General features: G+C 41.6%; 2 long non-coding RNA genes across 2 annotated transcripts; one reads left to right on the top strand and one right to left on the bottom strand.

The window, feature by feature from the left end:
• Window positions 1-7,856: 7,856 nt before the first annotated feature.
• LOC113624819 (uncharacterized) lies at window positions 7,857-48,248 on the top strand. The gene is made up of 8 exons (XR_003434465.1): window positions 7,857-8,043; window positions 14,852-15,031; window positions 23,982-24,240; window positions 34,933-35,015; window positions 35,361-35,514; window positions 39,642-39,743; window positions 44,269-44,501; window positions 46,620-48,248. It is a non-coding gene; the product is annotated as an uncharacterized LOC113624819 (long non-coding RNA).
• On the bottom strand, window positions 38,120-43,512 carry LOC113624817 (uncharacterized). Its single transcript, XR_003434464.1, has 3 exons — window positions 43,274-43,512; window positions 39,680-39,871; window positions 38,120-38,572 (listed from the first exon to the last, which is right to left on the bottom strand). It is a non-coding gene; the product is annotated as an uncharacterized LOC113624817 (long non-coding RNA).
• Window positions 48,249-64,484: the final 16,236 nt, after the last annotated feature.

Below are 64,484 nucleotides of genomic sequence, written 5' to 3'. Positions count from 1 at the left end.
CACACACACACACACACACACACACACACACACACACACACACACACCACTCCTCCTAAGCATTTGTGGGTACAGAAGATTTTCCCCAATCAGGGTAAGCTGGAGGGGAGAGATGGAAAGGAGTTGTAACCACATACTTGTAAAGAACTTCAAATTCAACGTTACACATCCCAGCACTTTAAAGGTCCCCCAACCACCATCCCACCAGGGACCTGTCTCCACCAGTCTTCCTTACGCATTCACGTGGTCACCAGCCTCACACTTTCTCACGGGCACGCCTCTCCCTGCTCCTCTCTGAAATAAAGGAACAATTGTTCTCTTGAACTCACTCAGAACAGTTTAGCTTTGTCCTCTGTCACCTGGGTTCTTGCCAACACCCATGCCCCTGGGTTATTGCCTCCAACTCAAATACAATTCATTCCCCAAGAATTCTGGGGCCAGCTTCTAAGGCACTAAAATTCTCACCTCTGCTGTGCTTGAGTGGGGCCAGCTTCCCAGGCCTGCAGCCAGTGCAGATACACAGAAATCCATACTTAGAAGGGCCATACTTGGGGCTGAATGCTATTCAGCCTCTATCTTGAAATTCTTAATAATTTTTTATTTAATTTTGTGTTTTATAAGTGAAGGCCAATGGTTCTTCACTTCAATGAGGTTTGGAGCCTAAGTTCATGCATGGTCCCCCCCTCCAGCCACCTTCCTGCCTTCTCAGGATAGGTCCTCATCTGCCTGCTCACTGAACCCTGGTACCCAGGCCCGCCTGGCCTCCTCCTTCCCACCACTGCCCCGTGACCTTACTCCTGGGGTGTACAGGAGGCATGCACTTACACTGAGTAACTAATTGAAGGTACAAAACTTGGCACATAAAAGATGTTCTGTAAAAGTTCTTGTTTTAAGTTTCCAGGTCAAAGCCTCTTCTGGTCTGCAGGCCCATGTGTGGACCTCTCCAGGCTTCTTGGCCTTCAATTCTCCCACTTCCAAAGGGCTCCTCCATTTGTTCCTGGACCTGATAATGTGGTCCTTCCTCCTAATAATATCCAAGTACCGTTGTCTTCTATCAGTTGAGTGTCACTTAGTCCAGAGGCGCTCACTTGAGTCAGAGATGTCTATTATTTTCCATTATTCTCCTATTAAGGTATTCTAGACAGAGCTCCATCTTCTTCCTCATAATCCAGCTCTTCCTTTTGTCATTTGGCCCTAGGCCTTCATTCCTGACAGCCTCTGAGGTGTATCTATAAGGTTTTTCAACTGTGACTCCAGGGGTGGAGCTTGCCAGACTATTCTTCATGCCCTGCACCTCTCCTGCCTTCTTCTCCCCCATCCATAAAGCTGCAGCCATGTCCCTCCCCTCCCATCCTCAGTTCAGCCCTTCTTTCTAGGAGTTGGGCCCACAGTTAGTGGTCTGCGCTAATGAGGGACCCTCCACTTCACCCCCCTTGTACAAGATCCTGGTTTGTTTGACCCCTGAGCCCATGTTCTTGGAAGCATTTCCTCATACCCTATCTCCCACCCCGGTAAGGCTATCCTGGCAGACAATCTTCCATTGGTCCAGAGTCATCTAGGTCAGGGGTCCCCAACCCCCGGGCGCGTCCGCAGCCTGTTAGGAACTGGGCCTCACAGCAGGAGGTGAGTTGGTGGGTGCGCTAGTGAGGGAAGCTTCATCTGCCACTCCCCATTGCTCCCCATCGCTTGCATTACTGCCTGAATCATCCTCCCCGCACCCCCGTCTGTGGAGAAATTGTCTTCCACAAAACCAGTCCCTGGTGCCAAAAAGGTTGGGGACTGCTGGTCTAGGTCACCTGAACTTTCCTGGATGGCTTTGGGTGAGGAGAGTGACATCTCTGCACCGTTTTCCCTCTACCCCATCTACCTCTTTTTCTCAAATTGTCAGGAGACCAAAGCCTAAGAATTTGCTCAGGGGCGACAGAGAAGCGGTCTTGACCTTCCTCCCACAGGCTTTCCTCACAGCACTGAGTGAGGTGCTTTTGAATCAGATGGGGCAAGTGACATGGAGCCAAGTTAATGACTAGACAATACCCTTGACTCTCAGGAATCCCAATTCTCCAGTTGTTTTATAAGTGCTAATAGTTTTCTCTGTTGAGTTTGTCATCTTTTCCAATACAGGGGAAGACTGTATCTATAATACCTTTCCCACAGGTGCCTAGAACAGGGTGGATTATCAGACATGGACAGCCGACATATAGGTCTGTGTATGGCCATCATCACCCATCCTTTTCTTCTGGTAACTACAGTGGTGAGGTCTTTTAATTGTGCCCATCTTCCATTTCTTGTGATTCATGGGGGCTGCCTGCCTGGCTGCTGGTCTAGGCATGTGGCCTAAGCCAGACTAATCAAATAACCCATCCCCCTGGCCATGGTAATTTGCCAAGTGAGAGGGGCATGTGATCCACACAGACCAATCAGGGGCCTTCCCTGGGATTTTATATATGGGCTCCAGGAGAGAGCTCTTTTCTTCTGCTGGAGTTTCCAACTAGAGTGATGCAAGTCCAGAGATTACATAATTTGGGAGCAGACCTCTCTCCTTTTCTTCCCTTTTGTCACTGGAATGTATGAATACATTAAGGTAAGCAGAGTTTGGAGATGGGAGGAAGAAAAGTTGGCAAAAAGGATTAGAGAGAAATGGAGAGAGAACAGTGGAAGAAAGAGGGAGGCCCTCCAAAGTCCAGCACATGCTGTAACCAGTTCCTGCTACCTCCTCTAATCAAGCCTCAGCTACTCTGTCTCTGCCTCTCTTTGTCCCTTTATCTCCAGGCTTTGACACCAAATTCTCCCAGTGAAACAATCTGGCTAGTCATCCTTGACCTTGCTGGGCCTGAGACCACCTCATAGGTTGATGCTTAGAGTATGGATGTCTGTCCATAGGCGAGGTGACCAATACCCCTATGAAAGGGAGATGGGAGTCACAAGGTGCCACAGAGGCAGCTTAGAGGAAGGAACTCCCAGAAGGTAGAGGTACAGCACACCTTCTGGAACTGTGTCTATCCAGTGCCACCAGCCATCCCCAAACTGGATTCTTTAGTATTGAATATGTATTGATTAATGGATGGAAAATACTGAGTTGATTGCCAGTAACTAACTCATACAGAGTTCCTCCAAATTAAAGGGAGCTAGATGTGAGAGGCAAAAAGCAATTTCCTCAAAAAATTCAATTTGTTTTGTTCTCTGTGTCTGATTTCCTTTGGGTTGGCTCTGATTTCCGTATGACCTCCAAGACCCCCAGACTCAGCTCACATCTGGAGCCGTGTCTCCAGCCCAGGCCCAGGCCCTGCCAAGCATGGAGAGGCTGGCTCCGCAGTGAGGTCTCCCTGGGACACATTAACCACTGCCGGGGTGTGAAGGGTGATCAGCGGTTAGATTAATTCCTCATAAAATGTCACTTAGGCCAGAGCAGCTAAATACGTGGTCTTAAGAACTATACAGAGCTTCTCTTTTGGCTCCAACAAAGAAGAGAAAGGCAGGGCTACAGAGGTATAATTGTGCAGGGACCTGCAAGGCTGCTGCTGGGCTGACTGCCAAGTTACTTGAGGGCAACACCATTGCAATGAGAGGGTTGAGGTTTTCCTGTCCCCCACTTGTCCTTCCCTCCACTCACTAACCCTGCAGTTTCCTTCAGCTGAAGTGGATATCAGTGGAAATCGAGAGGTTCCCTCCCACCTTTTCTGGGGACAAAACCCAGCCTCCAATCTCTGTAGACTTTAGTGAAAGACGCCAGAGTGTAGACGCCATGTGGAGTGTAGACAAAGGTGGAATGTGGTGGAAATGCTTTGTCAGAGGTACTGCAATGATAACACAGGTTTTTATTTCATCACTGAAAGAAGCATGATATTCACTGCTCTCCCTTAGATGGCCTCTGCTCTATCTTTGCTGGTTTTCTCAATATTCTTTAAACGCAGCTTACATGTCCCCGTGAACCTTTGCACTGGCTGTTTCCTCTGCCTAGAATACTTTTCCCTTAGATAACTGCATGGCTTGCTTGCTCCCTCACTTCCTTTGGGTCTTTACGCAAATGTCACCTTCTCCGTGAGACTCTCCCTGGTCACTGTATCTGAAGTTTCAGCCACTCCAAACTGTTGCTATTCTCTTTCCCTGTTTCATTTTTTTCCTCCTTATCCCTGATTATTATTTACACTTGATATACTTTACTATTTAACTTGTTTATCTGTTTCCCTTACAGAATATAAGCTTTGCAAGGTCAGGGATTTTTTCTATTTCATTCATTGCTGTATCCCCACGAATCATGCCCCTCTTGTAAGATCCTGGCTGTACAGTGCCTGGCACACAGTAGGTGCTCAAAACATATTTGTTGAATTAGTTCAGCCATTGGAATGAGCCCATATTTGGAATCAGACCTGGGTTTGGATGTGTGTTCAGCTGGTTAGAAACATTACTTCTCTCTGAGTCTCAATTTCCTTATCTGTAACTTAGGTATAATACCTATTATATCTAGGGTTCCTGGGAAGGGTCATGAGATAATGCATGTAAGGGACTGAGCACAGTGTCTGGCTTGGAGTAGGAAGAACATAACTAGCAGTTATCTTGCTATTGTAAGAACATAAGTGTTTGTTACTACCCAGAAGCTTGAGAACAGGTCAACAGAAACAGAAAGAAAAATGAAAACCTTCAAATCTGCCTGGATTGGGGATAAGGGGCAAAACAAACCTCGTGTGCAAAGACACATGGGTATGTAAGGCTGTGTGTGTGCATGTGTGTTTGTGTGTATGCACGCACACGCATGCATCCCATTCATATAAAAGTTGGGGCTCATGGATTTTAATCCCCATCACAGTTATTCAAAGCTCTATCTTCGGACTTCTGTATGCGCACAAGTATTGTAAACACCACACGCATACACACAGATGCCCAAGCATACTCGGTCATGCACAGGTGATCCCTCAACCTCCCCCCCACCCCCAAGGGAGAGGCTCTGTAACAGGGCAGCTACTTTACTGTTCGTGGCTTGGAGGACTTGAGAGAGAAATTGCACCATTACAGCCGTGACTGCAACCAAGTTCCTTCCTAGATGCTGTCCCCAGCCCAAGCATGACTCTCTGTCCCACCTCCCTGACCCTCTTGACAACATCATACTGAGCCTTCTGAGTCTTCTTGAAGGGACTCACTCCTTCAAGACACAGAACCCCTCTATTGGTCTGACTGCAAAGGGGAGCGAGGGCCCTGCGTGAACATATGCCTGTCTCAGCCTCAGGCATCATGGAGAGAAGACACATATTGAGCAGGACAGTCATCTTGGAGCCGGAGTTTAAAAGATGAAGACTTTCTGAAGGACCTCCCTACCACGGCAAGGCACCCCGAGGTCCAGACCAGGGGGCGACTTCTGGGGCAAGGCAGCACCTGATGAGAACGGCTGATGTGGTCGTACACGCCCCAGCCTCTCCACCCCACCCCATCCTGACCCCCCTGCCACAGTGAAAATAGAATCCTGGGAAGAGCACTGGCTTCAGAATCAGGTAGTTTGGGGACTGGAATCTTAGCTCCAAAACTTGACAGCTAGGGAACTTCAGCAAATTCCTTAGCCTTTCTGAACCACAGTTTCATCATCTGTCAAATTATCCAGACAATAACTCCCTTGTAGAATTGTTGGGAGGATTTAAGTCATGTGTTGCTGCTCAGGTTGTGCACTACACAAGTCCAGGGGGCCACCATAAGGCCACAAAGTCAGCCACATCCCTTGGATTGTGCAGGTAGGAAATACTGTGTTAGGAGCCTCTGACACAAAGCCTGGCACCTAGTAAGTGCTGAATCATGGTGGCCAAAAAGTCAGGCTTATTAATCATACTTTCAATTCACAAAGGGAAAACCACCTAGCCTTCAGCAGGCATAATAGTTTCAGAGTAGAAAGTTGTAGCCATGGTAATATATGAGGCAACTTCAGAGGTGACAGGGATATGATGTCCTCAGGGAATGTATTTTCATTGTTTTTTAGAGCCCAGAGCTCCAGAAGTTGGTCATGCTTACTGGACATTTTCTTGTGAGTAATCAGAAAGCTTGTAGTGCTCGGACGTATGTGCTCTTGAAGCCATTTTGTCTTAATGAGGTGAGGTTTGATTTAAGTGGAGAGTAATTGTCTTTCCCTATTAAAATAATGTTTTTTCCTTAAATGAAAACATAATGCACAGGAGGAGTCCCAGTGAGATAGCCAGGTCTTACCAAATCTGCCTATAGTGAAGTCCAGCAGCCGGCAAGTCACACTGACAAGCAGAGAACTTCTAATCAGCAGTTCCGAGCCTCTGTCCTAGATGTCCATCAGATATTAAGGGACAGATTTCTGGAAGACAGAGACTAAAACAACAATCGAAAAGAAAAGAAAAGAAAGGAAGGGAGGAAGACAGGGGTGGTGGAGGGGAGAGAGAGGACGGGAGGAAGGAAGGTCGGAAGGAAGGAAAGAAAGAAGGGAAGAAAATGGAAGAAAGGGAAGGAGGAAGGAAGGAAAATTAACTCAATTAATTCAAAGCTAGAGGCAAAATAACACTTCCCCCAAACTTGTAATTAGTAGCCATAATGAGAAGATTTTACAACTATAAAACAAGGACAAAGGCTCATAAAAAGAGAAGACGAACAAGAAAAAAACACCTGGAAATTAAAAATGTGAGAGCAGAAATTAAAATGCACTTGATAAATGAGGTGATACAGTCGAGGACATACCCTAGAAATTCAAACACAAGAACAGAGTTGGAAAATGAAAGAGAATGATATGGTCTGTCTGATGGTCCAAGTCCAAATAATCAAGAGAGAAAATGGAGGGGAGGAACAAGCAATAGAACATTTCCTAGGACTGAAATAAGTAAGCTTCCAGATTGAAGAGGTCTTCAAAGAACCTAGCATAAAGGAGGAATTCTCACATCAAAGCCTGGCAATCCAAAATTTCGTATCACCAGAAATAAAGAAGATCGCAAAAGCTGTTAAGGAGAAATAGAGATCAGAATGGCATTCAACTAGAAGACTACAAAACAGTGCTTTCAAACTTCAGAAGGAAAATGATTGCCAATTTGAATTCTGTAACCCGCCAAATTATCAATCAGGAATGAGTATAGAATAGACACATTTTCAGAAATGCAGGGTCTTAAAGATTTTACCTCTTATGTACCTTCTGAAAGAAGTTACTGAAAGATGTGCTCCATCAAAATGAGGGAGTAAACTGAGGAAGACGAGTGGAATCAGCAAGTCATCCATTGCAGCGTAAGACAGTGGAGAAAGGGAATTTTCAGGAGGATGGAAGAGAGAAGACCAGGAAACAGCTGAAGAGGAAAACCAATTCAGAACAGAGTAGGAGAAGGGCGGTGTCCAGGCAGAGGGACTCTCAGAGTAAAAAATGAAAGTAGTAGATTATCCGACATGGTTGACTGTGCGAAGAGACATTCCATAGTTGTACAGAGGTTTCACCAGAAATTTGAAGAACACCAAACAGTTTTTAAAAGCAGTTAAGTACAGTAAAAATAAAACATCATACAATAACCTCCTATAAGAATTATTAAAATTTTTTCTCCATAATATCTCTTCACATATTATAGCACTTTTCAGATAAGAATTTTCTACCTTTCATTTTATTTTTGCTTTTGAGACAACAAAATCTTACCCAGAAGCACACTAAATATATATGCCATAAGAAGTGATAGTTTGACAGTATAATTTTAGGCAGTGACACACTTGCCAATTGATTCAACAGTTTCCAGTCAGAGACTAGGGTATTGGACCAATGTGAGATACTTACTATGTTTGAATGAGCCTCAAATGCTTTGTTATGCAAGGACTGCCAAACAAGAAGGACCTTCTACAACACTTCAGTCTATTAAGGGTGCATGCTCTTTCCTTGTGTTTCCAAGCACTCTCATCTTTAGCTTTCATTTAGTCCTAGGAGCATCTTTACCGGTACTCCAACTTCAAGCGCAGCTTGAGTGAAAGATATTCATGAGCCCAAAAAGTTTGGTGAAGAAAATGGTACAGCAAGAACATACCTTCCAGAGAATGACTCTTGCCCGTCATGCGCTTAAGTCTATTCTTCTTCCTTTGGTGAGTAAAATAAGCCTTCATTACATCACATTGTATATGCATAATGTGTATACAATATATATATACACACACACACAAACTGTATTTACTGTCAAGTTATCGTGTATTATTTATTTAAACTTGTTTTTATTGTTCAATTGATTTATTTTTCTACCTGTGAAAAATGTTTGGGCACCTGGGGTTGCATTGGGATGCATCAATATTTTCCCCATTAAAATTAATGGCATTTTTTTTTCATTCATTTAACAGCTTTTCACTTATTTGTAGGGTTTTCAGGATCAAGTTAAAAATCTGTAAAAAGAATGGGTATTTAGGAAATGAAATGTAAATACACTACTTGGCTCAGCAGTGAACAATATTTACATGGTCCCAATCGTGAAAACAACAAATATGAATTTAGTAAAAGTGATGATTTAAGCCAAACGGGTGAGAGTGCTATATCAGAGCTGAATCTTCGTCTTTCTTATTAGGAAGTCAACATATGATATATAAATCTGGAAAGTCAAAAATAGCAATACTAACAAGTGATTTAGAAAAACAGAAGTGCTAGAAGCAGCATCTAAAAGGGTTAAAAGTGGTTGCCTCTGGAAATGAGGACTTGGGGAAGCTTTATCATAAGCTTCAAAGGACTGCTTGACTTTTTAAAGTAGGCAATAACTTTGATAAAAATTTAAATTATGTTTAATAAATATATAATAAATATTGGAAAAAGCTCAGAAAATACAAATATGGAAAGAGAATAAAATAAAAGCCATTCGTAACATATAAACCCAGAAAAGCCTGTCAAGAGACACTAGTTTTGAGGTTTGAATCTCTCTACATACATATAGGCACATTTTTTAAAAGTGTGAGATTGTGTCGTTAATATTGTTTTGCAACGTGCATTTTCGCACACAGTCACTGTAGGGAATTTTTCCATATCAATATTCATCTACTACATCATTTTAATGGCTGCATATTTCCCATCATATGGATATACTATAATTTATTTAATTCAACTCAACGTTAACCACTAATTATTCAACCAGCCTAATTCTTCCAGCAAAGACATGCAACTTTAACTTATTTTGGAAAGATAGCAAAAAGGAATTTTCTCTACTCTGTGTTCGATTGTTGTCTTCAATAATTTCTATTTTGCTTTACTAGCAAAGTAGTTAGAGATTTCACTTGCTCTGAGATTTCCCCTTGACTATCCACACTGTTTCTTTTGGAAATTCTCTCCCATTGAAATTGTAAATGGAGTGCACATGTGGTACACGGCTGCTCTTGCCTGTCTGTGTCCTTTTTTTGTCTTTAGATAACAGCACCTCAGTTTTCCTTGGTAGAATCCCTTCTCCTTCCTCCCACAACGCTCAGCCCACGTGGTTTGGGTGAAACTGACCCACCTTCATATCTGGAAGGTGAGTTCAGCCTAGTTCTTCTTTCTAGCCTCAGTGAATGGTTCAGGGGTGGACATGTGCACAGAACTGATTCAAGGAGAGTCAACTCCAGACTTTCATTGGAACCTTTAGGAAGGAGGAACTCTCTTTCTTCTCACTGGGATTGCTGAGCTGAGAAAAGGGCAAATCTGGAGTGGCTGGAGGCCATTGGCCATTACAAAGGGAGAGCCTGCCTCGGGATAAAGCCAAAGAGCAAGAAATATGAACCAAGAGATGCAGAAAGTCAGATTCCTGCCGACACGTTTTGTGCACCTGGATCCAGCACTGCCTGGTGTCCTTAGCCATAGTTGTATGAATTAACACATTTCCCCTTTTCCCTTAATCTTTTGAGTTGGGGTTCTGTCATCTGGGGTTCATACATCTATGTGTATAACATAGACTCAAAGTCAAATAATTTAAACAGAACAGAAAACCATAAGGTGAAAATTAAAAATTTTCCTCCTTACCCCCTCAGTTCTCAGTTTAGACTCCCCAGAGGCTGTCACTCCTTACAGTTTCTTTCACATGCTTCCAAAATGTGTCTGTCCATTTACAAATATACCAATTTTTGAAGATATACAAACAGGATTATACTATGCTGTCCTGCAATTTGTGTTTTCTACTTTGCCATGAGGTGAATGACACCTTCCCTCATCACATCCTGACATCTAGTTCATTTATCCTAAGACCTGCAAAGGATTCTATTATAGGGACAGCTCATATTCCAACCAGTCCTGTACTGATGGCCAATTAGGTTCACTTGATTTTTCACCATTAAAAAGAAGCTGTGCTGAGCATTCTTCTCATATAGTTATACGTGGCAAATGTGCTTCTGGTCCCTCGTTACCCAGACTCCTTCCAGGGGCTACATTTAGTGGGGTGTGTGTAAGTAGTTGCTAGCTGCACAGTGTAAGAATAGCTTCCAGAAATACTCCAGCTACCCACAGTGCCAACTCACAGGGGTCAAGATACAAAGGTACAGGCCATAGATCATTATTCAGTAAAAACATGTGTGAGGATAACAGGACAGAATTATGTAGGGAGTGGAAGGGAAATGGTCTGAAATGCACAGAGCCAGAAGCTAGTTTGTAGAAAATTCTTCCAGTCATCAGAGGTATGAAAGTGGTTTTGTTTCTCACCAAAATCTGTTAGAAACATACTTGATAATGCAGCATATATAGACTCCTATAAATGTACCATGTTTTTTTTTCTTTTTTGATGAGAATCATAGAGAATAGAATATATTAAAACTGCTGTCTTTGTAGGGCCCAAATGTGTACAAGTACTGCAAACAGTGAGTATGTCTGTGGGAAGCAGCATGTTTTATGCATCAAAGCTATCAATAACAATAAAAAAAACAAGTTTCAATTTACCATGCTATAGGAACAAGTGAATTATCTTCTTATTCTCTTTATTAAAAAAATTTCAAAATTGTCATCATATGAATAAGGAGTGATCAAAGAAAATGTAGCTAAAAATAAAAGGTAGGAAAGAAAGCATAGTAAGAGTGCATCATACTCAAATTAATAAAAATATGATGTTACTTTTCTGAATTTTGTGATGCTTTTGTTATTTGTCACCTTTTTAGAATGCATAATTTTTGTAAGTTTTTTCTCATTGTACATAAATATTCATTTTTGTGCCTGACTTGTAATTGTATGAGCTTCAGACTCTACAAAACTTGGATTCATCCCTGCATAGTGTCTGAACATATAGTGTCTGGAGTTAGACTGTTCAGCTTCAAATCTCAGGTGAGCCATTGTTGCAGACTGAATGTTTGTGTCCTCCAAAATTCATATGATGAAACCTAATCTCCAGTATGATAGAATTTGGAGATGAGGCCTACGAGAGGTGACTAGGTTATAAGGGTGGAGCCTTCCTGAATGAGGTTAGTGCCCTAACAGACCACTCTGTTGCCCCTTCCACCATCTGAGGACACAGCCAGAAGGTAGCCATCTATGAATCAGAGAGAGAGAGCTCTCATCAGAACTCAACCACGCTGGCACCTTGATATTAGGCTTCAGACTCCAGAACTGTGAGAAATAAATTTCTGTTGTTAATAAGCTATCCAGTCTATGGTATTCTGTTACAGCAGCTCAAGATCAAGACTAAGATGGCCATCTGCCAGTTCTGTGACCCAGGGAAGTTTACTCCACTTCTCTGTGCCTCAGTTTCCTACCTAAAAAAAATGGGGTTAATAACCTCAGAGGGTTGTTGTGAGGATTAAATGAATTAATACCTATATAGAACCTAGAACCTGGCAATCAGTAATAGTCAATAACAACTATGGTTATTTCTTATGCACTTGTGCAGATATCTCAGCAGGATAGGTTCCTAGAAGTGTAAGTGCAATTATATTAATTTTAATAAAGAATGTGCCAGGGCTTCCCTGGTGGCGCAGTGGTTGAGAGTCCGCCTGCCGATGCAGGGGACACGGGTTCGTGCCCCGGTCCGGGAGGATCCCACATGCCACAGAGCGGCTGGGCCCGTGAGCCATGGCCGCTGAGCCTGCGCGTCCGGAGCCTGTGCTCCTCAACGGGAGAGGCCACAACAGTGAGAGGCCGTGTACAGCAAAAAAAAAAAAAAAAAAAAAAAAAAAAAAGAATGTGCCAAACCGCATCCCAAAAGCAATGCCAGCTTACCCTCCCATTATGTACATAGTGACATACATCAGAGCTGTGGAGTCAGGAAGCCCTTCCCAGATGAACTTATGGCTGTGGTCCTTACCACGTTCCACACTAGTCCAGTTCCCTGAACCCTGTCCAAGCCAAGTTGGTCAGTGGCTGCTGGGAATGGTAGGCCCTGCTCCTAATTAACCCATCCTGCAAAGCCTATGAGTAGCTGCCATTTACCAAGCACCTTCCCTTCATTGAGCTCAGCAGCCCTGTAGGTTAGGCAGGGTGAAGCCGAGGTTATTCTTTTATGAAAGATAAAATTGTGGCTCAGAGAGGTAAGGGACCCATGTGAAGTCACCCCAGCAGGTAAGAACCAGGGAGAGGAACAAGAATCCAGGTCTTCTAAAAACCTAATGCTTTTCCTATTATACCTTGTTGCTTCTCAAATATCTTTCCATTAATGAAACATACTCTTTATAAAGAAATATATTCATAGTGAAATATGAAGCTTTCTCCAAGTTAGTTGTGAAGAGCAAGCATTATGACTATATCATGTACTAAGAGTGTGCTTCTAAGAAAAATAAATTTAATTGCAGCCTCATGATTCAAATCAAATCCACCTTGCTTTAAATCTTCAATTATGGTAAAATATAGCTGTAGAGAATGTGCTTTCCATCCTAAGCACCTTCTGTACTTCTACCTTTAAAAACCTACCTCCCCCATCCCCCAGTCTTGTTATCTTCTCTTCGACTTGCCAAACAAATCTTCTCCAAAAAACAGAACTGATTAAATGCCTAAGGGAAGGAAGTGAAGAACTCAAAATTAGTAGAGTCTGTTCCCACATGTTCAGGCTAATTTAACTTTTCTCACATGACAAATTAGAAAGGAAAAGAAAAATTTGCCTAGAAGGACAATTAAGAATAAACTAGAGGTGTCCTCTGTCCCAAATTAGAACAGGATTCCATAATTTTGTTTTACAGGCATGACATGCAGGAGGAACTAATGGGTGGATGCTTTTGTTCTCCGGTGTCACCCAGCAAGTGGGAGCTTCAGCACAAAGTGAGGATTAGCCCATGATGAAATGTGCCTCAGGCCTTCTCTTCAGCAAGCTGGGCTAACTACCATGTCACATACTGTCTAGCTTGTGGAAAATGTGAAAATGCCCAGGGCCCATGAAAGTTCGGTCAAGTCTATCGATAGATGATAGATAGGTAGATAGATAGATAGATAGATAGGTAGATAGATAGATAGATAGATAGATAGATAGATGGTAGATATAGATAGATAGATAGATAGATAGATAGGTGATAGATGAGTCAATGAAACAATGAGAGGCTCCTCACCAGAGGGATTTATCTGAATACGCAACACGATGGCTCCCAGGCCATCTTCTAGCTCACCAACCCTAGTAATTTCTAGTGACTATCTCCTTCCTCAAAGCTCTAAGAATACTCAAAAGACCTGCTCTGCAAGTACAATTATGGGGGTAGATTTTTAATGTGCAGGACTTGGTACACAGTAGCCACTTATTACTCCAGCTGCCACAGGAAGTTTCTTTCTCTCCTTGGCAAAGCAAAGATGCCTACACATAGAGATTCCCAGCTGCTGACAGCCTTAAATTATCCAGAGATTTGCCTTTCAGAATGAGCTTTACAAGAGCTCAAAGGTCAATTAACCCTAAATAAGAACTGGCAAGCTCCCTACCCACTTCCTGGTGAACCAGAAGAAGAGAGAAGATATACAATAGGGTCTGAAGTTTTGAGCATCTTGTTGAAACATCAACTATATATATTTTTTAAATAATAGGTAATAGAAATTGACTCTGGCTAATTTAATTAAAATGAAATGCTAGCATTTATTGAAAGGACTTATGATAGCCTAGAGAATCCCAGGAAAAGCTAAACATAAGAACTTCTTCAGGAGTAGAAACCCCAGTAGCTCTGGGAATCTGGAGAGCAGGAATCCCGTAGCTCTGGGAAATGGGCAGTACATCAAAGAACTGTCTTGGAGAAAGGGCTTTTCAAATTATTTTCCCATCAGGCTCCTTACCTGTTGGGTGAGAACATTCGATTAGTTCAACCTTGACCACGGGGACAGAGGACACAGGGGAAGCCTGTCTGTATACAGTGTCACAGGAGTTATTCCCCAAAGGCCAGCTGCTATTATTTTTTAAAGGCCAAAGAGATGTGGGCAAACAAAAGCAACAGGAATTCATTATGCTTAGTTTCTGTCTGTAACCCAAAGAAAAATGTATGCCAAACCTTCCAAATGTTTCAGGCCCAACACATGAAACGCCCAGTGTTCTATTTCCAGGAACTACAGATCATACACAGGAACAAACTTTCCCCATCCCTAGGTCATATATCAAGGACAAGATCTACACCTTTGAAGGGGATAAAGGGTTTGGTTTACAGACAAGTGAACAGCCAAGTGCTGTGTAGTAAGAGCCATGAGAGGGAAGTGCAGGGTAACACAGCAGGGGTGCCTGGCCTGGCCTGGACTCGGGGAGGGGCAAGGAGGAGTCAAGAGTGGGTGAGAGGTTGGCAGTCTATAAAGAATGGGATGTCTGAGGGCAGGAAAAGGAGCATGTGTTACCGTGGAGGGGTGCTGAAAGTGGTTCTATTTGTCTGAACTACTGGTCCCAGTACTTCACTCTCTGCTGGCTCAACCTTGCCCTGGGTAGGATGAAGAGTACTTCTTTCTGTGTTGACTTTGACTTGGCCATGAAATTGGTAGATGTGTCAGAGTGCCAATCATTTTTTTTTTTTTTCACAGTGCTAATCTTAAGAGGCATCTTAAGAGCCTAGGTCTTAGGCATTGGGTGTTCCACTCACCTGCATGAGTTTCTGCCACTGCCATAAGAAGAACATGCCCCAACTGCTCTGCTGGTCCAAGGAGGATGAAAAAACACATGCAGCATGGCCTTCAGGCCAATCCACAGAACTGCATCTAAAGGTAGAGCCACTCAGCCAAGCCCAGTCTAGATCACGCACCCCAGCTGCCACAGCCGGAAGCAGAATTACTCCAGCTGACCTTCAGATCCACGAGAATAAATGATGGAGGGAGGGTTCGAGCCACTGAATGTGGGGATGGTTTACTATGCAGCATTACTGCGACAAGGGCTGAGGGATATAGGAGTGACAGTAAAAAAAAAAAAGCCTGAGAAGGGACTGGAGAGGTAAGCAGAGGCCTAATCGTCAAGGACTCTCTAAGCCTATTAATTTGAACTTTTATCTTAAGGGCAACGGAGTCCACTGAAATGTGTTAAGTAGGGAAGTTACACAGTCAGGTTTCCCTTTTAAAAAGCTCACTCTGAGGGTCTGTAAGGCAGACAGGGTTGGAGGGGGCACCAGGAGAGATTTCCTAAAGTTCTCAAACTAACAGTTTTCCAAAGTGTACAATTTTACGCATTTTTCTTCCAGTATATGGCTTTCCTATTGACTTTTTAAATGGTATCTTTAATGGTTAATTTTTATAAGATCCAACTTATTAAATTTTCTTTTATGGCTACTGCTTTCTGTGTCTTTTCTAAGAAATCTTTGCCTTTCTCAAATTAGGGATGATATTCTATTTTTTTTCCTAGAAGCTATATAGTTTTAGCTTTTAAATTTAGGTCTATGATCTGCAGTGAACTAATTTTGGGCTATGTTGTAAGGTAGTATCAGGATTCATTTTTTCCCCATATAAATACCCAGTTATTTTGGCACCTTAAAAATGAAGATTTTTTTCTTTCCCCATTGAATTGCCTTAGCTTGGATATGAAAACTTCATTGGCCATATATGTTTCGATCTCTTTCTCTATTCCCTATCTGTTCCACTGATCTATTTTTCTATTCTTACACCATGTTGTATTTTTTTTTAATATTTATTTATTTATTTATTTGGCTACACTGGGTGTTAGTTGCAGCATGTGGGATCTTCATTGCGGCATGCGGGATATTTTGTTGTGGCGCGCAGGCTCTTTGTTGCGGTGCATGGGCTTCTCTGGTTACAGTGCGTGAGCTCCAGAGAGTGCCGGCTCAGTAGTCGCGGTGCATGGTCTTAGTTGCCCTGCAGCATGTGGGATCTTAGATGCCCAACCAGAGATCGAATCCGTGTCCCCTGAATTGTAAGGCAAATTCTTAACCACTGGACGACCAGGGAAGTTCCACACCACATTGTCTTGATTACTGTAGCTTTATAAAAGATTTGAAATCAGGTGATATGTCATTCAACTATGTACTTTTTCAAGATTATTTGACTATTCTAGGAGCTTTGCATTTCCACGTAAATTTTAGAATCAGCTTGTCAATTTATACTCTCCCCGCCAAAAGGACTACTGGGATGGTTATTGTGATATTTCCATAGATTAACTGACATCTTAACAATGTTGAATCTTCCCATTCTTGAACATGAAATATCTATTTATTCAGATCTTCAATATTTCTCAACAGGATTTTGTAGCTTTCTACATAGAGGTTTTAAATATCTGTCATTGTCTTTGTCCCTAAGTATTTCAATTTTTTGATGCTAAGGTAAGTGATATTGAGTTTTTCATTTTATTTTCCAATGGTTTGTTGTTCTTTTACATGAATGCAATTGATTTTTGTATATTGGCCTAGTATCTTGCAATCTTTCTAATGTTACATAGCTGAGATAAACTCTACTTGGTAATAATGTATTACATCCTTTTAAAATATTACATTAATTTAGTTAAGAAATTTTGCATATAGGCACAGGAGGGATATCGGTCTGTAACTCCTTCCTTGCAATGTCCTTAACCCTAACCCTTTCTGGAGTTATGCAGGACTCATAAAATGAGTTAAAAAGTGTTCCCTCCTCCTAAATGAGGTCATGTGGACCTGGAGTTTCCTGTGGCAAAGGCTTTTAATTACAAATTTAATTTCTTTAGCAGAGAGTTATTCATATCCTGTATTTTTTATTTTGTGATTTTTATGTGCCTTTTAAAGAATTTGTCAATTAAAAATTTTCTAATTTATTGACATGAGGTTATTAGATAGTCTTTTATCTGTCTTTTAATGACTATAGAGTCTACGGTGGTGTCTTACATTTCCTTCCTGATATTGGTAATTTGTGTTTTCTTTTTTTCTTGATTAGTCTAGCTAGAGGTCTATTTTATTACTCTTTCCAAAGAAAACTTTTGGCTTTGTTGATTTTCTCTATTGTTTGTCTACTTTTTAGTTCACTGATTATTATTACTGAAAACTATTATTCACTACTTTTTATTATACTCTTTATCATTTCTTTTTATTTATAATAGGTATAATTTATTCTTCCTAGTTGCTTAAGATGGAGGCTTAGGTAATTGATTTAGGCCTTCTTCTTTCCTCATATAAGCATTTAAGACCATAAATTTTACTGTAAATACTTCTTTAGCTAAATCTCACAAATTTGGATATGTTGTGGTTTTATCAGCAGGTCAAAATATTTTCTTTTCTTGTGATATCTTCTTTGATTCATGGATTATTTAGATGTGTATGGCTTAATTTTAAAATATTTAAATTGGCCAGAGATCTTTTTGTTCTTGATTTTTATTTTAATTCTCTTATTGTCAAAGTATACCCTCTTTATGATTGTAATCCTTTGAAATGTATTAAGATGTGTTTCATGGCCCAGCTTATGGTCTATTTTGGTGAATGTTCCAAGTACATTTGAAAATAATACATATTCTGCAACTGTTGATTAGTATTTGATAAAATGCCAGTTATGTTTATATTGTTGATAGTCCTCTATATCTTTTCTGATGTTTTATATGTTTATGTTATATGTTTATGTTATATGTTTATATAACATACAACAATTCTTAAGAGAGGAGGGTAAACTTCTTCAACTCTTATTGTGGATTTGTCTATTTCTCCATTCAGTTCTATCAGTTTTGCACTCATGCATTTCGAAGCTTTGTTATTGGGTATATATACATTCAGGAATTGTACGTCTTCTTAATGAATTGACTTTCTTGTCATTATGTAATGTCCTGCTTTATACCTTACAATTGTTCTTGACTTTGTCTGATAATATGGCCACTCCTGCGTTTTCACAATTAATCATTACATGGTTGTCTTTTTCTATTCTTTTCCTTTTAGCTTGTACACGTCTTCATATTTACAGTGTGTCTCTCATAAACATTGTATAATTGGGTCTCATTAAAATCCCATCTGGCAGTATTGTTCATTTTATTAGACTGTTTAGTCTATTTAGATATAAAGTAATCAGTGATTTAGCTGGGTCTAATTCTACCATCTTGCTATTTATTTTCTCTTTGCCCTATTCATGCTCTTTTTCTTATTTCCCTCTTTTCCTTCCTTTTTTTGGATCTATTAAATGTGTTCTAGTATTCCATTCTATCTTCTCTATTGGCTTTTTAGCTATGCTTCTTTGTTTTAATTTTTAGCAGTTGCTCCAGGGATTAAAATAAACATATCAGTCTACCTGTGATAATGAATTAACTTTATACCACTTCACATATAATGTAGCGACCTCACACAGTATACTTTTATTTGTTGCTAATACACCCTGCTTCTAAATAGGTTATATACCTCACAGTACTTTGCTAATGTTTTTGGTTTAAGCAGTCAAATGTCTTTTTAACAAATTTCTAAAATGAGAAGAATGTCTTTTATATTTTTACCCAACAAATTTTCTATTTCTTGTTCTCTTCTTCATATAGATCTGATAACTTATGGAATCATTTTCTTTTCGCCTGGAGAACTTACTTTAATATTTCTTAGGGTACATGTATGCTAGTAAATAATCCAACTTTTGCTTATCTGAAAATGTCTTTATTTACTTTTTTTTTTAAGGCTGTTTTTGCCAGATACAGAATTCTAGGTTGACTGGGAACTTTTTGTTTTCATTTATTTAGAACTTCAACGATGTTGCCCCATATCTTCTGGCTGGTTTTATGTCTGATGAGAAATCAGCAGTATTTCTTATCATCGTTCCTTTGTATGGAACCTTTTTTCCTCTGGCTGCTTTTAAAATGTTCTTTATATTTGGCTTTCAGCCATTTGTTTATGAAATGACTAGGTGTGGTTTCCTTTGTGCTTATCTTGAGTAAGTTCCATTGAGGTTTTTTTTATTTGAATGTTGAAATTTTGTCACCTAATTTGGGGAAATATTGCTCATTATTTCTTCCATTTTTTTTTCCTTGCCTCATTTTTTCCTTTCTTCTTCTATGAAGACTCCACTTACACTCATATTATACTACTTGATATTTTTCCACAGATCACCAAGTCTTTGTTCATTTTGTAAGATCCTTTTATTTTCTCTGTTTCAGTTTAGATAGTATTTGTTGATCTGTTTTCAAGTTCACTAATCTTTTCTTCTGCATTGTCCATTCTAATGAAGTTTTTCATTTCATAAATTATGTTTTTCAGTTCTATAGTTTCCACTTGTTTCTTTTTAAAGTCTCTCTTTCTCAATTGAGATTTCTATATTGAGATGTCCATCTTTTCCTTTAAATTCTTGAACTTATTTGTAATGGCTGTTTTATAATCATTGGCTGCTACTGACTACATCTGTGTCATCTCTGGGGCTGTTCCTATTGACTTTATTCTCCTGGTTATGGGTCACACTTTTTTAAAAAATTTATTTATTTATTCATATAGTTTTGACTGTGTTGAGTCTTCATTGCTGCGCTCGGGCTTTCTCTAGTTGCAACAAGCAGGGGCTACTCTTCGCTGCGGTGCATGGGCTTCTCATTGCAGTGGCTTCTCTTGCACAGGCTCTAGGCATGCGGGCTTCAGTACTTGTGGCTCTCAGGCTCTAGAGTACAGGCTCAGGAGTTGTGGAGCACAGGCTTAGCTGCTCCGCAGCCTGTGGGATCTTCCCAGACCAGGGCTTGAACCTGTGTCCCCTGCACTGGCAGGTGAATTCTTAACCACTGTGCCACCAGGGAAGTTCCGGGTCACATTGTCTTGCTACTTTGCATGTCCAGTAATTTTTCTGAATGCTGGACATTATGAATGCTACAATGTTGAGTTTGCTTTATGCTGTTTTCTTTTAAAGAATGTTGAGTATTGAGTGTTGAGTATTGCTTTGGCAAGCATTTAATTCAACTTTGATCCTGTTGAGGCTTGTTTTTTGGCTTTGTTAAGGTGGGTCAAGAATAGTCCACATGCTAGGTCTGGAGTAGTCCTATTCCTTGGATCGGACGTTCTGGGGTCTCAGCTAAATGCCCAGAGTGTTCAGTAACATATCTACACTGAGACTGGCCAGAAGCCCAATGTCCCCCATCACTGTGTAACCTCAAGAATTTCCATCAGTTCATTGTCTCTCCGTAGCCATTCTCTGCCCAACCATGCAGGGTCTTGCCTTGCACATGTACAGCTTTGTATTTGGCCAAAGCCTAAAGGGCGCATGAATGCAGATTTCTGGGGCAACTTATCTGTTCAGTTCTTTCTTCTTTAATACCCTATCCCATCCATTCCAGTCACCGCAGCAGCCTGAACCCTGTTGTCACCACCCAGTGAGACCACTGCTGTCTTTTAATATCTACTTTCTCATGCCGCCATTTGGAGCATGTCCCATGGCAGAAAGCTAGACTGAACGTGGGACTCACTTCATGGGTTTCCTTTGCTTAAGGTTTACTGGCTGTGTTTTTTGGAAATCTTTACAAACACTGAGTAATGCTCTTGGCACATATTAGGTGCTTAGTAAGATGGTTTTTAAGGAGGAGGGTGTGATTATTTTGGCTCACCTAAGTCCTACTTCTGGAAATACGCACAAGGCTTATCAAGTGTTCTATCCAGAGACTCAATCTCTATCTCCTCCTCCCACTCCCAGTTCCCCCTCAGGGTAATCAACTTTCTCTTCAGAAGCTGGCAGGCAGTTTTTTGCACATTTGGGTTACTCAGTTTGAGAGGTTTGAGCATTTGGAGAATGATTAGAATTACATTCATCCACAGTTAAGAGGCACACTGTTCTCTGGGGGATTTGATACGCTTTTTCCAAATTAGCTAAATGCTCTCTGGAAGAATTATTGGTGGGAAGGGGAGGCTGTGAATAACCTAGCATAAGTCATCATTCGGAATGTAGCCTTGAAGCCTCCCATGTAGCTTCTCACGTTACCAAGAAAAGAGCTTCTGAGGTTGTTCAAAGAGGGATGCTGAAGAGAGGAAGAAGGCAACTCCAGTGGGACCTCCTGGGAGGGGAAGACCGGCTGGAGGAGGCGCTTGGGCAAAAGAAATCCCCAACAAATGCCTCCTGGCTCTTTTTATTCACCACAAACACCCAACTCCACCTCATCTTCCTGGGGCCCATTTTCTGGACCCCAGGCCATTTTCTTTTGTTTCCATCTTGACTGGGAAGATCAGGTCTCCAGAGAGAGGATTATTTCAAGACTGCTTTGGCGATTACATTTGGATTTTTCACATTTCACCATTCTCTATCATTCTGCACACCCCACCCTCACCCCATATACACACTACATAATCAATGCCATCCTCCTTTCTGCAAAAGATGCATCATTTGGCTTTGTGGCTTAATGACCCCATTCTTGCCTTCGAGACAATGAATGGACAATTTGAGTTTGGAATTCCTATAGTTTGACCAATGGAACTAACCCTCTAAGATTTCCTGTTCACCAACAACACCACTCTCCCCAGGCCTGCATTTTAGTTCAAAAGCACAAGACAAACAAGGGATTGAAATGACTAAATGTGTGAGAGTTTTAATTTTCCTCTGGGGGAAAAAAAACAAGTTATGATTTTCCTCCAAGCAAACAACCTATTTTCCATATGTTTCCAAGAAAAAACTGCTTTTCAGTTATTCTGCACGTTCCATGGATGATTCCAGTGGGGAGAGCCTAGGAGATCCAACCTCAGCACGTTTTCTCTTGTTGCAGGGAAAATATGTTTTCCAACTCATAGTCTCTGTGTTCTAGTAATTGGGCTTGGGGTGCCCACTTCAATTCCACTTCTGAAAGGGAGCCAGAGAATGAGGAGGAGCAGGGTTTGGTTTCCACAAGCTGTGAGGGCCACTGGGTAGGGGCGCAGTGAGGCCTGGCCTCATGGGCCTGAGGAGGCTGCTGTTCCATACCCCTGTCCCTGGCCCCAGGGTAGATGAGGGGGTATTGTGCCTTCTGCAGAAAGATGGTCTAGAATAACTTCTACAGTGGAACCTCTGGAGTCTGGCTCCTGAGACATCTGTAGCCCCCACTCTCAAAGCATGGAGCAAGGATCTAGGGTGGCCCTTCTAATCCTTGCTAGACTATTAAAAACACCTGACCTTGTCGTTCTCCTATTTCAGTACCTTCAATAGTTCCCCCATTGCTTTTAGGATAAAGTCCATACTCCCCAGATTTTCTCGCAAGGGAAGTTCTCAATAACCTGGTCCTACTGTATTTTTACGTCATCTCTCATTACTCCCTCTGCAATCCTCTCTCTACTCCACTCCCCAGGCCCTGCCGCTTTCTCCTCTCCAGCACTCAGAAGTGTTTGCAGTCCCTTGAATGAACTGGACTTTCTTTCCGCTTGGGATGTTGTTCCTGAGGATGGGAACAATTCACACATGCTCCACCTTGAGGACTCCCGGTCATACTTCAAATCTCAGTGTAGGATTGCTTCCTCCAGGGAGCCTTTCTTCCAGACTGGAGTGGGTGTCCCTGCTACTTGCTGCCATAGTGCACTGTGCTTACCACATCCCAGCTGTTCATTGACAAGTACTCCTGAGCATGTCTATGTAGCAGCCACTGAGCTAGGCTCTGGGGATACAGTGGAAAGAAAACAGTAATAAACAAGTAAAAGAAGCAAATAAGTGGGGAAATACCATTTGTACTAAGTACTGGGAAAGAAGAGGATATAGAAATGGAAAATAAGGAGTGAGGTAAAGATTACCTATACTATTTTATGCTAACTTCCTCTTTACCTCTCTGCCTTTTCATTAGACAGCAGTTCCTCTAAAGTGGAGGTTTATATTAATCACCTCTTTATTTCTACTGCACAGCACAGGACATGGCATATAGAAGGCACTCGATAAGAGTTTGGGGTTTGAATCATAGCCATTTTCTGCACCATTTCTAGGCTTATTTTCAACTCTGCTGAAAAGTGGAAATGTCAAATCTTTTTCCAGGAGGGGTAAACTGGGTAATTAAAGGGACAAAGAACAAAGACACTGGCTCATTTGGGAATCAACCTCCAAATCTGCCATGCACCTATCATTATTCATAGAATAGGAGAATGTTTTAATATATGTCCTTGGAGAGAGTGGCCAAGATGGTGGAGTAGAACGACCCTGAGCTTACTGCCTCTCACGAGGACAACAAATTCACAACTATCTACAGAGCAACCATTGATGAAAAAGACTAAAATACGTCCTCAAATTCTTTGACAACACTCCCTCAAAAGATGTAGCCGAATTCTTCTCCCCTTGAAAGTGTGCTGGTCTTGGTGACTGACTTTTTGTTTTTAATTTATTTATTTATTTATTTTTGGCTGCACTGGGTCTTCGTTGCTGCACACGGGCTTTCTCTAGTTGTGGTGAGTGGGGGCTACTCTTCATTGAGTTGCGTTGGGCCTCTCACTGTCGTGGCCTCTCTTGTTGCAGAGCACGGGCTCTAGGCACATGGGCTTCAGTAGTTGCGGCACGCAGGCTCAGTAGTTGCGGCTCATGGGCTCTAGAGCGCAGGTTCAGTAGTTGTGGTGCACGGGCTTAGTTGCTCTGCAGCATGTGAGATCTTCCCGGACCAGGGCTCGAACCTGTGTCCCCTACATTGGCAGGTGGGTTCTTAACCACTGCACCACCAGGGAAGCCCTCAGTTGGCTTTAAAATGGAAGATTATTCTGGATTAGCTGGGTGGGCCCAATGTAATCACATGATCCCTTCAAAGTAGAAGAGGAAGGCAGAAGGGAAAGTCAGAGATATTCAAAAAGCAAAAGTGATTTAACATGCTGTTTTTCACTTGAAGATGGAGGGGCTATGTAAGAATGAATATGAGTGGCAGCTGACAGCCAGCCAACAACAAAGACCTCAGTCCTACAACCTCAAAGACTGGATTCTGCCGACACCTTGAATGAATTTGAAAGTAGAATCTTCCCCAGAGCCTTCAGATAAGAGCCCTGATGGCTGATTTCAACTTTGAAATCATCTTGATTTCAACTTTGGAGTATACTGAACAGAACCCAGAAGTGCCCGCCTGGATTCTTCACCTACGGAAATGTGACAGAGTAAGTAGTATTGTTTTAAGCTGCTGAGTGTTTATTACACACCACTAGAAAACTAGCAATATCTAAGTGCTTTTATTTTTTTAATGTTTTAGTCTGGATTTTTTGTTTTATTTTGGTTTTTGATAGTCTAAGGCTTGAATTCATTGATAGATGGTTTCACACATCCAAGCTCCCTGCCTCTCTTTGAAGACCCTGTCACATTCCACGTCTTGCAGGAAGCTTTCCCCAATGGAGTCATCTTTCATCAGCAGCAGTAATGATCTTTTCCTCAAAAATTCTGATTTTGTTGGTATTTGCACTAATGTGTAAATGGACCAAATACTTCAATTAAAATTTAAGTGAAAGTTAAGGATGGGGTAGAGGTGATAAAGGATTGAATGTATGTATGTATTGGCAGCCAAACAGAGAGATAAGTTCATTAATTCATTCATTCAAGAAATGATTGAGCACCTATTATGTTCCAGGTAGTCTTCTAGGAGTTAAAGGTATACTGGTGAATAAGACAAGGTCCCTCTCTGATGAACTCTACATTCTAGCAAAAGGAGGCAGACAATACATAAGTCAACAACTAACAAAGAAAATATTTCAGACAGTAATAAGTCCTATGGGGAGAAAACCTCCAGTAATATGTGGCTTCCAAAGGAAGCCACATTAGAGAGGGTAGCTGCTGAGGACCTCTCTAAGAATGTATTGTTGAGCTGAGACCTGAATGATGAGAAGTCTGGAATGCATCCAAACAGGGAAACAGCAATTGCAAAAGCCCTGAGGTTGTAAGGAGCCTGACATGTTGACTGAACAGGGGAGAAACGCACAGTTTGACAAAGATGCAGTGAGCAAGGGGAATGCATAGCTGAGGTCAGACGGGTAGACAGAGGCCAGATCAGCCAGAGCCTTGTGGACCACCGTTAGGAGTTGGGGGTTGATTATCTACACTGGGCAGCCACTGGATGTGGAATATTATTGCAACTGCTTTTAGACCAGTCTCCCTGTGTCAGTCCCTTCCTTCCCAGTCCCTCCTCTATTTTGCTACACCTGAGTGACCCTGGCCATATCACTCTTTAAAAACTACCAGTGAATCCCACAGCCCACAGGGTGAAGTCCAGACTGGACTGGGCAGACCCTCATGATAAGTCCCCATCTTCACTCCCAGGCTTGTCTCTGGGCCACCCTCATCTCAACCCCATTGTCAGACCACATTAAACTATGCTGCTTCCTCTGAATACCCTCTCCTTGCCTCTCCTCCATGTATCAACATCAAGGAAAAATACTTCCTTGCAGGAAGTTTACCCTAGGGACTATGAATAAAGGTAAGAGTTGATCTAGGGGAAGCAACAAGTACAGTGAATCACCCAGGGACCAGCAACAGCAGGGAGCTGTTACCTGGAAAGGTCTAAAGAAGCAGGAGGAAGGAGTCATACCAGCAGAGCCTGGTGGGAGTAGGAGCTTGGAACAGGAGCTGGTGGGTTGGGGGCGGGGGGGGCCAATGTGTAGCTGCTGTCAAAATCATAGTAGGCTTGGAGGGAGCAAATAAGTATTCCAACTGCTCTAACCTTTCACTCACCTGCAGAGCCTCTCATTGGCTACGAAACAGAAAGCCAGAGGGCAAGCCTGCTTGGCGATGTAGTCATAGAGGTCAGCTCATGGGTCACAGATAAAAAACAGAATGAGCCAGATGGGAGAGGGCAAAGTCAGTACCCAGACTCGCTGTTCTTACTACATGCAATGTCTTCCTCCTGCCTTTTTGCCTAGAAAACCAGTAGTTTATCTTCAAAACTATATTCCAAAACCTACCTGAGTGGAAGGAAATATATGGAGTTAAAGTATTCTACTAAAGTCCTTGCATTGTCCAGGAAGTAGCAAAAGCATTAATTTGTATTAAACTGTTTTAAGTCAAGAATGTATGGCATAATTTCTAGGGAAACCACTTAAAAAAGATAAAAGAATGTAATATCTAAAAAGATAATAGAGGGTGGAAATGAAATGATTGAACAGGCTTGAGTAATTGGAAAGAAGTGGAACAAAGAGGAGAAAATTATAAGATGTAGATTTAAACCAAATATATAATTTTTTCAGTATTTGCACTAATGTGTAAATGGACCAAATACTTCAATTAAAATTTAAAGATTGTTAGACTGAATTTTAAAAACTCAACTATGTGAAACACACCTTAAATATAAGGACACAGGAATGTTAACTGTAAAAAGATGGAACAAAATATAGCATACAACATTAAGAAAAACAAAGATAGTGTAGCTGTACATAACAAAGTAAATATTACAAAAGAAATGATATTAGATGATGATAAAAGAGTCAATACACCAGGATTGATTTAACTCTGTTTAGCATAACACTGCTAAATTTTTATGCATGTAATATATAGCCTCAAAGTATATGAAACAAGTTAACAGAACTGAAAGGAGAAATAGGTAAGTCTATTTCTCAGTAGATGATAACGTAGACAAAAAATCAATAAATAGAACAACACAATTAATAATCTTAACCTACACTGAACACCGTAGTCAACAACTGCAGCATATAAATTTTATTCAAGTGAACATGGAATATTTACCAAAATTAACAGTATACATGACCAAAGTAAATCCCTATGAATTTAAACGAATTTAAATCACACAAAGCATGTTCTTGGCCTACAATGCAATTGAATGAGAAATAACAAAAAGATAACTACACAATTGGGAAAAAATTATGGAAAGCCTAAATGAATGGAGGGATATACCATCTTCATGGATTGGAAAGCACAATATTGTAAAGATGACAGTGCTCCCAAATTGATCTATAAATTCAGTGCAAGCCAAAGCAAAACCCCTGCTGTTTTGTGTGAGAGTATGTGTGTTTGGTGGGTATTGACAAGTTGATTTTAAAGTATATGGGAATGCAAAGTGCTAAGCATAGCCAAAACAATATTGAGGAAGAACAGACCTATAGGACTAACAGTATCAGGTATCAAGACCTATAATGTTACATAGAGTGTAGAATTATTGTAAAAAATATACAAATAGACAAAAACAATAGAATTTAGAGTCCAGAAATTGATACACATGTATATGGTCACTTAATTTATGATAAACTAGAAAAACATATTTGTTTAAAATAAATTGTTCTAAAGCAATTAGAAATCTTTCAGGAAGAAAAAAATAAATCTTGATCCTTACTTTACATTACACATAAGAAACAATTCTAGATGATTGCAATCTAAACTGAAACATAAAACAAAAATTTCTACAAGTAGGAGAACCTCTTTGTGCCTTGGAGTAGTTAATATTTCTTTAGAAGGACATAAAAAGTGCTAAACATTAAGGATAATGGGCTATGTTAAAATGAAGAACTTTTATTTTTCTGAAAACATGATTGAAAGAGTGCCAAGGAAGTCCACAGAGTGGGATAAGTTATGTATAATACATAATTCAAAAAGAGGACTTGTATTCAGAAGATATAAAGAACCCCTACAAATCAACAAGAAAGTAAACAAACATACAAGTCAATCAGTCAATGGAAAAATAGCAAAGACTTAAATAGACACTTCACAAAAGAGATTAGCCAAATGGACAATAAACCTATGAAAAAGTGCTCAAGTTTATTAGACATCAGAGAAATGCTAACCAAAACTCCAGTGTGTATCACATCTACCAAAATGAGTAAAACCAAAAAGCTAGATGATACTAAGCATTGGCTAGGATATGGAGCAACTATACTCCTGTATATTGCTTACAGGACTGCAAACTGAAGGTATCTATGAAAGTTGAACATACGCAACCCTGTAACTCAGCAAATTTTACTGCTAAGATATCCAACAGAAATGCATTCATATGCTCCTCAAAAGACGTGAAGAAGGTACTGTCATACTAGCCCACATGCAGTGTCATACTGGAAACCACTCGAATGCCTGTCAATGTCAACACTGTAAATAAATGTTGTATATTCACATAATGGAATACTAAGCAGCAATGACAACAAACAAATGATAATCACGTTCAATAACATGAATAAATCTCACAAACAGAATGTTGAGCCAGAGACAGAGAAAAGTACATAGTACATCATTCTATTTATATAAAGTGTATAAAACAGACTTTATTGTGTTCAAAGTTAGATGGTGGTTACCATAATGAGTGGATAGTGGTTGGAAGTGGGCATGACAGAGCTTCTGAGGTGCTGGTTACCAAGGACGTTCAATTTGCAAAAATACACCAAGTTGTACACTCATGATTTGTATACTTTTCTCTATGTATGTTATATTGTAATAAAAGGGTACCAAAACTCAATTCCTGGTGGATTGATAAATATGACTACTTTAACAACTTCTTGGATAATGTAATCCCACTGAAGGGGGAGAAGAAGAAAAGAACTAACTTAAGTTACTTTGGAAAACAGGATGATGATTATATTCTGTAAAGCTAAAGATAAAAAGAACTGTGTAGAAATACCGTACTCTAGTGTTCCTCGTAAAGGGTATGGGTTAGGAATTCTGAAACTAATTTATGCGTGTATGACATTTGAACAAATAAGTAAATACATTGTAGGTCATGACAGCTGGGTTTTTCACTATCAGAGAAAGAAGATAAAAATTAGAGAAATGGGAAGAGTCAAATGAGCCCTGTGGTGTTGGATAGAATCTATAGTATCAGCATGAATTCATGGCTTTTAATATACACACACACATATACACAGATATGTGTGTGTGTGATGTATACCTACCTACATATACTTCTTATTCCCTTCTGTTGAAAGGGCCTAGAAGCAATGACACCCCAGTAGCAATGAGCACACCTAGTGCCAAGATCTTGGTTCTAAATACCAACCTATAATTCAAGGAACCAGGGATCCTTGGAAAAATGATTGAGTCTAGGGTTTGGACAGGGAAAGTACAAGATGAGCATGGAGCATCATATGGAACCAGAAAGGAAGGAACTGCAAAGGGAAAAAAAAAAAAAGGTGGGTGACGTTGAGAAGGCACAAGAGCCAGGACTTCCCTGGTGGCTCAATGATTAAGAATCTGCCTGCCAATGCAGGCAACACGGGTTCAATCCCTGGTCCAGGAAGATCCCACATGCCGCAGAGCAACTAAGCCTGTGTGCCACAACTACTGAGCCTGTGCTCTAGAACCCGTAAGCCACAACTAATGAGCCCACGTGCCACAACTACTGAAGCCCAAGCACATAGAGCTTGTGCTCTGCAACAAGAGAAGCCACTGCAGTGAGAAGCCTGCGCACTGCAGTGAAGAGTAGCCCCCGCTCGCGGCAACTAGAGAAAGCCTGCGCATAGCAACACAACGCAGACAAAAATTAATTAATTAAAAAAAAAAGAAAAGGTACAAATGCACAAAATCTGGGGCAATTTGAGGAATAAAATAAATATGAAAAAAAGGAATATAACCCAAAGAATAAAATAAGTACCTATGACTCCATATTAATACAATTGAATAAATAAACGGGAGCAAAAGGACAGCCCTTCCCCACAGCAGAACTTCCAGTTTATAAATTTGGAAGGAATTATAGAAGTAGAAAATTACTACCAGGCAAACAACATAGTAATAATTATTACAGGCAAGAATCATCAAGGGATGCTAAAATTAGTGGGTGAAAGTCTAATGAGAAACAGGGTGTTTGCATAGTCTCAAAGTGTCTCCCCAGGGGATACTTATTATTGACAAAGGGAAAAACAGTAACTTTACTTTGGAGAATCCTGGCACACACCACCTTAATCAATTGATCAAAGTCAACCTGGACGTAATAAGATATATTACTCTATGTGCCTTCTGATCTGATGCACTGAGAAGCACAACATCACATCCATGGTATCCTTGCCCACCCCCGCCCCCCGCCCAATACATAATCTCAACTAATGCAAAAAATTGACAATCTCAAGTGCTGCCAAGGATGTGGAGAAACCAGAATTCTCATGTATCGCTGGTGGTGATGCAGACTGGCACAGCCACTTTGAAAACCTGTTTGGCAATTACTTATTCATACCGTTAAACATACTCTTACCATATGACCCAGTAGTTCCATGCCTAGTATTCATCTGAGAGAAATTAAAGCTTGTGCTCACACAAAGACTTAGACACAAGTTTTTATGGTGGCTTTATGAGTAATAGCTAGAACTGGAAACAACTCAAATGTCCACCAACTGGTGAATAGATAAACAAATTGTGGTACATCCACACAATGGAATACTACTCAGCAATGAAAAGGAGCAAATTACTGATATACCAACATGAATGTATCTCAGATACATTATGCTAAGTGAAGAAAGGCCGACTCAAAAGGCTCCATGTTGTATGATGCTATTTATATGGCATTCTGAAAAAACAAAACTACAGGGATTAAAAACAAATAGGTAGTTGTCAGGGGTTGGGACTGGGGAGAATAAGCTGACTACAAAGGCACATGAGGGAATTTTAGGGGGTTGATGACACTGTTTTATATGTTGATCGTGGTAGTGGTTTCATGACTGTAAATATTTATCAAAATTCAAAACTGAATGCTAAATAGGGTGGCAAAAAAAAACAATAAACCAAAACTTCTTAAAGATATGTTTATAGTTACTAATGCTTAAAATAGTGTTGATAATCATAAGAAAACATCAGACAAACCCAATTGGGGGACATTCTACAAAATTACTCTTCAAAAGTGTCAAGGTGATAAAAGACAAAGAAAGACTGAGGAATTGCCACAGCTTGGAAGAGACCAAGGAGACATGTCAATTTAAGGCAATGTGGGAATCCTGGATTGGATCCTGAACTGTAAAAAGGATAGTAGTGGACCATTAGCAAAATGAGATTAAGGTCTCTGGATTAGTTAATAGTATTGTGACAATATTAATTTTCTGGCTTCAGTAATTGCACTATCATTATGTAATGTGGAATATGTTACTCTTAGGGAAAGCTGGATGAGGGGTACACAGGAACTCTATTATTTTTGCAAGTCCAAAGTTTTTGTAAGTTTAACATTATTTCAAATTAAAAAGTTTAAAACCATTCATAATTTCTATTTATCAAAAGATTCCATGAGACTGTAAAAAGGCAATCTACAGAATGGGAGAATGTATTTACAATATACATATCCAACAAAGAATTCATTTCTATAATAAAGAAGTCTTACAAATTAATAACAAATATATATATATATATCACATTAGAAAAAGGACAAAAATTGTGCAAGTTTACTTCATAGAAGAGAATATCTGACTTGGCCAATAAAGATAAAAGTTGTGTAATTTCATTAGTCATCATGAATATGCAAAATAAAACCACAATGAGATGCCGCGACACACTTAATAGAATTGCTATAATTAAAAGGCCAATAATTCCAAGTGCAGGCAAGGATTTGAATTAATACTGGATTTTCACATCCCTTTGATGGGAGTGTAAATTGGGACAGTCCACCAAAGGTAAAGATATTTGTGCTTTGTCCCCCAGCAATTCTGCCCCTCAGTATACAGAACTAAAACTATATGTGTATATATTCATCCAAAGACATCCACAAAAATGTGATAACAGTACTATTTGTAATAGCTCCAAAGAGATGCAAACCAAATGTCCATCAACATAAATTGCATCGTATTCACACAATGGAATAGTATGTAGCAGTAAAAATGGAGAAATCACCACTATACATGATAACATAATTGAATCATACAAACATAATATTGAGCAAAAAGAGGGAAAATTCCTCTGTGATGACAGACATCAGCACAGTTGTTACCTTTGGAGAGAGGCAGGCAGTGATAGAGTGGGGAGGTGATGACTGGGTGGGCCTGAGGGGACAATGGTTACGTCTGTGTGTTCACTTCATGAAAATACATTGAGCCGTACCCTTATCTGCGTATGTTACACTTACAAAATATTTAATTCTTAAAACCTTTTGGAAAGAAAATAATAAAGGAAAAATAGTAATGTTTTCATGAAACTATTTAAAAGTCCCTTTGTTTTGAAGAAAACACAATTGTTCTGGGTAAAGCACTTCTCTGTACGGGTGAAGAAAACACCTAGGATAGACCTTTTAGATGTAGGTGTGACGTAAAATCTGAGACTTCTCTATGCTGAAACAGTCTCAGCAACGTAAACAAAGGCCAAAAGCAAGCAGACAGAAAATTAGAGAAGAAACTAACCATACAAATCTGGAGAACCAAAAACAAACAAAAAAATTAGTTTCTAAGAAATTAGAGAAGTGAAAATACATGTTTTATATGCTAATCAAACCACCCTGCCATGGTGATTTTGGGAATCAGCCTTCTCAGAGTGAAAGCCATGGGTTACCACGCGGGGCAAGGATAAAGAAAGCAAAAGGTACATTGCATAATGAAAGGGCATCAGAATGAAAAGAAAATAATTTCCTGGGACATGAAATGCAATCAAGTCAAGACCCATATTTTATCTCTGCTGGAGGCAGTCTTATTTGTTAGTAAAGTGCTGGGATAATCAACCATTGTTCTCCCTGCCAAGACCGTCAAAACAAATACAAGCTTCTTAGCTCAGTGCTAAAAAGGTCTGAGCCTTCAGAGAACAGCTGGGCAGAAAGCAATCTTGTTCAATTTCAGCACATTTTCCCCTAGTATTAGGCTGTCCGAATGCAACCCACATCAAAGCATCCCAGACATCCGCTGCAGGGATAGACCTGTCATGTGAACATGGCCTATCAAACTCCAGCAAGCAGAATGCACAGTGAAACCACTTTAAACTTGTCCAACTCCACATCTACAGGAGCAAAGACTTTGAAGCATAAAAAAGCTACTCTAAACAAATAATTTCTTTGAGTTGCTTTTTATAAATATAAAAAAATAATGGTCTGCCTGCAAAATGCTGTGTCTTGGTAAGGCTCTGGGAGTGTTAGAAATGATTCGTGATCTCTTGGCTATCTATTTCAATATTGCCTAAGGGACACCTTCTTCTAAGCATTTTCGGAATTATTCTCCAGCTATTGTCAGCTTTTATTAAAGTATGTCTTATTTGTGGCTTTGTGATTTCTATTAATTACGAAGTGCGTCAATTAGGATGTTTGGGATTGCAAGTAACAAAAAATTAAAAATCACTGATTTAAACAATACTTCTTTTATCAAGTAACAACAATCTAGGGTGTAATGTACAACATGGTGACTACAGTTAATAATAGTGAACTGCATATTTGACAGTCAGTAAGAGAGTAGATCTTAAAAGCGCTCATAAAAAGCAAACAATTTTAAACTATGTATGGTGACAGATTTTAACTACACTCACTGTGATGTCATTTTACAATATAAACAAACAACAAATCATTACTTTGCACACCTGAAACTAATATAATGTTATATGTTAATTATACTTCCATTTTTAAAATAAATAAATAAAATAAAACAGAATGCCAGAGGTAAAACAGTCCCAGGTGGGTTAACTCATTTGCTCAAATGGTTCATCAAAGGCCCAAGTTCTTTCCATATTTCTGCTCTCTTGTCTTCATGCTAGGTCCCCTTATGGTCATAAGATGGCTGCCACAGTTCCAGGCCTCACATCCAGACACTAAAGTGTTAGATGGATAGGAAGTGTTCCTGTGAGTTTCTTTTTATCAGTGAGAAAAATATCTTTGCAGAAGGCCTCTCAGAAGATTCATCATCATGTTTTATTGGTCACAATTGTGTCATATGCCCATGTCTAAGCCAAAAGGGATCACAGTGCAACCATTAGACTAATTTACTTCTAAACACAGGGATAGGGAAAGCTTTCTATGACTGATATGAGGGAGGAATGGACACCCAAATATATGTGGGATCCTGCCAGTTAAGCAGAAAGGGGAACAGGCTGTTAGGTGGGCAACCATCTGTGTCTGCAACAATTGGGATGCAGAGCAAAATATGTTTAAGTTGAATTTCTGGCTTAATTGTGGTATGTGCAGAATACCTTTTAGATTGTGACCTTGGTTATTGAAAATTATTCTGAAACATTAATCCCCTTTTTTCTCTACTATGTAAAGTGGAATGACATCTTTGGTGCCTCTACACGGTGACACTCCTCTTCTCCTACCCTTTGAGACCTCCTTCTTTATCCCCATCCTCAGGAGGGCAGGAGTAAACCTCAGCCTCCATGTCTGTACAATGGGCTGTTGCCTCCTTGGCCATAGATGATTGGAGCTGAAGTGTATACAGTGGACACCAGCTGGACCAATCAGCTTCTCTTCCCTGGGAATCTGGAATGGGGGCACCATCTGATTGCATCAGTTTCTTCAAATGGTTGGGTCTGTAACACAAAATTTCCAGAATTGTCGGGCAGCTGTCTGTGTGTCATTCGGGATGTGAAAAGCTGATGTTTGGGACGGTAAAAATGAAATAGATATACAGAGAGACATAGACACACATTTTGGCTCTGTAAGTCCCCTTGAAATCCACCCCCCCCCCCCCCCCACCCAAATCCAGATCCAAGCTAGCTTGAAGTAGCTTACGTTCCTTGCAGCCGAAGAGTCCTAACCCATACATGAGAGCACAGCGTCCCTTTTCCGGGGTGACTGAGGATTCTGTGGCCTTTTAGGGTCATCCTTAAGGACTTCCAGTTCTCATTAGTCAGAGCTCTGTGTGCAGAAAACAGAAGAAAATGAGTCATACCTGTCATAAGTTCACCCCAGAAGTTGCTACCAAAGTTTCCTTCGTTTGAAGTCCATCCTAACTATTGGTTCAGTTTCTAAAGCTTTAATTCTTTTCCCTAAGGAAGTATTCAAACAAAACACTTCGCAGGAAGGACGACAGTCAAGTGCGAGTGGTGCCTGCAGTGCTGTGGGCCGGAGAGGCAGGTAATGGGACTCACACATACTGAGCTCCAGCAGTCTGCTCTCCACGCATTGTTTACTCCATCCTCACCACATACTCTGCCGCAATCACTGTAAAACCATTCTACAAATGAGGAAACAGAGGTTCAGAGAAGCTGATTGATTATGCTAAGGGGAGGAAGATTTTAAACCCTGATGTGAGGAGAACCACAGCTAATGATGTTTTCACTATTTCATGCTGTCATACAGGAGGAAAAAAAAATGTGCCTTGATTGGATGTCCCATTAGGTAGATTCTGATTAATGGACTTTTGACTCTGGTTATTATGAGTATTTACCATCCTAATATCAAATCATTTGTATATTCCAGGAAAGAGACACAGGGAGGATGACCGCCTAGCACCAGGTCTATTAAGATATTTCTGCATTTTTCTAAATTAATCATTCCCACATCTGGGAGAAACAGAGGACAAGAATTTTTAGCACCTTATTTATAAAGGCGGAAAACCCAAAAGCCAGAGAAGGTAAGTGACAGATGCAGGAGCCTTACCTGGCCCTAGAAACACTTTGTAACCATGTGGTTCTATCACAGTAGGTGTACATTCTTAAGCTGTTGATTTTTCTTGACTAATTAAAGCTGATTGGAGTTTTAGAGCTGGGCTTTGTTTTTGTTTTCCCCTATCTTTCACATACTGGAACTCACAGGCTGTCTTGCTGCTGCCAATTAGCAATAATGTTGGAGAAGAGTTAGTCCCCGCTGTTCCCAGCTTGTATGGGAAGCTGTCAGAATGAGATTAGGGAGAATCAGGCAAAACTGTACATTTCAGTGTGGCTTGTTCCTAGCAAGACAATCATGCAGATGTTTAGATCAAACTTTCCAGACTCAAAATTGTCACAGACACGTAAAGCTGCCCATCTGGAATATGCTGCAAATCGGAACCAAATATTTATCCTCTCCTGCTGCTGTTCTGTAGGCCAGTTAACTTTTCTCAACCTAGTGACTGTTTTCTTAGTTTTATTTAGATTTAAAAAACAAAGCAGCTGACTTGGTTTTCTTCATTATGGAGAAATGTCACATGCTTATTTTGATGCATTCCGACATTACAGACATAAAAGGTAGAAAGGGAAGATTTGGATTGGAGTTTGTAACACTGTCAGTAGCTTTTCCTGTAAATCTTGCCAATGTCAAGAACATCTTGGGGAATGTAAACCACAGGAAAACTCCAATGAGTCAAAATGTCCAGGGGATGGGAGATTCCAGGTTATCCCGGAGTTACCCAGAAAATCCTTTTCCCATCAAGCTTGATGTTGAAATCTTACTGAAAGGTGTGAGTTGCGTTTCCTGCTCTAAGAAGCACAGCTCACTGTGAATGTGATTTAATGCTTCTCTGATAGTGGAGGGTCAGCCTGGACCTCAGGCTAAACATTCTGGACCCCAATTCCCATTGTCCAGAAAACAAAACAGGAGATTGGGTAGAATTTGTACTTGACCCCAGGCCATGTTTTTGAAGTTCCTTGAATAAGCTTCTTCCATGTATTTTGCTCCTTTTTCCTTGTAGAAGAAGAAAAACAAAAGTCTGCAAAACTGGGGGCTTTGCCTATACAAATTCCAGTAAAATCAAGATTTTACCGGATTTAAATATTTTCGTGTAGTCCTAATGGAAGATGCACTGAGGCCTCAGCCGTCAGGAGGTGGGAGCCATCCTTCCCTTGGCCTCAGGCCCTGCACAGGTGGAACTGGAGGAGAAGCGAGTCCCTCCCTTAGCCCTTCCCCCACTGTCAACCCCCCACCCCCAACAGAGAACAGAACGTAGGGGCTCTGTATTTGGTCGTTTCTTCCCAGATCATCTGTCACTATCTAGACCAGGGTTTCTCAACGTTGGCACTACTGACATCTCGGGCCATACAGTGCTTTGCTGTCTTGTGCACTGTAGGATGTTTAGCAGCATTTCTGGCCTCTACCCACTAGATGCCAATAGCATTCTCCCGACCGCACTCCCCCCAGTTGTGACAACCAAACATGCCTTCAAACATTGCCAAATGTTCCCCAAGGGGCAAAATGCTCCCCACTTGAGAGCTACCAGTGTAGACAGAGGCACGATTATTCTTTTTTTCCCCCCTCTTGTCAAGATTATGAGTTTTCTTGACCTTGGCAAGTAATTTCATAACATATTTCCTGTGCTATTTTATGGAAGAATGCAAATAATTCTCTGATGAAAGTAATATTTTGCTTTGAATTGTGTGAGGCAGGTCTCATTAAAACAACTGCAGGTTGGCGTTGTTTTTAGAAGGCAGTAGATTTGTTTTCTGAATCAGTTCTGATTTTGAGTTTTAAATACTGAATTTTCATACTTTCCTAAATTTCCTTTGAGGTCACTGTCATCACGGACATGAAGTCAGTGTCTTAGCCACAGTCTCTCGTGTGGTACTGTCATCCTCAATTTCATATTTGCATCCATCACAGAAATATTTTTACTACTGTTGCTGCTTCCTAATGCTTAAGAGATTTTCCACCCACTGTTTTTTTTTTTTTAAATCCCTTATTCCGTCTCTCCAGTGGATTGAGTTACATTTAAATTAGATGTTCTTAAAGAACAGTCAGTAGATTTCAAAAAGAAATCTGCTAAATTGGTGTAATCCAGGGGTTAGTTTTATATCCCTTATTTCAAGCCTACAGAGGTATTTATGCTATAGAAAGAGGGAGGGGTTCAATTGTTTTGGATAAGCAGATTTTCTGTATGTTTAATGCTGCCTTGAAAGTCTCTATACACAAATCTTTGTGCACACGTCTCAGCAGCATTTTCAGCTAAAACTTGAGAAGACAAATACAGGGTCAAAGGGTATGAATTTTTTTTAAAATAAATTTATTTATTTATTTATTTTTGGCTGCGTTGGGTCTTTGTTGCTGCGTGTGGGCTCTTCTCTAGCTGTGTTGAGCGGGGGCTACTCTTCGTTGCGGTGCGCGGGCCTCCCACTGCAGTGGCCTCCCGCGTTGCGGAGCACGGGCTCTGGGCGTGCGGGCTTCAGCAGCTGTGGCTCACGGGCTCTAGAGCGCAGGCTCAGTAGCTGTGGCGCACGGCCTTAGTTGCTCCGCGGCATGTGGGATCTTCCCAGACCAGGGATCAAACCTGTGTCCCCCACATGGGCAGGCGGATTCTTAACCACTGCACCACCAGGGAAGCCCAAAGGGTATGAATGTTTTAAAGCTCAATACATATTGCCAAATTACCTCCAGAAGGTAGTGCCCATTTTCAGTCTCTTTATTGGCAATTCTCTTGAAGGGTTTCCGTCTTGTTCTGTCAGCCTCCAGGCCCGTGAAGACATTTCCCACGGGACAGTCTTCAGATATGTCAATGGAATAAGATCCATCTCAAGATATCTGTCAACAGCCTCCCTGGGCCCATCTCAGACCATCTGTCAGTGGCAACTCTAATATATTTTTGGAAGATGCTGGTGCAGTATTGAATCAGGTTTTCCAATCAGTGAGGTTGCAGAATTGAACTGTGTTAATGGCGTGTGACAATCTTAGTCCAATATCCAGAGACTCCTAGAAGGAATGTTTCCTTGTAAATTTAAGGGCAGCTGCAAGAGAGGGAATGTGGATTACCTTTCACGTGAATTCTGTAGCGCTCGCACCATCCCAACCACGTTGTAAACCTGGCAGCGAGACTTGATTGCCAAGCCTCAGCTTCAGGCAAGACTGGGGAGAAAAACACTACTTTGATTCAGGGCTGCAGTACTTAGAAAGGCACAGCGATGCCGTCTGACTCTCACACATGCAACTGGTTCCCTGAGTGGGTTTGTATTCCATGCCACCAAAGACACGTAAGTGTGATAACGTACGTGCCCCCAGGAGATAGAATCAGCTTTCTTGCAGTGTATGAAATGGTCTGTAAATTGGAAAGCACTATACGTACACGAGTTTATTACATTTGTCATTGTATTGTTACTAGCTCTGAACTGACTCTGAGATGTGGAATTGAAAGCATCTAGAATCTATCCATTGTATTTTAGACACCCAAAATTGTAAGTCCCTTCCCTAAACCCTCCTTGGACACTTGAACTCTAAAGAATCATGGAGCGCAAATCAGCATTTAGTTTCAAGAGGCTAGTATAAATTTCAAGCGTTCAGACGGCCAGAGCTGCCTCTGCCCTCAAATGGATGATGTGTTCTCTTTTCTCTGTACCACTGGCTGAGTCACTCTTTGAAGTGTCACAGAGTCCCCAGATATCCAGTCTGTTCCTCAGCTCCCTGGACCATATCGTCCCCTTGGCATCTAGTATGAATGAAACAAACCACCAAAGCCAGAGCAGATAGAAACCACAAGGAACACATAAGAGACAGAGCCCGGGGCCACCACCTTGCCAACGAGGCAGACTGGAAAGGCAGGCCTGACCTGAATGGTTTCTCACTATAAGTACCTTTAAGAAGAATGGGCTGTACTCAGCCACCCTCAGACAATCTCAAAGCATCTTATCTGTTCCTCCTGTATGTGGCTTGTCAAGGATAAGAATGGCCTGATTTCTTTCTGTCATTACAAGGCCACCAAAATGGGGATTAAAACAGCTAAGATTTTTAAAGTACTTTTACCTGTTATTTCATATGGTCATTCCAATAATTCTACACGCCAGGACTTTTTATGTCTTTCAGAGAAAATGAAACTGAAGCCCAGAGAGGTTATATCTCACCTGAGGCTACACAGGAAAGAAGTGGCAAAGCGAGGACATGAACCCCAAACTGCCTGACTTTAAGGTCTCTGTTCCCTCCATTATCGCATAGTGGAGTCCTGGGTTGGGATATTCTTTCTGGTTTGGCTTCTGAGATAACCTCGTCCCAGCAGATCCACAATCTTCCATCTCTGCCTCAGAGCTGCTATTGAGCTGTTGAGGGAAACGAAGTGGGTAGAAGGTGAGAGATCCAGTCGGAACGAAAACTTAAGAAAATTACTTAAGTGAAAAATTACTATTACAAGGCATGATATAAATTTGCTTATAACTTTGTGCAATTTTTGTGTTAATTTTTCTATGTAAATGAACCCATTCTACGCTACATCAACATACATACTTTACCTGTGTCTTCCTACAAATTTTTGTTTAGTCTCACACTCCTAGTACCTGGGAGCCCTGGCCATCTGTGTTACACCTAGAACTTAGAATTGCCTTTCATTTTCCTTCAGTCCTGAATCGGTGTGGAACTCAGGGACAGTGCAGATAAGAGTGTATGATTGTGGCAGACACAGGCTGCCCAGTTAGGGTCCCATTTCCAAGTCCTCTCTGCTTTGAGCTGGGCTCAAGAGACTGGGAGGCAGTGAAGAAGCAGGAGTGTTCCTTCTAGCTCCCTCTCTTCCCTTCCACCTGGATGCAGAGAACTTTGGGGCTGAAGGGCAGTGATTCTCAAACTTGAACATGCATCAGGATCAACTGGAAGGCTGTTAAAACACAGACTGCTGGGCCCCATCCTTAGAGTTCTTATTCAGCAGACCTGGTTGGGATCTGAGAATATGCAAGTCTTATAAGTCCCAAATGTTGCTGATGCTGCCAGTCTGGGGACCATGCATTGGAAACCATTGCCCTAGAGCAACACCCTAGTGCAATCCTGATTGCACTTTATACTCCTCTGAGAGGTATTTTAAACATTTTGATGCCCAAGCTGCTATTTAAACCAATAAAATCAGAGTCTTCTGGGGTGGGGGGCGCATGTATCAGCATTTTTGAAGCTCATCAGGTAATTAAAAAGTGCAGTGAAAAGTTGAAAACTGTTGCCTTAAAGTGGAGCCTTACGATGGAAAGAACATGGGTTCTTAAATCACTAAGTGTAGGAAAGCAGTCTGTCAGTGAGAAGTATCCACTTTAGATTGTTATATGAACAAGAAATAAACTTTATTATGTTAGGCCGCTGAAATTCTGGAGATGATTTGCTATTGTAACCAGCATTATCCTAACTAATACAATAATGGTAACTATTAAGAACAAGTTTTCAGAAATTCTCTTTTTACCTCCTGCCTTCTTCTCCTCTGATAAGGAAAGAATCTATCTGATTGGTTCCAAGACACTCATCGGCTCACATTTTCTAAAGGTGACATTTCAGTGGGAATAAGGTTCCAGCACATGTAACATAGTAGGCTCTTTTTCTCGCTCTTCCTTGCAGCCAGGATGGCAGGGCAGCCCTACATTCCCCTCTCCCCACCCCTCTACTTTCTCTCTGCTTGGACACACAGTCATCCTTTCCACCTGGAAGCAGATTCAGAGTTCTTGACTCGGCCTGACAGGTGTTAAAGTAGCCAGGTGAAGCCCAAGATTGAGTCGCTCATGCTAAGCCCCACGTCAGCGAACCAAAACTTAACTGAGTTTCGAGGCTCCGTTCTCCCAGAAAAGGAAGACTGAGGTCAACCAATCAGGGCTTTCCCGCTCAACACAAGTTACCTGACACAAGTTACCTTCTCCGAGGCTTCCTTTTGCTCCATGTAAGGAAAGCAACCCTGCTTTAACCAATCAGTAAATGCCCAGTGTAACTTCCTTGCCCCTGCTCACTTTGGTCTATAAAAAATCTCTTGCCTGGTATAATGCATTGGAGCACCTTTCCAGCTGCTAGATTGGATGCTGACCAATTCCTGAATGACTGACTAAAGCCAATAAGATCTTTAAAATTTACTCAGTTGAATTTTGTTGACATAGGAATTGGGCAGAAACTGGGCAAATATTCTGGGCAAAGGTGACACAATGCTCTTTTCCTTTTCTGATGTATGTCAAAAATCAAAACCAAACCAAACCACAACGACAAAACACCTGATTCAACACATGTCAACAAGTGCCAGAGACTATCCAAACTGAGAATATCTGAGAATTGGGATTGAACAATGAGGAGAAAGAACATGAGTTCCATCCTTGCTTCCTGACTTTGCACTAGGGCTTGGGACCAAAGCTCTCTCTAAAAATAAAGTGCTTCTTATTGCCTGCATGGGGCACTGCAGAGAATGGGGTCGATAGGCCAAGACAGGATACAGGTGATTCTGGGTCCCCCTGGCCAAACATCTTTGTATACCATCCCTGAGCTAAAAAGATGGTGTAATTGAGATGGTAACATAAACACTTAAAAGGTATGGTGACCAATGAAACGGCATGGATGACTTTTTGAGAATTCAACCCATATCTGCCTTCACTTTAAAGCAGGTCCAGCAATCACTTGAATAATAAACTGGACAGATTTTTTGCCCATAGAAACATCAAGTGTTACATGGAAAGGAATGGAAAGGTTAATGGCTCTACAAACATATTTTGCAGCTTCTGCCTTCTCATGATAAATGTGAAGGGACAAATACCCTCAGGTGAGAATTTCTTTCCCGGCTGAAGGGCTGTGATCTGCCCCCACTCCCCGCCTCGCAGCTCTCATTCTTGGCGCCTCCTCTCTACTTCCCCTAGTGGGAGAGAGACAACTCTTTCAGCTGCAACCAACAAAATCCAGCCCGACACAGTAGGAGCCCAAAGAAAATTTACTGAATCACGTAATCGAGAGGCTGGAAACAGAACTTGCTTCAGAGATAGACTGATTCCGGGGCTCCAGCACTGTCCTCAAGGTCCAGCGTCTCCTTCTTTTCCCGAGTTGATAGTATTTCCAGACATGCGCTCGCTACAGGGAGGAAGATGCTTACCAGGTGTTCAATCTCACACCTCTCATTCAAGCCCAGCGAGGATAGACCGAGAATCTCCTTCCCAGAATTCCCAGGGAAAGTCTCGTTGCCTCTCTAATTGGCGCTAATTAAGTCATATGATTATCAATGAGCCAATCATTGGCAGCCAAGGAAATACAATGCTCTGATTGGCTTAGGCCTAAATCACAGGCTCTATTCCTGACCCCAGGGTCTAATCCTTCTAGAATCACTTGATTGAAAAGGGAAGGGGCTGGTGAAGTTGTCAAAAGAAGGAGTGGATTCTGAGTGTCCAGAAAGCCACAGATGCCCGCCACTGGTGCCCCTAACTTCCCAAGTCAGCTCCAGAAAATTCTTTAACTGTTTCCTCCAAGAGGAGCTCGGCAGGCACGTCTAACTTCTTATACAGCTTTTCCAACTAGTGGCGATAAGAGGGGCGATAGAAGGGGGAAGTTGGAGACAAGAATAAGCCTAAAAAGGGAGCAGAACCCTGGGGCAAAGATCTCCTGGGAAGTAAAAGGCTGCTGGAATGAGAGCTGTGTTGCCTGATCTGAATGTCATTACCCCGGCAAAGTAGCCCGCGGCACAGGCACTGGATACTAAGTGTTGGAGATATTCTCTTTCCGAGGAGACTCACCAGGCGGATGCTTCTTCCCCTGGTAGCTCCGGGCCACTTCTCTTTCTCCACTCTCTTAACGCACACATAGATCCTTTTATGACGCTCCATGGAAACCAGAGATGGAATAAATCAAAAGTGGTCAGAGGAACCATTGTTCTCACTTGTAAAATAACTGAACCCTTGTTAATTTGTTGCCAGCCTTACATTTCTCCCGAGAGCTCCCCATTGGATGGAGGCTGTAAACAGGAAACTTGAAACCCTCAGTCATCCTTTGTATTACTTATTGTTTGTGGGCAGCTGCAAGGGATTCGCCATCACAGAGCTTGTGAATCCTAGTGGGGAGATGAGCCGTATATATTTCTAAGACAGAATACCCGGAGGAGAAACTTCATTTCTTCAAAAACAAAGTCGAAATGCGGCTCAGGGATGAGGAAAGAAGCATTTTTTAACAGGTGACAGGTTTGCCAGAATGGTAAAGTAACTCTTGGTTTTACTTGGTGTACAATCAGCAGCCCCCCCACACTGTGGCCAGAAGAAAATATAAAAATTCCTTCTTCTCCTGCAGTACAGCTGAAGATGGACTACAGCTATTGAGAATACTGAAGTGTTGGGGTAATAGAAGGACAAGGCAGAACTACTCCTGTCCGTGCTGAAGAGAACCCTTATTGCAAAGATGGTGCCTAGTGAGGGTTAGGAACTAGGGTCCTGGTGCCAGACTGTCTGGGTGTGAATCATAGCTCTCATACTCACTAGCTATGGGACTTTGGAGAAATCACTTAGCCCTTTTCTCCCTCAATTTCCTCATCTGTAACATGGGAATAATAATAGTATCTACCACATTGGGTTATTGTGACTATTAAATAAGTTATTATATGTAAAATACTTAGGAAAAAGACCAGCTCAGTGTAAGTATTTGTATGTATTAGCTGTCGTTATGACTAACCACAGAAATAAACGTGGCAGCTTAACAGAACATTAATTTATTATTGTATTTTCTATATTTCTTTATGCAGGGCACAGGGCAACCTCTGTGTGGCAGCCAAGGGCTGACCTCAGCACGAGGGCAATTCCTTATTAAGTCTGCATTTCTCTGGGAGTCTGGGCGCCGTGGTCAGAGTGGGCGCCTGTGTGTCCAGCCTCAGGCCGGTCTAAGAACCCAGTATCCTCGCCTCATTCTCTGTACTTGGATCTGACTCTTACCAGGATGATTAACGACTGAACTTTCTCTGAAACTCTTCCCACAGAGGTATGAGCTCAACCTTTAACCTCAGAAGTTTCTTCGTGGCTGAACACAATGGTCAACTATCAGTATCGTTCTCAAATTCTGGAACTTTTCAGTATAGATCCCCAAATCTGAGTTATTTTCCCTCCTCTGGAATGTAAACCCCGTGAGACTGGGGACCTGACTGGTGTTTGTTCACCAGTGCACCTCTGTCTAGAATCAGGTCGGCACTGGATTTGTTTATTGAGTGAATAAATGGATGTGACTGGATGGAATCAGCCTTGACTTCTACTTCACACAGAATATCAGCCTCACAGCCCAGGTTGGGTTTTGCCCAGTTCCGTTTTCTCAGCCGTGACTAGTGCGTGAGGGAGCTCAGACCTGAGGGTGCTTTCTGCAGCCTTCTTGGGTCTCCACTCTGTAATTCCCAGTAGCTAGCCACTCCTCACCCCCTCATATGCCCAGAAAAACAAATTAAAGTGTAGTCTAAATCTCTTCAGGAGGGAAGAAAGGTTTTCTTCAAATAAAAAACAAAATCAAGCAATATTGCCTGTGAAACAGGCAATTTACCAAATGAAACATTTCTCATAGTAGGGACCAAATGGATTACTGGGTACCTTCAATAAAAATCAAGGTGTTATCTTCCAGGTTATTTGATTCTGTGGGGTCTCTGTACCTTTCATTGCCTTGAGCTGTCTTACAGCTTTGTAAGTGGTAGCTGATCAGTACCAATGCAAATAATTCTTTTCTGTAGACATATGTAAGAGGTTTCTCTTGCTCCGTAGCAGACTACCACAAATTTGACAACTTGCTGTAACATAAATTTATTATCTTGTATTTTCTGTGGGTCAGGAGTCCAGGCGTGTTAGCTGGGTCTTCTGCCCAAGGTCACAGCAGGCTGACATCAAGGTCGTGACCTGGTCTCTTCTGGGGCTTGGGTTCCTCTTCCAAGGTTCCTGGTGGCTGCCAGAATTCATCTTGCAGTTACACATCTGCGGTCCTGCTTTCTTGCTGGCTGTCAGTTCTCAGATTCTAGAGGCTGCCTGCCATTTCCTGTCATGTGCCCTCCACTGCTTGGCAGTTTGCCTCTCAAAGGCCAGCAGAATCTTCATGCTTCAAATCTCTTCCTTCAGGAAGGGTCTGGTATCTTTTAAGGGTTCACTTGATTAGATCAGACCCACTCAGGCTAATCTCCTTTTTGATTAAATCAGAGTCCCAAAGTTTTAATTACACCTGCAAAAATCCCTTGACTTCACCTTTGTCATCTAATGTAACCTAATCATGAGAAGAAAGCCGTCATATTCACAGTCCTGCCCATACTCAAGGGGAGGGGATTATATAGGATGTATACACCAGGGGGCAGACAGCTCAAAATTCTTCCTACCGCAACATGCAAATAGATTTTAAAAATTGCCCCTACCACCCTCCGTAGAGCCAGTTTTGCATCTATTAAACAGATTTATATCAACCTCTACATGTATGTATCTGCTTTTTGAATTCTGCCTTGAACTCATTGTATCATCTTACTGGTTCCTTAATTAATGAATGAGTCGAATAAAATCTTTGACATGTGTTCATTTTATATTTGTATGAGTCATGAGTTTAAAAATATTATACTTTAACATCACCTTTATAGTAATAATTATCTCATAGTTTCTCTTAAAACAGTGGATGTGTTGTTTACTTTTACATGCATAACTAAAGGGTTCTTTCCCTTTTCCAGAAATTACCCCAAAGAAGTATTCAGATTGTACCTCTTGACACCTGATACTATTTGCTGCTTTGAAAGGATGGTGTTTCTAGATTTTACTGATCTCACTTGAAGTGGCTTAATCCTGGCACCTAGTAACACCAGTACTATCTCTTTAGCATTAAAAAGGGCAAACAACAGCCCCACCTTAGCACTTTTAGGTTAACTTCCTCGTTATGTACAAAAAATATCAAAGGGCCCTGCTGACATTTTCTCCTGGAATCTTGGGCTTCTAGGATTTTGCTATTGGGGTGGGCAGAGGGTTTTCTCCCCTCTGTGTTCAAAATGATGCACTTTTCTCATCCCTAGCAGTGATTAGTAATCTGTACTTAGCATGATGCCTGATACAAAGTAAGTGTTCGGTAAACGACAGCCCTCTGCTTCCTTTCCAGCCACTCGGTGAAGAGTGAAGAGAGAAAAGACATGGGATCCCTGCCTTATCCTGGGCTCAAGCTCCTTGAAGGCAGGGCACGTCTTTCACAAGTGAGTATGGCTCATAGCCCACTCCTGCTTGTTTTCCTAAGCAAAGCAAAATCTTGCTCTGCCAGAGAAACAAACGAAAGCATCGTACCAGTTAAATAATATGTAATAGCTGTATCAGTATCCTGTCTTCTCCCAGTCAGCTAACTTTGTAATGTGTAAATGCTTATCGGACATACAAAATCAAACTACGTAAACTGTTGTAAAGTGGAAGGAATGATTCCGATCAGTCTGGCAGAGTACAAGGCCACGGGAATTGTATTTTGCTTCCCTTTCTGCAGTTGAGGTAGGAGATAGATGGGCTCTTGGTCTGGACAGCTGCTGTTTGTCCAGTGGAGTAAAATTGAAACTCTGTGCTCACCCAGACACTCCAAGGACAAAGCTAGTGTCAGAAACTGAGCTCTGCTCAAGTAAATAGATAAGGGGTCCACTCCTTAAGTCAGGGAAAACTTCCCTGTCTGCACATGCGCGGGAAGGCTCTTGGGCGTCTAAAAGGGAGGGCACCCCATAATACCTATGGACATGCACCCACAGGCCTCTGTGGTGGGATCCATCTTAGCAAAAAGTTGTGCACGCATCTTGGGGAGGGTCCTAGGACCAGTCAGGTGTAAAAAAAAAAAAAGAAACAAGATAATCTGCCAAAGGTAAAGAAAGACCCGGAAGGACTGTCCTGTATAAGTGATTTAAATCACCTCTTTACTGCACTCCTCATTCAGGAGCCCACACTCCACTCTGGGTGTGTATTTCTGCCCTGCTTCTGACTTAAATAAATAAACTGCTTCCCTGTGTGCTCTCCCATATGTTGTGCTGTGTCTCTAATAATAAACTTTGTATCTGGTTTGTGTTTCTTTCCTCCTTGAAACATTTTTGCTTTCAAAGGGGGTAAGAATCAGGGAATTTTGCTTCTAGCCTCTAGCCCCTGCTGGACTGGCGTCTAAGTTCAGTCCCTGGGCAGCGAAATAAGATCCTGCTCAAGACTACTGCCCCTCCAAGAACACAGTCAGGAGCCAGGCTGACATTCTGGACAATCATAGCAAAATGATTTTCCTGTCCAAGTTTAAAAGGCATCCATCCAGTGTTTATAACTGGTCCCCCCAGTCCACCCCTCATGCTACCTCCCTCTCAAGTTCCCTCTGCCTTCAAAAGCAAAGGCTGTACCACCATAGCTTTTGCCTCCAGAGTCGTTAGCATATATTGAGTCTGTTTCAGTAAGGTGTGTTCTGAAGAGACAGAAAATCCACATGACTGTCTTTATCCATTTTTCATTACTACATGGTAAGGATGACACAACAAGCTAATTTAGAAAAAGCATTAAAGAGGGGGCTTAAGATGGGGAGAGGAAGTGTAGCTTGCAATGTACAACTTGAAAAGGCATTCAAGTGTGAGCAATGCAAATCTTTGAAATTGCTTCCGGATCCACTGTTATAGGTTACATTGTCAGCTACCTGTATTGATTATTATTTTGTAATTTATTTGTTAGAATTTCTGCTAATGGACACTTCTGAATCATCTTCTGCATTTAATGTACCTAATACCCATTGATCAGGTCATTGGCTTATTGGTTATCTACTTTGCTGCTAAACGATTCTCAATGATTGCTTTTTTCATTACACATTTTTATTCCTGGAGCAGCTTCTACTGTGTCCCATTACACTAATGGAAATTTTTTTTTTTTTTTTTTTGGCGGTATGCAGGCCTCTCACTGTTGTGGCCTTTCCGGCTGCAGAGCACAGGCTCCGGATGCACAGGCCCAGCGGCCGTGGCTCACGGGCCCAGCCGCTCCGCGGCATGTGGGATCCTCCCGGACTGGGGCACAAACCCGTGTCCCCTGCATCGGCAGGCAGACTCTCAACCACTGTGCCACCAGGGAAGCCCTAATGGAAATTATTGATATGGAAATTATTAGGCACTGAGCTTACGAATTCTATGATACACAATAACATTCCATTTCTTCAAATAGTAGAATTGTTCCTGTATAATTAGCAGTAAATATTGACATGTCAGTGAAATTAATTTATTTACTATAAAGCAAAAGAACAAGAAACATCTTTAGAAAGGAGAGGAAACACCAAATATTTTGCATTACTATGCATACTTTGGTAAAAATAAATATGGCAAGTTCGGTGTTTATGTTTAACACTTTGTGTTGAAAATTCTTTAACATCCCTAGTTAAACACAAGAATATTTTTGGTTATAGTTGCTGTAAACACGCCCATGTTACAGATAGAAAAGTTAGCCTCAGAGTCGCCAATATCTGCATTGTTTTGTCCAATATGGTAGCCACTAGCCACATGTGGCTGTTGAACTCTTGAAATATGGCTAGCCCAGGGCTTCCCTGGTGGCGCAGTGGTTGAGAGTCCACCTGCCGATGCAGGGGACACGGGTTCGTGCCCCGGTCCGGGAAGATCCCACATGCCGCAGAGCGGCTGGGCCCGTGAGCCATGGCCACTGAGCCTGCGCATCCAGAGCCTGTGCTCCGCAACGGGAGAGGCCACAGCAGTGAGAGGCCCGCGTACCGAAAAAAATATATATATATGGCTAGCCCAAATTGAGATATGTTGTAATTATAAAATTTACACCGAATTTACACCGAATTTTTAAGGTTTAGTATGAAACAAAAGAGTGTAAATATTTAGTTAACATTTTACTGATTATATGTTGAAACGATAGTATTATTTTTTAAAGAATTGTTTGATGTGAACCTTTTTTTTTTTAAGTCTTTATTGAATTTGTTACAATATTGTTTCTGTTTTATGTTTTGGTCGTTTGGCTACAAGGCATGTGGGATCCTAGCTCCCAAACCAAGGATCAAATCCGCACCTCCTGCATTAGAAAGCGAAGTCTTAACCACTGGACTGCCAGGGAAGTCCCGAAATGATAGTATTTTGAATAGTCAATAAAAATAAAATATATTATTGAAATTAATTTTATCTCTTTCTTTTTTCTTTTTTTTTTCTTTTAGTGTGGCTACTAGAAGAATTTAAGTTACATATGTGGTTCTCATTATATTTCCACTGGACAGCACAAGTCCTAAGTGGGTTGTTTCTAGGGCTGTGCTGTCCATTAAAGTAGCAAATAGCCCCACATGACAGTTATATTTAATTCAATTTAAAATTCAGTTCCTCAGTTGTATCAGGCACCTGTCAAGTGCTATTGCCATATATGGCTAGTAGTTAACCATTCTGGACAGCACAGGTAGAAAAGACTTACAGAATCCTAGAAAGTTCTACTGGGAAGTGCTGGCCTAGAACATCACTAAGCAGGCATTGGAACTAAGAATGCCACTCTGCTAAGCCATTGTCCACTGAGTTTGTAAAGAAAATAGATGTGTCATAGTAAAGGTAAAACTGCAAATAGTGATAGCATGTTGGTGGTAGTGATGATTATTAAATACGGGATTCATCCTTGGAAATTCTCTTCTAAGTGCTGCTCAGGATATAGCTTCAGAGACGATGCTGATCCATTGGGGTGACCACCTAATTTTGATGGACAGAAAAGATGTCAATTAGGTGGAAAAAACTAGAAACACTTAGTATGTTTCATTAAGTTTTAGTGAACACGAGTTTCTGTGTCAGCTCCAATTCCCTCTTTGTAGGGGTCTGGAATCTGCTGTCCAAAGAAGTTAGGCTACAAAACAGGGTCTGCGTCTCCAAGTCAGTGAACACCAGTGTATGTTCTGCTGGGCTACTGCCCCTCCATTAAGGGAGTAATGAGATCGGTCTGTATGTTTAGGGGTTAGGGAACTACAGGATGGGGAGGTCACAGATTTTAAAGTAAGCACTTAAGGGGAAAATTCTCTAAAGTCAAGAGTCAAAATGATTCTTAAACCATCACCTTCAGAATCACAAGCCAAAATTAATTTCTTTAGTCTCACTTTTATTTTAGCTGTGACCTCTTCTCCCTAGCGCCAGAGAAGGCCCAGGTGTAGTCCAAAAAATATGGCAAAGAGGTAAAGGGGGAAATGAACCAGAGTTTCTCATTTTCTTTCTTTGGCACACTCTTTTTTGTGATGGAAGGGGAATGGGTGTCCAAACACATTTATTTGAACATATACACAGTGGAACACCTCTGAAGTTTTGTTTGCTTTATTCTGTTTGTCCAGAAGTGAAGACACAAAGGGAATTTGTTATGATTGTCCTTTGTTTTCAGAGAAGGAAACCAAGCCTGTGAGTGATTGAGTCCACTGTCCAGGGTCACTAGCTGGTTAGCAGGTAAACCAGGATTTAAACCCAGGACTCCCCGAAGCCAAACTCTGCTTTACATCAAAATACCTGTCTGGGGCACCCAAGACGGGGCGCAGTAGTATTCCCTGCCGCCAGCATTAATGTGGGTGTAATTAGTTAACCCTGTCTATTGTTTCTGAGGTGCATTTCTTAGCCTGTGGGAGTCTCCACGCACTGGAGTACAGAGGCTAAGGATCTTTGTTTTGTCACTGATAAATGATCTGCAGGCTCTTAATCCCAGTTGCCGATTCCTCATTTGTGAAGCTGTTGGCATGTTTGCACTGAGCAGAGTGGTCTCTGCCAGCTTAGCTTCCCATTGCAGTTTGGGATTTTTTCTTTTTTTTCTTTAAGATTTTATAGAGCTGAGTATAAAATGGCAATGTTTTCATAAACGCTTAAGCATCTTTAGTGAAGTTAATTTATAGAATGTAAATGTTCCTCTCCGGCAGTTTAAACCCAAATTCCTCAGCAGTGGAGTGGGGGCAGAGAAACAGGAAACCACTCTGTTTCATTGTTCGTGCTCAACAATAAAAAATTAAACGGCCTGAAAAAATGCAAGCCAGAGAGAATTTTTTTAGACATTTTCTCCTCCGAATTTGAGTGATGGTGATGAACACAAAAATTGCATGCTTCTCTTTTCTTTTTTTTCCCCCCCACAGGGCCTGGCAGCTGTATCTTGGACCTCTGGGGTGACCCAGCCCACATGGCACAGTGCTGGGCACGACACCCAAGCAGTCACTCAGTTACCTTTGCCAGCTGCACACCTTCCAGCCTTCCCTTGGGAAAGGCGTGACCGGCCGGTGAAAAGCTGCGTTGGGCAGCCCCACAAGGCCCTTTTGCACAGTCTGCTAGAGAGCTTAGCACTCAGCCAAAGTCTGCAGGAAGCTTCCCGTGGTAAGGTTTTTGTTTGAACTACTTTCTGCTTCTATTTTATAGCCCCATCCCTGTTTTAGTGTCTTTTTTTTTTTCCAAATTATGAGACAGCATGAAATCTGCCTTCTCTGTTCTGTTCTCCTGTGGTACCAGGCAGTATATATAAATAAGTAGGTATTTAATACATCAAAAGAGCAGGTCGTTCTCCTCCATTCTTATCTATGGCTTTAGCAGTTCAACACCTCCTTTTATCTCTTGTCCCTTAACCCTAATCACACCCAAAAGATGCTAAATCCTCTGTGGATATGATGACTTCTTTTTTTTTTTAAATTGTGCATAGCTGACACCATCCTAGCCTTCAGATCAGGAGATTATGGACACTGTATACTAACAGAATGAATTCAACAACTAACATTGAATAATGTTAACAGTGCTAATAATAATAACAGTGCTAATGCTCTGTCAAGTGCCTTATAAAAGATACCTCATCCCATTCAATCCTCGCAACAATCCTGAGACAGGTGCTGTAAGCATCATTCTCATTTTGCAAATGAGAAACAGGATCAGAAAGATTCTGTAACGTATCCAGGGCCACGCTTGTGGCTCGTAAATGGCAGGGCAGGCACCCTCATCCGAATCGTGTATGTCTCAAGTGCCGCACTGAGCGGAAAACCAGCTTTCCAGATTGCCCGTGATGGAACAGGAAGACATTCCTCAGGCTGGGTCTCCAGGCTGACCAAGACCAGAAGACAAGGTAAATTCAGGTACCTCTCATTACACGACATAGTTCCGTATTTGGAAATCGTATTAGTCCAGGCTAAGGTAGACTCTGCTATGATAATAAATCCCAAAGTATTAGTGGCTTAGTGTAATAAAGGTTCATTCTGCTCATGCAGAATCCACTGTGGAAGCCCAAGCTGGGTGGAGACACAGTGTGTGTGTAGTTGCTTCAGTTAACAGCCTGAATGGGAATTCAGGCACCAGACCTGTGAAGAAAGAAGCTTCCAGATGCTTCCTGCTCTTAGCATCTGAAGTCACCTCCAGTTAGTCACATCTTCTTAGCTAAGGCCCCAGATATCATGGAGCGAGAGAGAGAAGTCATCCCACTGTATCTTGTCTGAGCAGTTCTCCACGGAATGCGTGAGCCTATTAAAATGATTGTTGTTTTGTGGGTGGCTGGTTCTGAGTCCATAGATAAACGCAACATACACACTGGATCTGCACATGCTGCAGGGTGTACCTTTCAGTCACTCAACAAATATTTACTGAGCACATACGAGGAGCCAGATGCTACTCTGGGCATACATTAGTGAACAAAACAGATAGACACTCCTGTCCTCATATTCCACAGGGAAAATAGTTGCTGGTTTTTCCAAATAATCATTTTAAATATGTTTCTCTAGGAACAAAAGTAATATTTGCTATTCTACAAAATTTGAGAAATATAAAAATGTTTAGAAAATACAAAAAAATCCAACAGAAAATGATAATTACCATGCAGCAATAACGCATGATTACTCGCTAGTGTGTTATCTTACACACAAACACATACGCATACTCTCCAAACTGGAGTCACATTATGTATTCAGTTTTATATTCTACTTCTTTTTTTTTTTTTTCCATTTAGAGTGTATTGCAAACTGTCTTGGTCCATATTTGGGCTGCTTGTAACAAAATACCTGAGACTGGGTGGTTTATAAACAACAGAAATTTCTTTCTCACTGTTCTGGAAGCTGGGAAGTTCAAGATCAGTATGCCTGCAGACTGGTTGTCTGGTGAGAACCCGGCTCCTGATTCATAGGTGGCATCCTTTTACTGTATCCTCACATGTAGGAAGATGCGAGGGAGCTCTCTTGGAACCTCTTTTATAAGGGAACCAATCCTATCCATGAGGGCTCCACCCTCATGACCTAATCACCTCCTAAAGACCCCACCTCATAATACCATTGTCTTGGGGGTTAGGATTTCAACTTTTGAATTTTAAGGTGACACAAACATTCAGACCATAGCACAAACTTTTCCTCACATCACAAAATTATGATTTTTAATGGCTGCATATGGTTCCAGCCTGTAGCAATACCAGCTACTTAACCGTTCTGCAACTATTTTACATTTCAGTTGATTCCAATTTTTCACTGTGATAAGCAACGCCTCGAAGAACAGTCTTATACACGCATCTTCGGCTGCATCTCTGATTAGTTATTTAGAATATAATCAGAGAAGTGGGATTGCTCGTTCAAAGGGTATGCAAATGTTCAGGTTCTTGGTAAATATTGCCAGGTTGCTTTCCAGAGTGTTAGCACCAATTTACATTCTCACCTGTATTTTATGAGATGCCGCTCTCTTGCCAATATTCAGTATTAGAGTGTTTCTAATCTTTGCCAATTTGTTGCATTAAAGAATGGTATTTCATTTTAACACTGGTTCACTGTCTAGGTTGCTCAGTAATTATTGGGATTTTCTGAGTTTTAATTCCAACTCTGGCACCTCCTACCAAGATATGTAACCTCTCTAAGCATCAGTTTTCTTTCCATCAAACTGTGACAGTTATTCTGACTTCTTGGGATATTGAGTGGATTAAATATGTTCAGGTTTATAAACTGCTTATAAAAAACTGTTTAACACTGTGCCTGTCACAGAACAAATAAATGGTAACTATTATCATGGGTGTTATTCACAATTCAAAAATTATCAACACATGAATAGTTCCGGCCTTTTTTCTTCCCTCTGTGCCTTAATGAAGATTCTGACTTTGCTCTAACATATTTCTTTCCCTTCCTTCTCCTCTGAAAGGGGGCCACCATTCTTTTGGGCTTTTGTGAATTAGAATTAGTACAAATGAGAGAAAAACATACAAAGAGACACATTGACCAGGGACAGACCACCCAACCCCCCAGGGGCTAACGCTCATGCACATGGATCTGGTTTTGGCTACAAGTAGGCTGGTGGTGGCAGGGCTCAGCTGGGCGGTTCTGCTTCAGGCTGTGGGCTGACTGGGCTTAGCTCCAGGCTGTGAATGGGTTCAGCTCTGCCCCAGGTATGCTTGATCTGGGGCCTGCATGGAAGGAGCAGAAAATACCCAGGTGTGTTCTCATGCTAGATCACAAGAGCAAACGAGGACAACAAAACTCACAAGCAAATTTAAGGCCTCTGCTCTGGTTACCTCTGCTAATATTCCACGGGCAAAAGCAAGGCACGTGGCCCAGGTCATCATCAGTGAGGCGGGAAGTCTCCTCCCCAACGAGAGGAGGAGGAAGTGAGTGAATATGTGCCTAACAAATTATCATAATGAATGTTGCCAGGAAATTTCCGGAAGAGGGTGTTAGACAGTGTGTGGTGTACGGAGACTGGAAAAAAAAGTCATCATAAGACACGTTGGGTATGTGTGAGATTTTACAAATCAGAATCCTTTTAGTTTCTAAAATTCTCCAGTTAAGAACTTGTAAATTACTTTTTGTCTGTCTGGACTGGGCTTTATCAAATGGTAGTTCCCCTTGGGACTGACCTTACAGTGTAATGGCTTGCACAGAGTCACATAACGGAAACAATTGCTATCTCTTCTGTCACAACACTACATAGCTCTTCCTCTTTGCATATCTTAGACCTTTTAAGCATTTTCTGATGGTTCTGTTTCTTTTTCTTCCACTAGTAGAAAAGTGTGGATAGTGGATTCCTATTTGTGATTTACCAAGCAGAGGTACAGTCTCCACGGGAAGTGTGTCAGATACCCCATTGCCATCTCATCTAAAGTAGGGCAGACATCAAGTTCGAGAAAACTTGGACAGGAGAGCCCAAGGGCAGAGAATGAGAGCAACCAACGGGGTCTCAATCATGACTCAGAAGCTCCAAATTCACTCAGAGAACCTTCTGGCGAAATCAGATAGTGAGCACAAGGTGTGACACTGGTGAGATAGAGCCGAAAGAACTCTAATGAGAGGAACCGTGTCATTTTAGTGGCCTTTATTATCTGTGTAAAAAGCTTCCCCTTGCCTCCCTGGAGATCATTTACCTGGAACCAGGTCTCCAGGTTTGCTTACATCTGCGGACAGCTGGCACGTCACATGCATGACATTACCCCACACTCCCAGTAGGACAGGGGCTTGAAAATAAGTTCATCCCAGATATTAATTCTCATCCACTCTGACCCTGGGCAGACCAGCTGAACCCATGGCTGTGTTAGCTCTGCTTCCTTCTCTAAATGTCATCTGTCTATAACTTTACCCAAAACATCTGAGCTTTGTTTCAGAGAAAGCCATGTTTTGACCTCTTAAAAAAATCCAAGCTGAGAAGAATCATAGACCATGTAAAGAATTACACTCAATAATTGATCCTCAGCCTTCCTAGAGCTGTGGCGTGGTGCGTTGGTAGCCTCAATATCCACTGGGCTTTCCCTGGAATAATAAGCAACATGTGCTTTTAAATATACAGTATATTTGAGTACTGGGGGTAGGGGATTGTCTGTAATTCTGTCTCCTTAAGTCATTAGAAAACATTTTTAAGAGTTTTAAAAAATCTATGGCCAGATTAGCTGTCTCCCTATTTCCATAAAAAGAAGGGAGTGTGTATATAAAATCTTCCCTGCTATTGTTTCTCCCTCCCTCCCATCCACAAATGGTTGCTTTTTTTTTTTCTTTTCTGAAGTCCCATTATAGGCAATACTTTCACAAGGATAAATGCTTCGACTCAGGAGTTGGATAAGGTAGGTTTGATCTTCAGCCGTCTTCTAGCTCTGCGACCTTTCGTAAAGTACTTTACCTTTCCTGTGTCTCAGTTTCCTCTTCTGAGAATGAGGAAAAGAATAGGACCTACCTGTGGAATGTCCGATACCTGGCATATCGGAAGCCTCATCACTTGCCCCCGTGGGATTTGGGCTGTGGCTACAGCGGACAGCTTCCCCACACACTCTGTCTGGATCCCACCTCCAGCATCACCGAGTCTCTCCCATTAAACTGCCTGGTCCAAGTCCTTGTCTCAAGCTCTGCTCGGGGGAATCCCAACTAAGAAAACTCTCAATAAATATTTGCTCTTATTATTTTTATGGAAAAACTTTTCTATTCCTAGGAAGACCAATTTTGGAGCTCAAATTCAAGATGCATGTTGAGACTTTCGTTTTCCTCATTTGATACTTCATTCAAATCAAAAAATATACCAAAGGATAAACATTGGCTCATTTGGCTACACATTTAGCAAATCCTGTGAAATCAGACTCTTCCCCCAATACTGGAAACTGGTGGTTTCTGTACTTCTTTTCCTTTCCTGCCGCTTCTCACTCTTGCTTTGGGGAGGAGCTGGGCAGCCCGCTTGATGTGAGAGCACTCAGGGGACTCAGTGTCTTTATTCAGGCAGTCAGCTGTCTGTATTGGGGTGTGCTGCCCTGCCTTTATCTCAGCCCTCATTGTCAAGATCGGCATTAGGTTCTCCAGAGTCCTTTACCCAATCCCTTTTTGATCCTGGATACCGGCATTGGCAGGACAACTGAGTGGGATGAAGATTCTAGCCAGTGACCATAGAACACTTTTTTCCCCTCAGGGCAAAGCCAACTGGCCCACAACAGTATCAACCTCCACTTTGGCTTCATTGGCTCGGTGCTGAGAGATCTGAGCCAACTGGCCTTCGTGGACGCTTCTAGCATTACCATGGCCTGATCTTTCCCCCTTGGAAATTTTCATTGTAATTACCATGGCGTTTCGCCATGATCAGGCTCATGGCTATATGGCAGGGAGCTGAATCTTGCGGGTGGGTGGGCATACCTCTACGGATGGGCTCGTGTGGGTAAAAGTTCTCCTTCTAGTTCTCTTTTAAATTCAATCCCTCTCTGGCTTGGCCACGAGGGCACAGGCATCACCAAGGTGACTTTCTTATGTGTATCTTGGAGTATATTGCCTTTTGTGTATGTAGTTGTTTCCTGGAATTATGACTTCTGGTAGGATTGGGTTTGATTTCTGGCTATCTATTGTTTTTCCAGCTGAAATGTTTTATTCCTTCACTTTGCCATTTCATGAAGTTTAGTGAGGACACCCATCCTGCTCTGGAAAGGTCGTTTTAGAGGGTGTTACTGCTCTCAGCTTCTCCTCCCGCCTGGCCAGCCGCCACGAGGTGTGAGACCAGAGGCGGGTTGCAGCTCTGACGCTCCTTGACTGTAGGACTGCGGGCTCATATCTTGATTTCTCTGAGCCTCTGTTTCCCCAACTGTAAAGTGGTAATAAAGATAGGACAAAAGAGATCATGTGAATCAAAGTAGGAAGTAATCTAAGGTATTTGTTCATTTAGTAAATATCAGAGGAACTTTTGCCAGAGTTCCCAGCCTTAGAGAGCTATGGTTTTGTGGGGGAAACGACACATTAATGGTCAATTAAGATACAGACACATAAATCCTACAAACAGGGATAAACACAAGGTGTTAAAAGAGCACATGGGAATGAGGCTTAACTCAGTCTTTTTTTTTTTTTTTTTTTTTTTTTTGCGGTTCGCGGGCCTCTCACTGTTGTGGCCTCTCCCATTGCGGAGCACAGGCTCCGGACGCACAGGCTTAGTGGCCATGGCTCACCGGCCCAGCCGCTCCGCGACATGTGGGATCTTCCCGGCCCGGGGCATGAACCCGTGTCCCCTGCATCGGCAGGCGGACTCTCAACCACTACGCCACCGGGGAAGCCCTTAACTCAGTCTTGAGGGCTCATGGAGGGCCTCTTGGAAGAAGTGTAGGAAGATTAAGAGTTATTAATGGTAATATTAGTTATGACTAGTCGGGAGCTTACTATGTGCTGGGCAGTATGCTGAGTACTACCTCATTTAGATGTCATAACTGTGCCTATCACATGGCGTCTTGATCTCCCTTTTGCAGTTGAAGAAACCGGCTCAGAAAGGTGATGTAACTTGCCCAAGGACACCCAGCTAAGTGGCATGGTCAGACTTTGAAACTAAGTTTGATCCCAGAACCCTCGCTTTTAACCATGGTGAGCATCTGTTCACGCATGACCCTGCTTAAAACTGACCATTTGTGACTTCCTGTTGCTCAAAGGATAATGACTAAACTCCTTAACATGCCCCAAATCTCCTGCCCACTCCTCTAGTCTCATCTTTATCCCTCTCTCTGCTCCCAACCTCCATGACAGCCTCAGCAACAGCTCATGAAGGTTACACTTGACTGATAAGTCTGAACTTGTCCTGTGGGCAATAGGGAGCCATAGAGGTTTTAAGCAGACTGAGTGGCAGCAGGACAAGACCCGAGAAGGCCAATTAGAAGAAAGTTGAAGCAACTCAGGCCAAGGTGCATGGGGATATGAACAAAGGGAGGGGCAGGAGGGAAGGAGAAGGGTGAGTTGGAGTCAAGAGGCATTAAGTAGGTAGAACCTACAAATCTTGGTGGGTGATCATGTTGGGGAGGAGTGAGTGAGGGGTCCAGGCTTATCCCCAGATTTCTTGCTTGAATAACAAGGTAGAGGGTGCCAGCTATGCCTAACAGAAGCAAACAATACCTGTAGTTCTATCGCATTTTCATTAGTTGCGTGCTGAAGGGTCCTGGAAACTGTAAAAAAATTTCCCTTCCCTGTCTCTTTTGTTCCTTCCCTTCCACACTGGGTATAGGAATTCACTGAAAACTGACAAAAAAAAAAAATCCTTTTTCTCTGCCCACCCGCCCCCCGGTGCCCCCGGCCCAGAATTGAACTGCAAACCCACACAGCATCAGCCCCAAATTAGGCAATCAAACAGCACCTGAAATTAAGCTTTTTAAACATTAAAATCAATCAAGCCCAAAGAATCTAACTTGAAATGAAGAGGTGTTTAAAAGAAGTAGGCTGCGGTGCAGCGAGGAAAACAACCTAAATTATTAAAACGGAGTTTTCATGGTTCAGGGAAAATGTTCCAGTAATGTCAGATGAAAAATGTAAATCTATTTACCTTCCAGATGATTTTTTCAAGTGCTCTTATTAAAGTCTACTGCTTACCTGTTTGTCTATGAAAAAGAGCTTGTTACTCAGGGAAGGGGATCAGACCTCGGCATGCTGCAAACATTGCCTTGCGTTTGTCACCGAGTGAATATCTCCTATCGCTTTTGGCTTGGTAGTTAATTACTGTATAAATTTCCCTGCTGAAAATGGAGATCTTATTCAGTGTTGGGCTCTTTTCGGAACTCAAGCGCCAAATGTTCATAATGTTTAAAAAGACGGTATCTTTCTTCTCTATTCATTCCCCCACTTCCTTCTTCTTGACCCTGTGGGGCATTTGTAATATTGAAATTATGACATTAAAATCACTTTTATTTCAAGTGACTTGGATGACAAAAATATACAGTTAAGAGGGGATGGAGACAAAATTGCTCAGGTGGAGACACTGGGAAGAAAAACTTTTTTTTAAGTCAGTGATCTCCAAGTGAACTTATATTCAACAATGATGCAAGGAAAGCAGATAGGTCATGTGTTCATTCAGCAAATAAAATATCTGTTATCAGTGCCCTTGAAAAGAAATATGTTGTGAGCCCCAAATGCAAACTACATATGAAATTTTAAAATTTCCCCATTAAAGAAGCAATAAAAAACCAGTGGAGTTAATTTTAATATTATTTTATTTAAATCTATATATCTAACTACTATATTTCAACCTACGGTCAATGTGAAGATTATTGAGATCTTCTACATTCTTTTTTGTACTGTCCTTGAAATTCAGTTTGGGTTTTATACTTAGCGCCTACCATAATAGCCATATGTCAAGAGCTCAACATAGCTACACGTAGCCACATGTAGCTAGAGGCTACCATATTGCACACTGAAGATCTATATAATTCAATGACAGTTTTCACTCTCAAATTGATCAACCAAGAATAGGTTTATACGTTTAATGAATCTACCTTTTTTTTCTCCCTTTCCAATTGAGAAGGAAAAGAAAAGTGCCTGTGATGAAAACTGGCAACATGGCCCTGTTGATAAATTGCAGGTTAAATTCTTTTTCATGTAATTGTTTTTTGGTTCCAGGACTGGTCACAAATGAAAAATAACTCTTTTAAGAGTGTAGACAACTTCATTCAAGGGGCAATAAAACTGAGGCATTAAAATAAATAACAAGCTGCATGTTTTTTGTAAATGAGGGATAAAATTTTCATCCTTTCAGATGGTACACATTTTTCATTAATAAATGTCAGCAGATCTCTCTTCCTCAAGCTAGTGACTATATTAAACATGAACTACAAGAACTCTTGTAATTCATGTTTACGTGAATTTTTCTGTAGATTAGTCTGACAATTTAAAAATATATCTATACATTTGGCAGCTCTGGGATGACTTTAATTTCTAGCCAGGAGAATTCTCACACTCAGCATCTTTTGGGGGTGGGGACTACTATAATTAGATGTATCTAGAAAAGTTTTCTGGAAGTTGAATTGTATTACATAATAAATCAAGCTCTATTTGATGCGCTGAGCATCTTTACCTTTCTAGCCCCAAACCCAGTGAACATATTATCTTTCAAGCTGCAGATACATTCTGGCTTTCATGAATTGGAAGCTATTTTGCTGTAGAAGGCAGCGAGGTTCAGCATAGTATCGTGGGAATCCTTTGGAATCAAAAGGATCTGGCTTCAAATCTCGGTTATTTTCGTGGGTTATTTGGGGCCAGTCACTTAAATTCTCGGCACCTCAGATTCCCCATCTGTGCAAAAGGTATCATAATATCTAACTCAGAGATTGCTGTAAAGACAAATGTTACCACAAATGTACAATGTCTGATACAGGCACGATTAATGACAATTCTCTCCTACTGCCTTCCTCAGGGTGATGGGTAAGTGAGATTCAGTGATGCTGAATGTTCACAGACTCAATTTTATAGTAAGGTTTTTGTATTAATCTGTTGCTCTGTAACCAATTATCTCAAAATTTAGTGGCTTAAAACAACAAACATATATAATCTTCCAGTTTTCCTGGCTTATGAACCTGGGCACAGTTAGCTGGGTCCCTCTGCCTTAAGATCTCTCATGAGGTTGCAGCCAAGTGGTCACCCAGGGCTGTGATCTCATCTGAAGGCTTGACTGGGGGGAAGATTTGCTTCCAAGTTCAGTTATGTGATTGTTGGCAGGATTCAGTTCTTGGTGGGCTGTTGGACTTAGGGCCTTTGTACCTCACTAGCTGTGGCTGGAGGCTTTTATAGTTCCTTGCCAGTTGAACCTTTCCATAGTGCAGTTTACAAATTGGCAGCTGACGAGGGAGAAAGAAAAAGAGAGAGAGAGAGAGAGAGAGAGAGAGAGAAACAGGAGCCTGAGTGTTGGTGTAATGTAGTTTGGGAAATAACTCCCATAACTTCTGCTGTATTTTCTTTGTTAGAATTGAATCACTAGGTCCAGCAACACTCAAGGGAGGGGATGACATAAGAGTGTGAATTCCAAGAAGTAGGATCATTGGGGGCCATATCAGAGGTTGCCTACTGCAGACTTCTGCAGTTTTAACCTTCATATTTAATGGTATTACTTCCCACTTACATGTGGGTCCTCAGCCAGTTATACAAATAAGAGCTGAACAAATCAGGGCTGTGAGTCAGGAACTCTGCATAATGCTTCACATTGCCCAATGATAAAGGGCACTGTATTACAATTTGATATATGAGCTCTATGAGGACAAGGAAATGTGTGCTTACCGCAGCAATCCAGAGTCTAGAACAGTGTTTGACACAGTTCTCTCTCAATAACTGTCAAAAAGGTAAGGGGATCAGTGAGTCCTCTTGCTTCTTGCAACATCCCTAGGAGGTGGGTACAATTGTTATGTCCATTTCACAGAAAACTGACAGTTGGAGGTAAAGTGACTTTCTCAGCCTCATAGAACTAGTAAGTGGTGGGATGTAGGAGCCCAGGTGTGTCAAGCCACTTCCAAGCCTGTTCCTCAGTTACTTGACTTTGTGGACTCATGATAATAACATGTGAGGGGTAGACAGTGCACATGGGCATGTGTGTGTGTGCTGGGCATTGTGCATTTCAGGAGAAGTGTAGTCATCTTCTTCCACCAGGCAACCTTTCAACAGACACATTCCAGCATCCACTACAGGTTGGAGTGGAACAACCCTTCTGTGGCTGTATCCTCAAGTGAATTTCTGTTTTCTTCACATACCAGAGAGAAGAATGAAAATCAGATGAATGAAAGGTAGAGCATAGGGCAGGGAGTATGGAGCCCTTGTGAAACTGTGAGCCACAGAAGTGACTGGGGGGAGGGAGGTGGGATGTCTCCTACCATCTCTCTGCCTGATTTTTTTTTTTTTGCGGTACGCAGGCCTCTCCCGTTGCGGAACACAGGCTCCAGACGCGCAGACTCAGCGGCCATGGCTCACGGGCCCAGCCGCTCCGCGGCATGTGGGATCTGCCCGGACCGGGACACAAACCCGTGTCCCCTGCATTGGCAGGCGGACTCTCAACCACTGCGCCACCAGGGAAGCCCTCTCTGCCTGATTTTTTATGAAGCTAATGCCTACTTGTTTTCAGTAAACTTTTTGTAAGTGAAGTTTCTCTCTATCTTTTCAGTGTCCCTGGCTCTTCCTCCTCTTGTTATTCCATACAAGTCCTTACTCTTCTTCAAGTTAAAACATTTTTCTAAAGTTTGAAAGTTGCTTAGGTGCGTTGGAAAAAAGGTAATGGTAATGACAATAATTTTAAAATAAACTATGATAATAAAACGAACATTCCAGTGCTTACCATGTAGCAGGCAAAATTCAAAGTGTTTTCTAAGTGTGAAGTCATTTAAAAGGTCCTATAGAATCATTAAGTCAATCCTCTGGATGGTTTTAAAGGCAGAAGTACTAGTTATCTATTGCTGCATAAGGAATCACCCTGAAAGTTATTGGCTTAAAACAACAATAAATATTTTTTATCTCTGACAGTTTCTGTAGATCAGTAATTTGGGAGTGGCTGGGTGGTTCCAGCTTAGGATTTCTCACAATAGCCAGTCAGATATTGGTCTAGGCCCAGTCATCTGAGGGCTTGATCGAGGCTGGAGGATCTGCTTCTAGGATGGTTCATTCCAAGTTGGCAGGAAGCTCAGTCCCTCTCCATGTGGGCCTACCCACAGGGCTGCTTGTGTGTCCTCACAACATGGTGGCTGGCTTTGCGCAGAGCAAGGGATCTAAGAGAGCAAGGAAGAAACTGCTATGTCCTTTGTGACCTAGCCTTAGAAGTTACCCATTGTCACTTCCACAATATCCGTTGGTCACATATGTCGGCCAGCCCCATTCAAGGGTGGGAGGGGACTACACAAAGCATGGATACCAGAAGCCAAGGATCTTTCAGTGCCATCTTGGAGACTGGCTACCACAGCAGCTGCCTTGTAATATGAATCACAGCCACAATCACACCAGCATCTACCTTTCCTTGAGCAATTACTATGTGCAAGGTACTATGCTAAAGACTTTACATATCTCATTGAATCCTGCCAGCAACCCTAAGATCCAGGTGCTCTTTTTATCCCCATTTTACAGATAAGGAAACTAAGGCTCAGAGAGGCTGATAACTTGCCCAAAGTTACAGACTAATGTGTGGCAAGTGAAGAGAATTGGAGCACATGTAAGAAGAAGCTGAGCTCAAGTCTAGTTTGTGCTGTTTTCACCTGTGATGTCGCTGGAGCTGCTGTGAGGAGTTAATGAGAAAAAGTAGGGGAACTATAGAGCATTCTACCAAAGACCACGGAGAGACAAAACTCTTTCTTCCCTGCTTCA

Source organism: Aethalodelphis obliquidens, unplaced genomic scaffold (assembly GCF_003676395.1).
Source record: "Aethalodelphis obliquidens isolate GAN/ISIS:26980383/991018 unplaced genomic scaffold, ASM367639v1 scaffold14, whole genome shotgun sequence".
NCBI lineage: Eukaryota > Metazoa > Chordata > Mammalia > Artiodactyla > Delphinidae > Aethalodelphis > Aethalodelphis obliquidens.
Note: the sequence above shows the minus strand (reverse complement) of the source record. Positions and strands in the feature narration are given on the sequence as shown.